The sequence below is a fragment of the Dasypus novemcinctus genome, chromosome 9 (genome assembly GCF_030445035.2).
Source record: "Dasypus novemcinctus isolate mDasNov1 chromosome 9, mDasNov1.1.hap2, whole genome shotgun sequence".
In the NCBI taxonomy this organism is placed as follows: domain Eukaryota; kingdom Metazoa; phylum Chordata; class Mammalia; order Cingulata; family Dasypodidae; genus Dasypus; species Dasypus novemcinctus.
The window spans coordinates 17,175,644-17,247,732 of NC_080681.1; positions in this window are offsets into that span (position 1 = coordinate 17,175,644).

Below are 72,089 nucleotides of genomic sequence, written 5' to 3' on the forward strand. Positions count from 1 at the left end.
TGGTGGTTGCCATGGGTCCTGATAGGAGGAGGAGGGAGGAAAAGAGTAGATGGAACATAGGGCATTTTGGTGGTGGTGGAAGTGTTCTACATTATCTTGCAATGATGGATATAGGCCATATTAAATTTCATTCAAAATTTATTATAGTATATGGTCCAAAATGGGAATCATAATGTAAACCCTTGACCATGGTTAGTAGCTTTGTTTCAATATTTGTATATCAGTTGTAACAATTGTACTATCCACATATAAAATGCTATTAATTAGGGAAAGGGGGAGGATGCTGCATGTAAGGGAATCCCCTATAATCTGTATATGACTTTTCTGTAACTTAAAACTTCTTTGAAGACAAAATGAAAAGAAGTAAGACACTGGGGCAATAAATGGAAGAAAATGTCATTATACATACAAGACAACAGATCTTACAGTTATGAAAGACGTAATACCAAAATTTTTTAAAATTGTTTCATTAATTTTATTATTTCAAATCTTTTTTATTTTTATTTTGAAAATATTTTGTATTTTATTCTTAGGTTTAAAACTATCATTATTCATTTTCTTATTAATTGTATTTGGCTATTTTGTTGGCTTCTTTTTTTAAGGAGTTTTGGATCACAGAAGGGCTACAACTATGACAGGGGAGGGTCATTGTTGCAGGGTGTCAGTGATGAGGGGTACATAGGAGGAGGGTCACCTGGGCATACATATAAGGCATATAAATGTGTTCAGTTGTGCATGGGACATTGTCATAGTGGGTAGAGATTCACACAATTACTGAAAGAATATTGAGTTCCTATCCTGGAGAGCACTGCCACATTCTCTAATAGAACAGCAAGAATCCCCTGAGTATAGAAGCAATGACTAGTGAAGGAGGACAGTCCATTCATGGATCCTTAATATTGATGACTGTACTTATGAACCTTTACTCTTGAAATTGAAACAGGCTAGTATGATAGGGTGCCTAAGAGTTACCTCCTGAGGGCCTCCTTGTTGCTCAAATGTGGCCTTTCTCTAAGCAAACTCAGTATATAAATGCATTACCTTCCCTCCAGCATGGGACATGACTCCCAGGGATGAGCCTCCCTGGCACCAAGGGATTACTACCAAGCACCAACTTGCAGCACAACTGGAAAAAGTTTTTACCAAAAAAGGGGGAAAGATAAAGACAAATGAGCTTACATGGCTAAGAGACTTCAAAATGAGTCGGGATGTCATTCCAGAGGTTACATATATACATGTCTCAGCAGGATCTAATTTTCTGCCAAAGGAAATACTACCTCAAATGGTGGGACTCCTGAGTGTTCTGGAAACATCCACACAATATAGTCAGGGTAGATAGCTCAGGAGTTTGATGCCTTGCCAGGGTCCTACTTTGGAATATATGCTCCCCCATGTGACAGAGTTGGACTCAGTTGTGGTTTCCCTAAAAATGGCTCTTCTGACCCTTCTATTTGAACCTATACTTGGTACTAGGGTTGATATCTGTGTGTCCAAGAGACTAAAATCTTTGGGCTGTCCATGTGCAGCTGGGCCCTGAATCTCAACGGAGTTGCATCACCTGCTCTCTGGTCATTGGACTCACTCAGGAAAACTAACAAGGAGATGATGACCAACAATGACCATCCCAAGGAACTGAGAGTGTCTAACTGTAAGCAGAAGTCCCATCCATCAACCATATGGGATCAAAGCTCCCTCTCAATTAGTGGTGGAATGGGCATCACCATCCCAGTCTTACCACTTCTCTTCAAAATTGTACTGATGATCCCACAGTGTAATAATGAAAGAAAAATAAATACAAGGAATATAAATTGATCAGAAAGAGACGTGTGTGTCTTTATTTACAGATGGCATGTTTATATATGTAGATAATTCTAAAGAAACTACAAAAAGGTACCAGAATTAAACAATGAATTTAGCAAGATCAGCAGTTACAAAAAAAGATAGTATTTATATGTAATATGTAGGGAATTTAAATATGTATAAGTACTATACACTGAAAATGACAGAAAATTGCTGAAATTAAGTACCCAAATAAATGGACAGATATACAATGTTTATATATATATTTTAACAAATCAATTTTATTGATACATATTAATAAAGCATTCAATTATCCAAAGTGTACAATCAATGGTATTTGGTATAATTACATAGTTGTTCATTCATCACTTTAATTATTATTAGTGCATGTTTGTTATTTCAATAATTACAATAAACAAAAACCAGACAAACATCAAAATTCTTCACCTCTCAATCTCTCTACATGTTTATATATTTATGAATTTCATTCTAAATTATACACCAATAAATTTGATTTAAAAAGAAGAAAATATAAGGGTAAGGATTCCTGATCCAATTTTGAGTAGACGGAATTTCCAGAAATCCTCCCCATGTTTGACACTTGTAGGAAGATAGGATTTCAATAGACATATGGGAACAGTGTTACTGATAAAGAGATCATCATGAGTCTGGTACATTTAAGAACAAAGTAGTACTTTAGTAGACTTGGAATATAAATTTGAGGCTGGGATAATAAAAGATGGGACTGGAAAAATCCAGATTATAAAGGGCCTTGTAGCATGACTCTGAGAATTGATGCCTCCTTAAAGTTTCAACTCAGGTACTTCTGTTTGGGGTGTGTCTTCAACTCCGAAGTGCTAAGAGGAACTGGGATGGGGCCCAAGAGAGAGGAAGGTGAATGCCGATTCCTGGCTCTTTAGTGCTTGTCTCATTTGTAGACATATTAGAATGTTTGCTACTACATTAATTTGATTATCTCCCAGTGAGGAAGGATGACGGAAGCCATCTTTAGGAACTGCACCCAGGAATGTGACTTTAGTGGATGAGCTGAAGCAGCCCTAGAACAAAGGAATTTTTAAGATGTTTTTCATTAAACATAGTTTTTTAATGCCTCTTTTTCTAGGTATACATACTCAGAATCTTTAATAAGTCCTCATCTCCATCTTGGACATTTTCCAAATACTCTAAATTACCAATGCCTTCTTAAAATTTCTTTGTCTTTTTCCATTAGTTAATTCAGCATGTATTTAATGCCTAAATTGTGCACTAAATATGGGGCATGCCATATCACTTATGCAAAACAGGTTAGTAAAAGATTTATCCTTAATCTAGAGCTACTGTAGTACTGTAACCTTGCACCAGAAGTAGAACATGTTGTTGTTTTCTACAATTCGAAACAAACTTTGTTCCATGTTCCAAGTCTGGTGATAAAACAGATTTTGAAAGAAGGGAAATATGGACTGCTACTTTCAATAATGGAAACGTAGAAGACTTGACTAAATTGTCAAATGTTAATACCCCTTATCCAAAATATGTACCTAAAAAGATTACTCAAATAGAAAATTAATATATGTTAATACATGATATGCAATTTTTCATGTTTAGTTAGTTACAAAAAAAGACAAAACAGCTTTTAACCACCATGTGAGACAATATAGAAGCACAAATATATATCGTACTATTAAACACCATCACGGGGCTGTCACTCAGATGGAAAAAATTGAACATTACTTTCTTTGTATTATTACTTTTTTTCTGTTATAAAATAAAAGCCGATCTTTTTGATGGAGATTAAGAACATTTTTAAAGTCAAGGAGCCTGGCACTTGATTTTATTTCTCCTACTGAGTTTCATTAGTGCATAAGAGTTCTATTTTTTAACTCACAAATACATTTACTTTTCTTCTAGAAAATAACATTGTGAAAAAGGAAAGATTATTAAACTAAGAATAATGACTGTGAAATTAATGTGTTATTCTAAAAATGTGAGATAGCAGTTAATAACAAGTGGTGTCAAGTATACCTACTACAGATCATTTGATATTTTGTAATATTTTACTCCTTTGAAAAGGATGCTTCCAACAACAATATTCATACTTGAGTCTCTTTCGAAAGACATCCCAATTGATTCAACATGGCTTTTAGTAAAGCTTCTTTCTCAGGGACCATGTTTCCAAGGCTAGCCTGTCCCAATGGAGGGCTCTCTTGGGACCAGAAATGAGGCCATCCACACACAGGGGAGTAAATCAGCCTGTGGTCAGGAAGCACCTAAAGAATAAAAGATCTTTCACCAACTGTGGTCAAGATGAACTCGACCCTGAACCTCAACCAGAAGTTGGAGACCAGCACACCTCCAATAGTTCAAAAAAAGACAGAGTCATCAGTCTCTAGCTAGGCATTGAAGTAACTTTGCTATCGTTTTAGAAAAAATAATCTCCATGGTCATCCCTTAGATTCTATAAACAGTTTAAAATACCAATCCTTAATGTGGCATAAAGCGTTGGTGGTCTCTTCTGGTAGAAATGGATGGCAGTCTGTAACTCTAACTGATTGAGGAGTAAGTAATATAAAGGGCATGCATGAACCCATGAGGAGGACAGACCTAACTTGTAGGAGCCTCTAGACATCAAAGCACCCTCGTATGGCCATCAGGACTCCAGGGATCCTTCAGGCCATGCCACACTTCCGGTCACACTGCAACATTAGATCCTTGCCATTGAGTAATGTGACCAACACTTTTTGAGGCATAAAGCCACAGTGATTTTTGGAGATATCCAAATATCTTTTATGGGCACAAACACCACAGGTCACAGAAGATGTTTAACAAATCATTTGCTTGGGCCACAATGCAAAAGTCTATGATACTGTTGCTGTTATTTTTCGCTAACTAGCTAACTAACTAACTAACTAACTAACTAACTAGCTAAAAAACAAACCGACAGTCATTATAAAGAGAAAAAGTAGCAAAACCTGAATAACAGCAAGAAGCTCTTGGTTTGCTTAAAGCAATATCTTGGCTAGTACCTGTGGTGATGGCAGTGATGGTGAGGAAAGTTTTGACACAGCATCCCAAATTAAAGTGTTTCCCAACCATTTATGGTTCAAAGGTACATGAGTACTGCCCAGCTAATGGTTACTGCTATCAATCTTTCTGTTCTTGCCACCGACAGACTAGAACACTTGTTCAATTTGAATACTAATTAAACATGACATCTGACAGGATGCCTCTGTTTACTACAGGGAGTCCCTAGAGGTTGAGTGAGGCATTGGGGCCACAGGCGTGAGGGGATGTGTACCAGATTGCTCAACGATATGTTTAGAACAGAACTCTGTCCTTGGTGGGCTCCATGGAGGCATTGCTTTGGATTTGGTCATCTATGTCTAACACCTCAGCTTCCAGTGAACTGGGCATGGGGAGTCCTGGGCTTCTCAACAGATTCCAAAATATTTTTCTTCATAATAAGCTTTCTGTCCAGGAAGACATGTCTTTTAATAGTTTAATTCAGGTGCAGTCTAAAGTCTTCCAGAGCCTGGAATGAGGCTTTTTTGCTTGTTCCATGTCATTATTTGCTTGTCCAGTCTCAGAAATAATTTTGGAATTAACTGTTAATTGTATTAGTCTGTACAAAGACCATTCTCCAAAGCTGAGATCCACTGGGAGCTTTCAGAATGTTGCTTTTCAGATAAATTCTGGCTGCATCTGGAGGTGGAGGTGGTTGTTTTCTGACCAGAGTGTCTCTAGTCCTGTTTTCAATTTGTTTCAGTTGTTCCTCCATCACTTTTTTTTCTTCCCTCTGGGAACTTTTTGCAGTTCCCCTGTGTATTCTTTGCCCATTGCTTTTATGTCATAGCTAGATCTTTCCAATAAAGTATTCTTTCTTCCTTGGAGCTAAAAAATCTTCTTCCCTGTTAAAATACGGAAGTTCTCCATGCGTCTTGTGACCAGTTCTGGAGGTTCTCAAGGTAAGGTTGGGGTGGTACCCAGGTTTCCAGGGCCTGAGTATTGTGGCCGTAGCCGCAGTCCTGCATTTGCTCTAAAGAGGTCGTTTCATCTTGTTCTGAACTAAAATTCCTGAGAGTTTTCTTAATGAATATTTAGTCAATTTTCCTTCAGCTCTGTGTTTGGATACTTTATATAAAAGTCTGATTTTAGAAGATTTGAAAATGTTCCTTATTAGATTTTACTTTGATTTCAACCAATATTTTATTCTGTAGAGATAATTTGGGATGATTGATTTTGTAACTCAGTACATGAGCTGCCCATCTCCTTAGCTCTGTCATTCACAGTTCTGATGAGTGTAATTTCATGTATTCTTTTAAGTGATTTTCTTTGTGTGTCATCTATGTAATAAATATTATGATGAGCACAATATGAAAACCCAAAAGATAAAATGCTTCTCTTTGAGTTAGTGACAGACTGATGGAAAAGCAGGTAAGTAACAAAATAATTACAATGCACTGAAACATGATTAATGATGACCATAGTGATACAATGTTGCATTATTTTAGAACTATCCAAATTAGGGAAGATTTCCTTCTCTTGACAAGGCTTCACTGTGATTATTTGTTAAAACAAAACAAAACAAAATTTAAAAAAAATTAATAGTGTTTTAGGACAGTAAAAGAAGGAAGACAAAAGGTTAGTGCATTCATATGTCCTCTCTAAGACTGCTAAGACATCTAAGACATCTAAGACAATGCCAAGTATCATCATTAGATATCAATCATTGACTTTAAGCAGTCTATCAGAGGAGTTTTTGTTTGTTTGTTTGTTTGTTTTTTAAATATATCTTAGAAGTTCCAGATTTCTTGCTGGCAGGGTTTACTTGGAGGTAGAGAGGTGAAATAGAGGTGTTTGTTCACAACCACAGCTCTGTGTGCCTGGCCACATGAATTCTGGATTGGGATGGAGGGAGGAGATGCTCTGATATTATCTCTTCTGGAGTATAAATAATGGGCCGTAATGATAGCTCATCCCAACTTCATAACAGTATCTGAGTGAGCTTTAACCAGGAACTCCTTCTCTATTAAAGAGAAGGACATTTTCTTGACAAAAGGACTTTTCCTTGAAATTTTGCAAACATTATCTGCAGTGTGTATAATTTATCTTATGGACAGACAAAGGTCAGTGTGATTTTCTTAAAAATAACCTACAACAGTAGCACTTTATTAATTTCATTTTTTCTTGAAAGAGGAAAAAATCATTAATTACATAGTAAGTGATAAATCGTTCTCAGATCATTCAAAGGGCATTTTTTACCAAGGGTCTCCCAGATTGGTTGTTTAAAATTCTACAAAAGTGCAGAAAAGATAGTGAAATGTCTCCTAAGTTTTCACCAAGTTTTAAGTTTAAAACAAAATAAATTAGGGAAGTGGATGTGGCTGAACAGATTGGGCTCCCGTCTACCATATGGGAGGCCCTGGGTTCACTTCTCAGGGCCTCCTTGTGAAGGCCTACTGGCTCATGCCCATGGAGAGCTGGCCCAGCTAGATGACACAACAAAGGAAGACAAGCCGACGCAGAAGAATGTTCAGCGAGTAGACATAGAGAGCTGACAGCAAAACAAATGGCAAGGGTGGGGGCGATAAATAAATAAAATAAATCTTTAAAAAAAAAAGGAATTGGCACCAAGAAAATGCATTTTGGTTTGGCATAATTTGCAAACTTGGTAGACAATGCTTCTATGCAATTATGGATCTTTGATTTAAATTAATTTTCCTGGTTGGATATTCAGTGTAGAACAGTGTTCAATGTCTTTGGCCTGAATGGATATTTTTTGTTCTCTCTTGTTTCTTTTACCTCCTGAAAAAATGTGGTAATGACTGTTCAGAGGATTTAGGTGTGAAATCCAACTCAAGTTTTAACCTTCAATGCTCAATGCTCATCCCTTTCATAAAATAGCTCCTTCATGTGAACTCATAGCATTGTGTTTCAATACATTTATGCATATGCTACTTTTTTTTTAAAGATTTATTTATTTCTCTCCTCTTCCCCCCCACCCCGGTTGTCTGTTCTCTGTGTCTATTTGTTGCGTCTTCTTTGTCTGCTTCCATTGTCGTCAATGCGGCTTTCCTTACAGGGCGCACTCCTTGTGCGTGGGGCTCTCCTACGCAGGGGACACCCCTGCGTGGCAGGACACTCCTTGCACGCATCAGCACTGTGCATGGGCCAACTCCACACGGGTCAAAGCGGCCCAGGGTTTGAACCACCGGCCTCCCATGTGGTAAACGGAGGCCCTAACCACTGGGCCAAGTCCGCCGCCTATGCACATGCTATTATATAATGCCTATTACATGACCTATTCTAGGTAGATAACATTGGCTTTTTTGACTTGCATGGTTTTGTTTGTTGGTTGCTGTGTTACTGAAATAAGTAAAGAAATATTTGAATATCTATCATATGTTGAGCTTGGTTCTAAGCTCTGGGTGTACAAAATTGAATAAAACAGATTTGTAGAGAATTCAATGTAATGCAATAAACGGTGGTAGGATGAAATATTGTATATGTTTGATGTTATATGTTTGTTTTGTAAGTTCACAACTATTATGCATTTATTGTTGATGTATGTTTATGTATGAGTGATATATTTCAATAATTTTTTTTAAATGTAAAAAAAAATAAATAAAATAGTTACCTGAGCAATAAGGATAATGGAGTAATCATTTACCTGGGTAGCAAGTTTTGAGTCTCATTTTGGGCATGTTAAATTTCAGTTACCTATTGTTCAATAGATAACTGGATACAGAAGTCCAGAATTTAGAGAAACCATCTAGGCTAGAGAATAATTTTATCATTTATATATGTGAGATTGGATGAGATCACCTATGGAATAAATTTAGTTAGAAAAGAGAAGAAGTATAGAAATCAAGCCCTTGGGCTTTTTAACATTGAGTAGTGGGAAAATGAAGAAAAACCAGATAAGGAGACTGAGAAGGAATGTTCAGAGAGGCAGGAGAAAAGAGGAGAGCTTAATACCCTGGAAGCAAGGTGAAGAAAATGTTTTAATGAGGAGCAACAAATGTTGCAAATAGGTAAAATTATTTGAAATTTACCATGGAATTTAACAACATGGAGGTCTTTGACGACCTTGAAAAGTGGAGTTTTTGTGAGTATTGGGGATGAAAGCCCGAGTGGATTGGGTTCAAGAGAGAATGGGCAGAAAAGAACACAAACTGAACCAGAGAATTAATATAGGAAACTCCTTTTTACTGCACGGGGAAATAGGGAAATAGAACAGTGATTTAAGTTTCTCAAGGATAGAGACAATGTCTTTATATTTTTGGTATCTTCACAGCATTTATTATAATGATATTTTTCATAAAAGAAACCTAAATTCTGAGTGAAATTATTTTCTACTGTAGGGATATCCCCTATCCCTTCCTAGATAAACTAAAAGGATTTTTTTAGAAGGAAAGTTATCATTTTCAATATTGAGAAAGATACAAATACAATGAATTCCAATTCCAGCCTGAAATTGGATAAGTTGACTACTCACAATCAATTCCTCATTGTTAGATTGATCTTTCAAATTGTCAGGTCATTTGCAGTCAAAGGTTGCCTGGTATATATATCTTTTAAACTTATTCAGGGAAATGTTTTATAACTTTTTGAGAAGCAGAAGGGAGAAAACTCTGAACATAAGATGTGGGAAAGTCCATTTCCCTGAATAAGATATAGACAGAACTAATGTTGACTTTTTCTCTCAGCCAAATCATTATCCTTTTTCATTTAAATCCATTAATGCATTTCCATTATCACATTTATTTGAAATGTTGATGAAGAGGGCTCCTCCAGGTAGAAATACCTTCAATTTTTCCATTTCGATTTTCATTTTGAACAGAGATCTGTTTTATGCAATTGCCATATATCATCATAACCCTCAAAGATCATCATTCACAGTGAATGTTTGTCCTTCAGAGATTACTGAAGACACACACAGGAGGTTGGGAATGATTTGGGTCCCACATCTTTAGAAAGCCTAGGGGATCTCTTGAAATAAGACCTCTTATAATTAGTAAAATACCTTTCAGCTGAAGGTGTCAATGTGCCTAAATTTTATTTAGTCTCATTTGATAGAAAAAAAGTCATTTAAATTTTAGCAGAATCGTATCTCAAATGACTAAGCAAATAACATTTTTAATTAGAAAGCTTTGCCTTTGTTTATTTATTAGTTTTATAAAGTTGAAAGAAATTTTATCTTGTTCTTTTTCCTTTGAAAATAACTATTTCCTTCCATTTATTTTTATTTTATTAGTTAGCCGTGGAGTTTAAATACTTGGCACATTTGGGTACATCCGAGTCTCTTTGGTGAATGCAGGGTTTTCTCTTTCCCTATTTCCAAATCAAATATCCAGGATAGAAGCAATACTAGAGTTAAAATCCACCAATCTTCCTTGGTAACTATTTACATTTTCATTTATTAATTAAAAAACCATTAGCAAGCCTCTTCCACGAAAAGCACTAATGACTTAAAAAAAAGCAGTAGTTAACGCTTATTCAGTGCAAGGTTCTTTTCTAAAAGCTCTCTTTCCCTGTTTTCTTTCTTTCTTTTTAATTTAACGCCTGCAAAAACCCTGTTAGGTAGGTACTACCACTGTTTATTTTGTAAAGATGTGAAAACTGAGATTCATGATGGTTAAGAAGCTTGCTAAAGGTCAAGCAGGTACTGTGCCTTGTAACTCGAATTTAGCTCCCTCTCACTCTATAGCCCATGCTCCCAACCATAGATTCTGGAGAGGAAGGTAAATTAGAGTTTTGCTTTTGAGACGATGATGGTTTAGTGAGGAGTAAGGGGCATAGGGCAGCCTGATGTACCCATATAGAGTCAGAAACCCTCTGTTGGTACGGAGAAGTAGCAGAGGAGCATCTTTCTTCATGGGCTGGTGCACAGAAATTGGTTTCTGCACACTGAATACTGCTTTTATGGAACTATGGCTGTGTGTCAGGCATGTGAAATGGTGGCAAATAACCTGTCTGTGAAGAGTTAAAATTAAATTCTCAGTGGTATCTGAGTATTTGAACATTCGTGGAGCTCATTTCCAGGTCTTCTTGGCTTCTGAGAGGCTTCTCCCAACCCACAATGTTTGCTTTGCAAGGATATGTGCTATAGGTACGGTAGATCCAAGAAAACCAGGAAATAAAAGCAGTGATGAAGACATGCAGGGATCAAAATGTTCCTGCCATCTGCATGACTTGATTCAGAAGCCACAGAATCTTATTTATATAGAATCACTGAATGCCAGAGCTGAAATGAACTCTCAGTATCAAGGCCAATTCTTATATTTTACTAGTGAGGAACTAGTTCACGTGCCCCAAACCACCTATCTGGTCAGAGGGGGTATGTTAAGGCCCATCTCCTGACACCTAGTTCAGCCCACTTTGGGCAGCCCTGTGTTTTATATCTGTTGCAGATCCATTCAAGAATCTACAGGCTACTATCATAAAAGAATAAGTGAGGGATATAAGATATTTTCACTAGTCTGATAAAGAATTTGCTAGCAGTTGGGGCAGGGGGAGAAACTGCCTAACTTGTCATAATCTGCCTCTTATACCAATAAAATATTTGGACTAATGTCTTGGATTTAATATGAATACTAGATCATACACAGTCTTGTTATTTGAATTAAGACCGACCAGTCAATGCCCTATATGCTTTTAATTTTAAAACATCCAATTTTGCTTCAAGCTGTTAGGAAAATTAAAATGCATTATTTTTAGGTTTTAGAGCATTTTCAACTAGTTTGCTGTCATGAAATGAATATTGCAATCTATCAGTTTTTTATTCATGATGCTATTTAAATAAATATCAAGTTTTTATATGTGCTTTTCAACATCTCATTATCATACAAAAAAGCCCTTCCAAATTGCCTGAGGTTAGTGCCTTTTCTAGAACCCAGGAGACTGGAAAACATAGCTTGAATGCTAAAAAAGTTAACTTGCCTATATTTGGAAAAAAAAAAAATATATATATATATATATAATTTAAAAAATTAACATCAAGGTCACATCATAGATTTAGCCATTATCAGACTTGAATCACTAAAGATTAAAGTGCATAATGATTAATTCATAGGAATATAATGTGTCTCTGTGTGGTCATCTGCATTTAGCACCTGGCTCAAAAAATTTGACTTTCGAAATGTTGTGGGTCAAAGAGAGTGTTTGGGGTTGCCTGGGTTCAAAAACAGTTTATAAAGAGTGCAAATGAAATGCATAAATTATCCCCTATTTTTAATGCGAAAATAGTCAAAATGGAATAGCTGCATCACTGGAAACCAAGTATAAGCTGCTCTGCTCCTGAGCTGACTCTTTTAAAAGTATCTACTGTTGATGACTAGAGCTTAGTGGGAAGGACAGTTTGATTATGAGTTTAAAGTGTCAGTTCATCTACTTAGTGTTGTAAATGGAGAGAAAATGCCATGCAGCAGCTCTTCTGTGTGCGTAACAAATGGTTAAGTACTTATTCCATCACTTGTCCTAATAACTCTCTGCATTTGGAAATACAAAAAGATCAAAACATTTAACTTGTTAAGTAGCTGAAGCACATGAAAATTGACCAGTCACATTTGACCTCCTTTTACTTGAGTGAGAGCTCTTCCATATACCTCCAGCAGCGCTGAAGTCCTTCCCCTAGGTTTTTGTTTAATCATCTCTAGTCCTGTTGCAAGATCACGATTCCTTATTGTCAATTCAGAAATATAAACGTTTGTTCATCTATCGTTGGTTCTGGCTATAAATGATGTGAGGCAGTGTATATTTTTAGGTATTACGATTTAGTTTGAATATTATTAATTTGCCGCATGGTAGAATTGTTAATGTATTTGATTATAGGAATCTTCTTGGATCCTTATGTGGGTATTGCATAGTATATGTGCCGGGGGGGTCCAGGGACTCCCCAGCCCTGGGTCCCCATCTCTAAGGGAAACTCGGACCACAGTACTCAACCACCTGCATGCCCCAGGACACAAGTCAAAATGTAACAGACCTCACAGGAAAACAATGTACAGATGGTGTTGGAGACTGTCATGTTCTCCAGGCATGGAGAAGTCCTTTCTACAATACCACCACCGGACCCCATTTATGTAACTCCCTTATGAAATGGCTTTGCTCTGAGACCCTATATATTGCCCCTCATTTTCTCGTCTCTTTGCAGAGTGCTGTCTTCATTCTCTGGGCTGCCGACACCAGAGAGAATCTCTCCTGTCCATTAAGTCCCAAAAAATAAAGTTTATGCCCGTCGCGGTGCCCAGTGCGCCCTTGAGTCCTGCTGCTGCCCTGACCCAATTGTTGTAACAATGTGGTAGAGGAACTGTATTATCTTCCAAAAAATATGAAAACTTCCGAATTCTCAAACCCATTTTCCTTTAGGGAATTAGGAACTTCTATCCCCAGTTGTGTAAGGCATACTCTGGGCGCTATGGCTAATGTTTGTGCCTTCCTTTTATGGCGTGGAGCTGCTGCTGGGGGTGGCCTCCCAGCCAGGTGCTACAGTGTCCAGCCCCTCTGAAGTACATGTCATCACTTGCTTAGCGACGAGCCAGCTGTCGCAAATAGAATACGAGCCTAAGTGAGAAGCATCGCTTCTGGGTCAAAACTTTTCTTAAGAAGCAGACAGGGCTGCTTTCTCTTTCACCTGCGAGTGGAGCAGTGTGAGGCCCGAGCAGAAGACAGAACCACAAGGTGGAAGGAACCCGTGTTCCTAAATCATCGCAGGAGGAAAGCTGTTCACTGCACAGGAGCATGCACATTGTGTCATTCAGTGAGTGAGAAATGTCATTGGTGTAAAGCTTCGTTTTTTTTCTATTTTTCTATTTTCATTTTTAAGAGCATTTTCTTTTTTTTTCCCCCAACAAACAATTATCACACAAGAAAAATAGAAGAAGTCAGAGATAAGTATAATTTTACCAGTGAACCAGTCTTTTTTGGCCCTTGGTTTTATCACTAGTTTCTACTTTCTAAAATTCTATTGTATCATGCGCATACTTCTAAATGAGTCATGTGTTTACAAAAGAATAAGCATAAAGTCAAGTATGCAGCTGCATTAAAAGAAAAATCTATTGACTAAAAATGAAAAGCAAAACTTTAGGAACAATTCCATAGGTTTAAAGTTTATTTTTTCTCTTTTATAGATATAAATATAAAAATTTTATTCTATACTATTAAAAAATAATCAATCATGATTTTTTCATGAAAAAGCAACACAAATATCCATTCCTTGGAATTTTTTTGTCCTGAAGTAAAGCATGTCCTTTTGATTGTGGCAGAGTAAAGGGAAGGTTAGAAGAACATGCCCTTCAAAAAATACTCGTAGCAGAGCCTCCACATGCAATGATAACATTTGCTTTCTCTCAATCTTAAATACGTATACTTAAGAAGGGAGATTAAAATAATTATAATTTCCTAAAACATGTTTGTGCTATTTTGTGTTATATATATTTTTATATTTCAGCTTTAATATTTTTTTTTTTTTTAAGATTTATTTATTTATTTAATTTCCCCCCCTCCCCTGGTTGTCTGTTCTTGGTGTCTATTTGCTGCGTCTTGTTTCTGTCTTGTTTCTTTGTCCGCTTCTGTTGTCGTCAGCGGCCCGGGAAGTGTGGGCGGCGCCATTCCTGGGCAGGCTGCACTTTCTTTTCACGCTGGGCGGCTCTCCTCACGGGCGCACTCCTTGCGCGTGGGGCTCCCCCACGCGGGGGACACCCTTGCGTGGCACGGCACTCCTTGCGCGCATCAGCACTGCGCATGGCCAGCTCCACACGGGTCAAGGAGGCCCGGGGTTTGAACCACGGACCTCCCATATGGTAGACGGACGCCCTAACCACTGGGCCAAAGTCCGTTTCCCACAGCTTTAATATTTTTAGGGTTTATTTGTTATACCAACTAAAGTCTTTCTAGTTGATAAGTGTGTAGCATTCGATTGTGCATTGATTTTTAATTATTAAAATATATAATCACTATCTCCAAATATATTATGCACTCTTTGAGGAAAGTTACTGTGATTTATTTCTGTATCTAGTACAGTTGTACCAGCAAAAATGTACAATGAAGAAGCTGCTTTTATATTACTGAAAGAATCTGGATTTTGGAATCTGAAGAATTGTGTCACAATTTCAGAGTCATTTAACAGTTGTGATCTTGGACATTCCAAAAGCTTTCTGAGCCAAAGTCTTCCCACCTATAAAACACAGATAAATATATTTGTGTGTCAGGGTTATTATGAGAATCAAAGTATATGGACATGAAACATCCATGTGATAACATATCAGATTTACAATGTATTTTCATCACTTTATCTCATTTTATTTATATGACAACTTTAGGAAGTCACTGTGGTTAACAGTAATATTTTTGCAAATCAAAGTGAATTGCTACTCATAACAGAATCTCAGAGGTGGAAACTAACTTCAAATTCCATGTTCTTCCTACCACAATAAAACCTTAAGATAACTAGATCCTGAAAGTTTCCTATTTCTCTTCTATTCTTGGGCAAATGTTTTAGAAAGTGCTTCTATGTTCTTGTTTTTTTTAAGGCCAGACATAATACATGGACAGAGTATAAATCTTGAACACATATTTACTTATGGAAGTGTACATAATTTTGCTTGGCTAGCTGAAGAAAAATCTATCAATTATGTTTCTAGTGTATCAGAAAAGATTTGTTGATCTGTTGTCTTGTAAAGATATATGATAATTATAATGTCTTTGGGTAATTTATATGTATCAATTCCTATTTTAAATATTTTCAGTCATTAATTCATTTTATATACACAACAACCTTATGAACTAGCTTATATAATTATCCCCATTTTACAAATGAGAAAACTGAGGCACCGTGCAATGAAATTGCTTTCTTAAGGCAATCAGTGGTAGAATAGTCACTCAAACCTCATCTGCTAGCAGAGCCCACACGTTTTAAAAACTTTTTAAAATTGAAGCTTATCATTGATACATAAACATTTATAAACAGTAAGTGTGTAGTATAAGTTGTGAACTTACAAAACAGCCATTGCAGCATACTGAGCTCCCATATGTTACCCAACCACCAACACTTGCATTGTTGGGAAACAATTTTTACAGACTATGAAGCAACATGGTCAAAACATTACTACTAACTGTAGCCAAGATTTTTTTTTTTAAGATTTATTTATTTATTTCTCTCCCCTTCCCCTCCCCCACCCGGGTTGTCCATTCTCTGTGTCTGTTTGCTGCGTCTTCTTTGTCCGCTCTGTTGCCGTCAGCAGCACGGGAATCTGTGTTTCTTTTTGTTGCATCATCTTGCTGTGTCAGCTCTCCGTGTGTGCGGTGCCATTCCTGGGCAGGCTGAACTTTCTTTCCCACTGGGCAGCTCTCCTTACGGGGCGCACTCCTTGTGCATGGGGCTCCCCTACGCGGGAGACACCCCTGCGTAGCAGGGCACTCCTTGCGCGCATCAGCACTGCGCATGGGCCAGCTCCACACGGGTCAAGGAGGCCCGGGGTTTGAACCGCGGACCTCCCATGTGGTAGACGGACGCCCTAACCACTGGGCCAAGTCTGCCATTTGGTGTATTTTTTCCCCTATCCTGCCCGGCTGATGTTACCCTGTATTAGTATTACATACTTGTTACAGTTCATGAACAAATGTTTTGTTAACCACAGTCCATCTTCTACCGCAGGACTCATTGTGTTGTACAGTCCCATACTTTATAAAATCCATTCAAAGTGTAAACTCAGAGCCTACACTCCTAAACACCATGAAATCATGTCCCTCAACATGACTATATAGCCAACTGACAATAATTTCTTGTTCTATTGAATAAATGAATTGTACATTACAACTTAATACCATGATTGAATGGCTACGGTAGAATTCTTAAAATGCATTTTGGCCAGAAAATTACAATTTAAGTTTACATTTAATGTTCATATTTTTAAAAGCAGTCCCCTGCCTCATTGACTTTTGGAGAAGCATATACAATAGCAAGTCCTAACTAAAGGAGCATATTGAAATGGTGACTGCAGGAGAAATGCAAGCATTGAAAGGCCTATGTTAAGAAGAAAACAGATGCAGAGATACTGAGTGGAGAGTTAGTAAAAGGAAGAAGGTGCTAGAAGGATCAGCGGAAGGAGTATATGACATACGGTCCTAACGAGACTGGAGTGAGCGGCTTCCCTTTCCCCCAGATCCCATTAAACACTGAGACGATAGGCTCTAATGCTCAGCAAGTAGACATGGAAAAGCACTGAGTGCGTTAGCTATCTTGCAACAGAGCTGTCACTTGGCAACTTTAACTTTAGTGTTATTTATTTACTTCTATTGAAGAACTTATGGCTTTGACTATCATCCCATCTCATGTCCAGCTGAATCTGTCCTCACAGTTGGGGGATCCTTACAAAAAACACAAAATTACTAATATTATAATACTAACAAGGTCATGCCCTTGAGACTTTCAGAGTTCTTTTAAATCCAATCACCATGTGATTTTTTTTGCACGTACCTTGCCTATCTTTTAAGAACTGACCTGTGTTTTTGGAGGACTTTTTCTCTTTTTGTGCATTAATATACGAGGTATTGTAGCATATTAAGAAGGCAAATTCTAGAAGCCAGACAGTTATGGATTATAATCTTTGCTCATCTGCTTGCTAGCTTTGTGACCTTGAGCATGTTGCATAACCTCTCTAAATTTTAGTTACATCATTTGTAAGCTGGGGAATAATAAAAATACCTACTTCATAAAGCTGTGGTGATAGTTTAATGGAATAAAGTTTGTAAATCACTCAGTGCAGTGCCTGGCACATAATTAGTGCTCAATAAATATAGGCTCTTATTAAACTGATGGTACATTTAGTGAAGCTGATTTACTTTCTGAAGTGAGCAGTGTCGCTCCTTCTTCCTGGCAGGAGCAAGCTCTTGTGGCGCTGTTAATTTGACCTACATGCAGGGACCAGAGTGGGGATGAAGGGAAGGTGACTAAATAGACCAAGAGCACAGCATTAGACATGAGAGAGGTGGAATCTGGAAGGCTTTCCCTGGCTGACACTGAGGAAATAGCACCAGAAGGAGCAAAATAAAACAAACAAAAAATACCCCACGAAAAACAACCCAACAAACAAATAAACAAAAAAAATTAGTTGAACCAAGAGGAATTATATACAATGACAGATGTGAGTCTGAAGTTAGAAGACAATTTACCCCAAAGAATCAGTCCCAGAAAGGGAAGATCCCAGGTATAAGGTGAAATTTAGAAAGAGGCTTTTCGTTTCCAGAAACAGACCAAAGTCTACGGTGTACCAAAAAAGCAAAGTACATGAAGATCTTTCACTCTGAGCCTTAAATGAACGGAATGGTCTTTCTGAGGAAATAATGTGAGGGGAAAATAATTCTAGGTTTTCCGTTTTCTTCTCTTAATTGCTAAATAATTGAGTCCTCAAAGAAGGGACAATAACCCCCCATTTTCTTAGGAGCCCTGTGGTTGAGGAGACAAGGAATGATTGTTTGTTAAATATGTCTGTCCTTGGCTTAATGTGAGATATTACAATCACTTCAAGCCCACAGGCCTTCTCAATTTTATGAAGGCCATTAATCTTGTCACTTAACCATCTTGGCCTTCGCTTTTTGCTCTCCTCTACCTTGCTTGTCCTTGGTGATCAAAAATAAAGAGAGGCATATTCATTTTCTGAAGGGGGGATGAGTCCCCGTCCTCCACATGAACAACCCGGCTGTGTACATACTTTGTAGGTCAGTTTTCTTGTGAATTCTCATGACTAATTTCTACTAAAGCATTTGGAACTAAGGTAATGTTCCTTCCTTGTACACACGTATTTTTTTTTCTTTTAAAAATTTCAACCTGGTATCTCAGGGTACCCTTGGACTCCAGGGAATCAGAGAGCTCAGAGCAGAGGTATGGGCTGTGGATTAGAATAAAGAACAAGATTGAAGAGTGAAAGTTAGAATTCCGTAAGGGGATATTAAGTAATTGTCCTCACGTTTATACCCCTTAAACCTGAAAGACAAGACAGTTCACAACTTCAGGGAATAATAATTGCTGGTTATAACAGAAACTGTTCTTTAGTCATTCCTTCATTTGTCATTCATTTGTTCATTCAATGAGCAATTACTAAGCTCCTACTATGTGCCTGACTTTAAGGAAGAAACTGTTCTACCTTCCAGCAGTCTTCAGCCTGGCTGCTAAGGCAGACATGGAAGTTACTGCTATGAAAATCTAAAAACAGCTGAGGAAGCCTAGAAAATGAAATAATTCTCTTTGAAAAAATAGATAGTTCAATGTTAAAAGAGAAAAAAAAAGGAAAGTCTCCCCCTAAGAAATGTAATTTTGCTCAAGGACTACAAGAGTTGTGGAACAGGAGAAGGGAAAAAGGTGAAGGGCATTGAAGGGACAGATCCCCTGGTCAGCTGCCCTGCAGTGGCCAGTGAGCTGGCGGCAGACTCAGTGCCAACAGAGGCAAGAAGCAGTTCTTCCTCATGGCGTGACCGCAATGCCTGACTTGCCTGGAGATGGTTCTAGTTTATACCTTTTGCCCCCCTGCAATTGTTATTCCACTCACCTTTCATTCTCCAAAGTGATAACTGGCTACCCACTGATCTTTTGTCCTTTGGAACTAGATCTTCCTCCTGCCTCTTGTTTTCCAGGTCTGACTTTTCTCTCGGTCATCTAAAGAGGAAAGGAGTCCAGGCAGGGAGCCTAACTATGCACCAGAAGGTGAGAACTACTATTAATAGATGACTAAAGAGGAATATTGGGAAGTATAGGTCTGATTTCTGGGAGATGACCTGAACTGAGAAAAGGACTGAAGTCCTGGGCAAAGGAGGGTCGCCCATGGCTGAGCCTGCGTCCAGGAACATTTCCCAATTTGTGTCTTGTGGAATATTTGGATAGCATATTAATAGGTAGCTCACGAAAAATGTAAACATTTATACTTAAGAAAAGCTGCCTTAAGCAAAGATAAATGGGTTTCTTTTTGAAGGACTTCTTATAGCCTTTTAGTCCGCAATTACAGTGTAGTCTCTAGAAAGAACTATACACAATATGCAGTGTTTCCAGACTCTTCTAATCATAGAGCCCTCTGTTCATGGAGCATCTTGCAGGGTAGGCACTCATTCTAGGCCCTGAACTCTATATGATATTGCCTTACAGATGATGGAGTTTTCTTTAATAATTACTTGGCTATCTCTTATTTATATTACTGGAATTTCCAACTTGGCTTTCCACTTAACTGTACATGTCTTTTGTTGTTCCTTTGTTTGTTTTCCCAAATGGCAGTGGATTTGTACAATATATGAATAGGGAATTCACAGCCTCATTGTCACATTCTAGTAAAGGGGCAAAAGCATATAGTGGAAAAGGATACTTACTCTGTAGCCAGAAAGCTTGAGTTCACCACTTGCTGGCTCTGTGACCTTGTGTAAATTATATAACCTCTCTGTGTCTCATTATCTCATTGCAAAATTGAGGAAGGTATAGTGGACTCTACTTCATAGAAATTAAATGTGCTTATACATGTAAAGTGCTTGGGGGAATTTTTGTCAATGCACCATCTGCGTTGGCTCTCAGTACAATGGAGATAACAAAGTCTTTACCTCATGTGGTCATTTTCAAGTTTAACAACATATTGCATGGGATGAAGAATTGCTTGGGCCCTGCCCATCAGGATGCTCAAAGAATTTGAGAGGATTTGATAGATGTCTTCAGAAGTCATTTACCATTTCTGTGCTTACCTTTCTTATCTCTAAAATGAGGGCAGTAAGAGTTCCTCCATCACGGAATATTTCATAATAATTAAATGTGTTATGTGTAAGAGGCAAAACATTGAGTCTAGCACACAGAGCTGATTAAATGTTAGTTATTACTCTTATTCTTATTGCTATCCCAGCCACCCAATTTTCTAGTTAAGGAACTAGAAGCACAGAAAGATGAAGTAAATAATCCCAAATGAAAAGAAAAGATTTTATATCTTCATTGTAAGTTTCCCGTGGGTTTTGACCCACTGATCAATGAAGGGTAACAGGAGACTCCACAGGTAGGGAGTTCAGACACCTGGTTCCTTGTAATCTAACAATCACTGATTAGCCATGGGGCATTGCAAAGTCCTACGTGTCTAGCTTTCCTTTTGTACACTGAAGGCATTGTCGGGTTAACTGCACTGTCTATTTCAGTTTCAAAATTTTATGTTTCAATAAAGGGTATTTCCTTTCACTCCCAATATATAGAAGAAGATTCTGGCCCAAAAAGGATTAGATGATTTACCTTGGAATAAATGACATACCAGGAGCAAAGATGAGGTTTTCAGCCAAAGGCCCTGGGAAGATTGTATATATAGTCAATTTCTTAGTCTACTATCCCCTTTAACAGTTTCTCTGCCCTCATTTTTACATTCTTTGAAGTTTTTCAAGAAACACGCACACACACAAACATAAAAAATTAAGTCTAATGCCCTGTGCCAGTATTTCTAATATATGCGTCTCAGATTTCAATTGGGATTGTAGACCAACATTTTATAACATCCCACTGACCTATGAAATTTGAGTCTGAACATAAAGAAAGTGGATGTGAAGCTCTTGGGAAGATAGAGAGGAAAGACCAAATATATTAATCAATCGTCTTCTCTACTCCAAATCTCTCTCTCACTAAAGAACAAATCCCAGCACTTCTCTAATATTAATGAATTACTTTCAAAATTTACACGGATAAATAAATCACTCAGAGAATCAGGAAATGCTAAAAAAAGAAAGTGACAAACCCAAGCCTTGCAATGGCTTTGATTTATTTTGTCTCTGGGCCTGCGGGACAAACTAGGTAATTTTCCTGTGTGAGGGTAATTATCCCAGTCTGGCCATCTTGGGAAAGGACCCCCTGGAGTTGCTGGCTGACCTTGGCAATTTTATCCTTTAGTTCATGCCAATATGCTGCAGGAGGGAAATCCTATACTGCAAAAAACAAATCTCTTTTTTCTCCCATACTTTCTTGGAGTCACTTCATTTCTTTCATTCTCCATCATTCTCTCGTAGAATAAATAAAAGCTGGTAGTGATAAGTAAAGAACCCAAAAACTAGTACACTCAGTTAACTTAAACTTCAAATTCTAATGCTGTATTTTGGTCATAGCTATGATCTAAGTGTGCCTAGATCTGAGTGACAACAGCTTTCAAACCCTGAAAATGTCACATGTTTGGTGCTTGAGATCTAAGTGGCTAATAAAAAGTCAAATTGGATTAGAGTAAAGCAAATTCTTAATACAGCTGATGTACAATCAAGTGGATCAGTAATAGGAATATTAAATGATCTTCTCAAGAGCTGAAGGGGCATTTTAGAGAAAGCCAAAATGCTTTAGTGGAATTTTGGAATGTTGCTTCTTCCCAACGCAATTTAGTGCTTCCTGTAATTAGTTGGGGATGTGCCAGAGTTTTATTTATTTTTAATTTTTTGAATTCATAATAAACTTTACTTTGGAGAGGTTTAAGATTACACAAAAGTTACATCAAAAGTACTGGAGATTCTCATATGACCCTTTCCATGCATTATAGATTTTTCCCTATTATTAACATCTTACATTAGTGAGGTACATTTATTGCAATTGATTAAACAAATGGAAGCATTGCTACTAATCAAGGCATATAGTTCATGGTTTACAATTTGTGTTGTACAGGTTTATAGGTTTTGACCAAGGTATGTTATTTGTCTGTTATTGCCGTATCATACAGAACAATTTCCATGCCCTAAAAGTGTCGTGTGTTCCACTAATCATCCCCACCCCTCCCCTCTGAACCTCTGGCAACCACTACCTCTACATCATCGTTACAAGTTCTTCTGTCACCACGTGATAATAGCTGCAATAACAATAAATCTATGTTGGTCCATGTTTACCCTCCCCCCTTAGGATTGCTCATTCCTCAATCTTGAGGAATTTGGGCTGGTGCCCACTCTGACTGCTTCTGATTGAGAGGGGTCTTAGACATTATGGGGCAGATGGAATAAACTGTTTTGCTTGCAGTTGTAGATACTCATTTTTGGGGTGGGACTTGCCCATCGTTATCATTTTATTAGTTGTCATGGGTAAGTCTGAAGACCTGGAGAGGAGAAATTGATTGCTACTCTGCTGGCATTCAGGGCTCAACCAGCATATGAACAGATTAAAGAGTTACGTCTCTGAGATAGATATTTAATGGGTTTATTGATATGTATAGGTTCAAATAAAAGAGATAGAATTTTGAGTAGGGAGCTTATAAAAGAGCCTAACTCTGTTATAATGGGGAAATGGATTATCACGTATTCCAAAATAGGACCCTCCAAAGGAGTGCTGGTTTCATGAGACTATGTTTCCAGTTGTCCCTAGAGCCTTCAGATGAACTTTTGTTTGAGGTGTTGTTTACTGTGAAAGTTAGTAAAATATGCCTTTTATGATTTCTTTTAGTAATGTTGCATAGTCTTCTGAGTACCAGATATGCTTAGTTAACTTTATTTCTCGATTTTTTTTTTAGGAGGTATCAGGGATTGAACCTGGGACCTTGTACATGGAAAGCAGGCACTCAACTACTGAGCTACATTCACACCCTGCTATTGCAAATGGAATTTTTTTCTTGATTTCCTCCTCACATTGCTCTTTACTAGTATACAGAAACACTACTGATTTTTCGCGTCTTGATCTTATATCCTGCCATTTTATTGAACTTGGTTATCAGATCTAATATTTTTGTTGTACATTTTTCAGGACTTTCTTCATACAGGATCATATCATCTCCAGATAGTGATATTTTTACTTCTTCCTTTCCAGTTTGGATGACTTTTATTTCTTTTTCTTGCCTAAGTGCTCAAGCAAGAAATTGTAGCACAATGTTGAATAAGTGTGATGACAGTGGGCACACTTGTCTTGTTTCAGATCTTAGAGGAAAACCTTTTGCCTTTCACCATTGTGAAATAGCCGTGGGCTTTCACATATGGCCTTTATCAGGTTGAGGGAGTTTCTTTCTATTCCATGTTTCAAAGTGTTTTTTATCAGGAAAGGAGCCTGGATTTTGTCAAATGCCTTTTCTGCATTAATAGAGATGGTCATGTAATTTTGCTCCCTTCAATCTGTTCATGTGACACATTACATTGATTTTCTTGTGCTGATCTTTGCATGGATATGTTAAAACCCATTTGATCATGTGTATAATTTATGTCATGTGTTGTTGGGTTCAATTTGCAAGTATTTAATTGAGAATTTTTGCATCTAATTTTATTAAAAAGATTGGTCTACAGATTTCTTTTATTGTGTGACTTATGTGGCTTTAGTACTAGGGTGATATTGGCATCATAGTATGAGTTAGGTAATGTTACCTCTTCTTTGAGCAGGATTGGTGTTAGTTCCTTTTGAAATGATGGGTAGAATTCACCTGTGACGCTATCTGATCCTGGTCTTTTCTTGGTTGGGAGGGTTTGCCGCCTAATGCAATCTCATTACTTGTGGTTAGTCTGTTGAGTCCTATTTCTTCTTCCATCAAAGTAGATTGCTTGTGTGTTTCTAGAAATTTGTCTATTTCAACTACGTTATCCAACTTGTTGGCATACAATTTTTCATAGTATCCTCTCATGATACTCTTTATTTTTGTGGGGTCAGTGGGGATGTCCCCTCACTCATTTCTGAATTTATTTCATTTTCTCTCCTTTTTTCTCTGTTAGGGTTTGCCAACTTTATTAATCTTCTCCAAAAAAAAAAAAAAAAATGACAACAACACAGCTTTTGATTTTGTCACTTCTCTCTATTACAATTTTATTCTCAATTTCATTTAATTCTGCTCTAATGTTCGTTATTTCTTTCCTTCTGTTTGCTTTGGGATTGATTTGTTCTTCTAGTTCCTCCAGGTATGCAGTTAGGTCTTGGATTTCAGTTCTTTCTTCTTTTGTAATGTAGGCATTTAGGGCTATAAATTTCCCTCTCAGCACTGCTTTCACTGCATCACGAAGGTTATGATATATTGTGTTTTTATTTTCATTTGTTCCTAGATACTAACTGATTTCTCTTGAAATTTTCTCCTTGACCCACTGATTATTTAAGAGTGTGGTGTTTAACTTCCACATATTTGTGATTATTCTAGCTCTCCATCCCTCTTTGATTTCCTACTTCATTCTTTTCGTGGTCAGAGAAAATCTTTTGTTATAATTTCAGTCTTTCTAATTTCATTGAGACTTGTTATGTAACCTAACTTGTGGTCTATCCTGGAGAATGATCCATGTGCTTTTGAGAAGAATGTATATCCAGCTGTTTGGGAGTACAATGTTCTGTATATGTCCGTTAGCTCTAGTTCCTCTAACATATTATTCAAGATCCCTGTTTCGTCATCGATCCTTTGTTGAGCTATTCTGTCTATTGGTGATAGTGGTATACTGAAGTACCCCACTATGCTTGTAGAACTGTCTATTTTTCCCCTTAGTTTTTCAGTGCATTCACATATATTTTGGAAAGGTGCATACATATTAATGATTGTTCTTTCTTCTTACTAGATTATCCCTTTTATTAGTGTATAGTGTCCTTTCTTGTCTCTTATGATAGCTTTGCATTTAAAATATATTTTGTCTGATATTAGTATAGCTTCCCCTGCACACTTTTGTGTGCATGCTTTTCCATGCTTGCATGGAAAGTTATTTTCCAATCTTTAACTTGCAACCTATTTATGTCCTTGGGTCTAAGCTGAGTCTCTTGTAGACAGCATGTGTCTCATGTTAGGTCAGCTAGGATTTATTCTGCTTGGAGTATGTGCACTTCCTGGATATGTGCACCCACGTCCATCATAGGAGTTAGAAAACTTTCAGCCATTATTTCTTCAAACACTCCCTCTGCCCCATTTCCCTTTTCTTCTCCCTCTGGAACACAAATAATGTATATGTTTGTGTGTATAGGTTTGTCATTCAATTCCCTGAATCCTTGCTCAACGTATTTCTTTTTTTTTTTTTTGTCTATCAGTCTACTCTCTATGCAATGTCGATGTCTTATCTTCAACATTGCAAACACTTTCCTCTGCTTGTTGTCTGATTCTGGTATATTCTTAATTTCTTCCATTTTGCCTTTCATTACCAAGAGATCTGTTGTCTTTTTTTGTATGTCTACAATTTCTTTGTATGTTCACCTAGTGTCTTCTTAAAATCCTTCATCTCTTCCCTCACCTCACTGAGTTGATTTAGGATATTTGTTTGGGCATCCTTGATTAGTTGTTCCAAGTTCTGTATCTCCTCCTGCATTTTAGTTTGTTCATTAGACTGTACCATGACTTCCTGTTTCTTAATATGGTTTATAATTTTTTGCTGATATATAGGTATTTGTTTATCTTGATTTTTTCCCCTCTATTCATTAGTGTCTGTCTCGTGTTTCATGTTTATTTCTGTTTGGGTTTGTGTTAAGGGTCGTCTTTGACACTTTGTTCCACTTATTCTAAATCTTTGTTATTGCCTATGTTGAACTGAAAAAGAACTAACAGTCCAACCACAAAGTAAAAAAAGAGAAAGAAGGAAAAAAGGAAGGCAAGAAAAAGTACAGAAAGAAAAGCAAATAATAAATAATAATAATTATAATAATAAATATAAAAGGAAGGTGAAAAGAAGAAGGACAAAATAAAAGACAAGTAAAATAGAAAGAGAAGAAAATATGAAGAAAATCAGGGAAAGGAGGAAAGAAAAAAAGGATGAGGATAAGAAAAGGGAAGAAAAGAAAGGTGTTTCACTCTGATTTATTGGACTTACCCCACTCAGCTAACATGGAGTTGAAGAATGTCAACCACTTCACCATGGAGCCTAGAGTGCCTACAACTGAAAGCAGGATGATTGCATCCAGTATCCATGTGGAATCTAAGCCCCCTCTTGACATAGATGTGCAATGGACACAACCAATCCAATGTCCACAGAGAAAATGTGGCATTGGTGTGGGAAGAGTGGCCATGGTGGCTGCTGGGTGCGGGGAATGGGAGGAAGAGATGAGATGGGGAGGCGTTTTTGGGAATTGGAGTTGTCCTGGGTGGGGCTTCACGGACAACTACGGGACATTGTAGATCCCCCCAGGGCCCACTGGATGGAATGTGGGAGAGTGTGAGCTATGATGTGGACCATTGACCATGAGGTGCAGCGATGCCCAGAGATGTACTTACCAAATGCAATGGAAGTGTCATGATGATGGGAGAGAGTGTTGCGGTGGGGGGAGTGGGGGGTGGGGGCGGTGGGGTTGAATGGAACTTCATATTTTTTTAACGTAGTATTTTTTTTAAATGAATAAAAAAAAAAGAAAGGTGTTTAAGATTGACTCATTGTCTTATTCCTTAATTTTTATTTTTTTCTACTCATTCTAACTTTATAGCTCTATATTGCATTTACAAAAATAAGACCACTAACATACACACTGCTTATTTAATTGTGAATTTGGACCATTTCTTCCCGAGTACAGTTCAGTGGTTATGCAAATAAGTGCCTGGGTTAAATCCTAATTCTTCCACTTATGAGCTGTGTGACCTCAAACAAGTTACTTTATGTTCCTGTGCCTTAGATTCCTCCTCTGTAATATACAGATCATATAAGTATTTTACTTATAGAATGGTTATGAAAATGCATGTAAAGTCTGAGACATCGGAGGCATATATGTATGTATACATCTACCTTTTTTCCATAATTACTGAGTAATCTTTCATTTTATGGTTATACCTTAGTTATTTAATAATTCAGCTACCGATGATGATTTGTGTCATTTCCTAATGTTTTTTCTTTACAAGGTGTATGTTTTTACACAAAATTCTGGGTACATTGGCGATTCTAACCATTAAGAGCTTTCTCTTCCTTCACATTTTCTTATCCTCTTGTCTTATAATTAATTATTAAGCTTGATTCCTTCCCTTTCTTCCTTCTAACTCCAGTGATACTTTCTATCTACAATTAAAATAGGGAGAGATTTTTCTGACAAGAGCTTAGTTCATGTATTTGCACCTTTGAAAGGTATAATGTCTTATGGCTTTCTCTTTTGTTGTTACCATACATGAATTTATCTATTCATCAGTGAACTCACCACATTCTTTTATTCTGGGCTAAACTGTAAACGTCATAAAGACCAAAAAGCAATGGACATCAACTCAGCAGTTTATTTTTTTCATCAGATAATCTCATTCTTCATTTATCACATTTCCAATGCCTTTTTACATTGGAGGTCACTGTGCCCTTGACTTCTATAATTTCTCTCCTACAATCCTTTATTGACCCTCCATATGGCAACAGAGTGAAAAGAGATAAATGAGATACAGCCCTTGCCCTTAAGAAAGTAAGGTAGAATGGGGGAGACACAAATATAATCCAACATAGTGCCTGGAACAGCGTGAGCCCACATGCACCTATTGAAGGAACAAAAGAAATAAGACAGCAACAGAAGTGTAAGAATCCTTGGGACAAAGGAGTGTAAAAGGGAAAGCAGGAGGACTGAGTGATTATGTAATTGTTCATGGTCTCTGGGTATATTAGGCAAAAGATATTAGGCTGGAAGTATCTGGTAGAAATACTATTTTCTTCTGAAGATGGAAGGTTGAACTTGGCATTCTTTAGAAAAATGATGAGGAGAAAACGAGGATAGTAAAGAACCATCAAATTGAACACCATTTAAAATGCAAACATATGCTAAAAAAAGAAATGTTTACCCAAAGTGTTCATGTTCATGTGCTTTGACATATTACACTCATGTTTAAAATAAAATATGAAAGGATATTTAAAATTTAGCTCTATCTCAAATTATTTTTCAAATAGAGACATCAATGATTTTGTCAATAATAATTGCTTTAACAGTGATTTTTCCACAAGGGATATAAAATGTTACCTCTGGGAAGAATTACCAAGTTAAAACGTAAGTGCAAAAATGGGTGAAAAGAGTCTAGGGTATATCAGGCAATCATGGCTTTGACTCTCTGGCTCTTAGAGAAAGTATATGCCTTTAGGCAAGTTATTTTATGTCTGTAAGCCTATTTTTCTCCATCAGAAAATAGACAATGTAAGGATCAAAACATATAAAGCAAAAGGACTCATCAAAATGCCTGGTACGTGATAACATTGATTTTCACTTCAAAAATATTCATATTTTCCATTATCATAATGTACCAGGTGAATAGTAAGTTCACAATTATTTTTAACTTTTCCAAAAGAAAAACTATAATTTACTTCCAATAAGTGCTCAATGTCCTATTGATTTCTTGACCCCTACCTACCTCCAAGGCCAAAAGAAAATTCCATTTTATATCATTAAAATAAAATAATTATCGTTCTGGATAAAAGCCCTAATGAAATTTTTGTGGATTTTCGAAATTCCCCAGTCCAGGAATAAAGACACCAGAACCTATATCAATTTTGACTGTTATCTTTACCAAATTCTAAGATTTATAATCCAATAAATATAAAGATATCTATTAACCCTAATCATGTATGTTATTTTGGATAAACTATTGGTTGCCTAATCAATCAATATCTATAGTTCCTCTGTCCTTGCTAACAAAACCCTGATTTTATACTCAAATGCTTCCTAGGGGACTCAATTTTTATCAATGATACCTAAATACAGAAATCTATTTGGTAAAAGTAGGGAGTTATCAAGTATACTTCCCTTTACTGATGTAAGAAAGTAAAATGCAATGGGCATGATCCTGTATCTCTTTCCTGCCTTGACTACAGCATCCATTTTGTGACCATGAGGCGGAAATCAGAACGAGAAAGCGTAGGGAATTGCAGGCTCTTCGACCTCCAGCCATTCAGACCCTGAACTAACAGCAGCTACTCACCTCCAGACTTGTTTTATGTAAGAAAAATTAATTCCTACTTACTTAGGCCATAGAAAAGACAGTTTTCTGTAACTTGTACTAAAAGCAATTCTATTAGATACAGTTATCAAGTTTGGGCTTGAATAATTTAATTTATCTATTACACATAATCATTAATTAGTACTTTATTCACTCAGTGGGCATTTATTGAAAGTCAGTTACTTATTTTCTTTCTGTATTTTCTCCAGATAAAGGGAAAGTTCAAGTTATTTAACTTGCTATGTTTACGGACTACAACTCTTCTCTTACTTATACTGTTTGCCCTTCCGATCTCTGCTCAAGCCTTGATTTTTCAGAGAAGTGCCACTCGACTTCTGGCAACCACTCACACTTTCTTCTTCGACATTGGTCACACATGCCTTTTCATGTGGAATTATATGATTTTTCCAAACTAAGTTTTAAACTCTATAGAGCAGAGAATGTCTTTTTTTGGTTTGTTTACTACTGTATGCTCACTTGTAGAATGAATAGGTGAATGATATTAGACATGCCGTGTGTATTTCCTGATTACCTAACGTGAGCCTCGCATGGGCATATAAGAGAAAAATCGAAGCGTTTCACCTTAGTGTCCTTTCTCTCATCTCTTTCTATGTTCTTTTCTGCCATCCACTGTGACATAGCCAAGGTCCATATGCTTCCCCAGACTCTTCCACTCTAAGCTACTCTGGGGCTTAAGTTTATCCACAGTCTTTTTCTCTCAGTGTCTTGTTTGCCAACTGTTTCAGAGAAAGGCATGGCTGCTCTTTTTAAAGTGCTAATTCCTTTGTGTTTTCTCTGGACGGCCTGTATTTGCCAAAAACATTAATATAAATAATGATGGTAATAATCACAATAATAACAGTAGTAGTAATAATAGCAATTATTGTTAACACATATTTAGTTGTTACTAGGGGCCAGGTGTGACTGTTAAGTATTTTAAATCAATATCTCTTTTAATAACCAAAATAATTCTAAAAAGCAGCTTGCTGGTATTAGTCCCAAATCATAGATGAGAAAACTGAGGCAGGAGGCTATTGCCTTAAGCCACACAGTCAGAAATTCCAGAGTTGGTTTAAATCCATGGAGCCATGCTTGTAACTACTTCTCCACTAGTAATTCTCAAAATGAGATCCCCAGAATGGCAGCAGCTGTGTCAGTTGGGAACTTGATAGTATTGCAAATTATTAGACCTCAGCCTAGACGTCCCACTGAATCAGAAATTCTGGGGATGAGACTTAGAAATCTGAATTTTAACAAGCCCTTCACGGTATTGAATTTGTGCCCTAAACTATGAAAACCACTGCATGACACTTTACTGAAGTACAAAGGATGATCAAAGCTAACAAACCATGGTGGAGGTTGACTTAAAGAACTAAATAATTCACCAAACCCCAAGCAAATGAAAGTTGAAATTTCCCTTAGTATGGGTTGTCTGCCTTCCAGCTTTTTTGAGCCACAGGAAATGACTGAATAAATGCTTGCACTGATAATTGTGAGGACAATATCCCTATATGTGTAATGGCCACAGTGGAAGATTCAAGTAAGAGTATGGGGGGATGCCTAAGCTAAGTGATAAAGGCATATTTGAAAATAGAGAGAAATAAAAAAACTATGACCAAATCTTTAAATGGTAGGCTGGCTTTGTCCAATGCCCATTAGAAATCTAGACCTGCTTTTCCTCTTATTGCCTGGATGAAATAAGGAATGTAAAGTAATTTCATTATTGAATTAAACAATGCATAATAAGGTAATTTAGCAGGGCCAAAAATATATAATGCGTTCATTAGTTCAATGTACATGGTTTTGAATTGTTTGTTTCTATTATTTGTACCATGCCTCCCCACTTCTTTCAGCTTAAATAATCAACTCTTGGATATATGTCTGTGTGCAGGCAGGACTAATTGGTACAATTTATGCACACACACACACACAATGGCTTTAGTTGGTTAATGTCTGATGGAAGCAGAAAAAATGAGCAAATTCATTAAATAGGTTTTAGAATAGCATCCATACCCCAGACAATTTTTTTTCCAGCAAGGAATTCAATCTTCATTACAGAATTTAGTTAATAAAGATGTGGTTTGATTTCACAGATGAACTAGCTTCATGCTGAGGAGTCCAGTTTAGCAAGGATGTTTTACATAAACTATTAGCTGCCAAAAACAGAAGTCTTGGGTTAAGTGATGCTCTGATAATATAAGGTAAGCTAGAAGCATAATTACAAAAATAAATTGACCCATTCCCTTTTCCTCCCTCTGTGAAAATGTCAATTGCCTTTCTTTCTTTGTTTCTTCCTGTTTTTAATGTTTTGACTGATTCCAGAAAGGACATGAAGTTACTTATAGACTAAATATTCAATCCTAAGAAAAATTACTTATGAAAAACAGGAGAAAGGAAAGTGAAGGTTGGTTAAAAAAATAACTTTATACTTGTACTAAGTAAACATAAATATTAGAGTGAAATTCAAATTCAGGAAACAGGTGTGAATCTAGGATCAATGTAAGATACCACACTCTACATGGAAGAGTAGAAATATGTCTTAGCTCTGTTCTGTCCAATCCTGCAGGCCAGAATGGTGTGAGGTGATAGTGGGAACAGAAACTTTAACATCTGCATTTTCTCCTTTTAGTAAGACACAACCAGGAAACTTTTCTTCCCAATTGGGTTAATTGGTAAACTGAAAAGTACATCTGCTTACATATCACAATGAGAGGGTATTTGAAACTATAATTAACAACCAGTTTATTTTTCTGATTGCCACCATTGCATTTTATTTGCCAGGCCATTCCTTGTTAAATCTGTAAAAGCTTCTGTTAAGAATGTGTTAATATTTAGGCTAATGCAAAATCTTGTCAACTGGTGCCTCTTGCACATGTTAATCTTTCTTTTTCTATATGAAATCATCAAATTTATTTGAACATTAATCACCCTAAATAGGATCCTGGGGAAAACAATCACAGAGTAGAGGATACTAGAACAACAATTAATATGCAGTATTAAATCTATCAGAAGTGTGTGGGGAAAAAAAAAAACACTCAATCATTCCCCTGGTTTTAATTTGCTAAGAGAAACAGCCTTCACACCTGAGTCACAGTCACAGCTTGCTTTTCTCTCAATTAAACTCATGCTTGTCTAAAGCAATGAGGGCTTAGAGGACAAGATCAGGGCACATGCTAATGAAATTCCCTGCCGAAAAAGGGCATTAAAGAGAAAGTTTTGCAAAGGAGGAATCACGTAATCTGTATTTAAAATTCCTTACTAAGCAAGCATTTAAGACTTCATAGTACATCTGATGGACCACACAAAACTAGCCGTAAAAATCAGGGACTATTTCAGGTTGCAGTCTGAGTCCACACCATAGTGATTATTGTGAAATATATATTTTTAATTAAAATGTGAAAAATCTATAAGGTTTTAGGTTTTCTGTAATGTACCTTTGTCTACAAATTCTCAGCTTAATGTTGTACAATGTTATTTTAAAGGACAATCCAAATATTAATCTGTGCTATTATACACAATCCCATAAACCCAAAACATTTATGACTAATTTATCAATAGAGCCAGTTAGCAAAAAAAACAAAAACAAAAACAAAAACAAAACTACTTTTACTGATGTTTGGTAATAATCCTCAAAATTGAATCCATTGTTCTCTGTACTAACTTCTGATACTCAATGAAAACTCATATAGAAATAAAATGCTTAATTCCTGAAAAAAAAAATTAAAATAATGTACTATTGGTATTCTTTTATTTTAAGCATCATTGCTTTGTGTGAAATAGTTATTACTGTTAATGGCACAAATTTCTGGTGGGTAAAAACATTGCTCATATATCAAGTGTTGGATTAAGTGCTAGGGGTACAAAGATAATATAATAAACAGTCTCTGCTTTTAAGGTGCTTGTGGTCTAGTGGAGGAGATACATGGGTAAACCCAGTATGGCAAGTGCTAAAGCAGAGCATGCAGAGGATGCCGCAGGAACACAAAGAGTAAAAGCTAAAGAAGCAACTCGTCCAACACTTCCTGGGGAAGTATGGAAGGATATAGATGTTAAGTCTTAAAGGAAGAGGGAGGAGGCAAGAGAAGGCCAAAAGAAATAAGAGATCAGATAGGGTAGAGAGAAGCTTTCCTGCAATGTGGTTGTGAAAGGCAGACATTGTGAATCATTATGGTGTGTTTTGAGAACTCCTGATAACGTGTCATGGGGTGTGAATTGTATGTGTATGTGTGCTGAGTGCATTTGGATGGGTGGGGCGAGATAGGTACATATAAGGTTGGAGGGCCAGAGTAGGCAGCTGGATGATAAGAAATCCCTGTAGGCTAGGTTAAAGAACTTGGATTTATTCTGGGGAAGACAGCAAGCCACTGGAAATGTTTAAGCAGAGGAAGAATGTGATCGTATTTGCATTTTAGCACCTTGAGGGTAAGTGGATGAAAGAGACAGGTGAATTTGAGGATCCTTTCAACAATACTTTTGCTATAGTGAATGCATTGCTTTCCAATGGGGAAAACTTGTGAATGATAAAATTAAAAATCTTTTCACTTTACTGAGGTTCTCAGAGTAAATAAGGAAATTTAAAACCATGATTTTTTTTTAAGGGGAGAAAACATTCAGTCAACAAATTAACATGTTATTAATTCTTTGTCCCTTATGCTATGCCATCTATTGATTTTGTAATTAAGCCTTAGGTAGTCTGATATCCCCACTAGAAATTAGATAAAGAAAATGATGGTAGGGACTATGTCTGTCATTCTCAATAGTATCCTCAGCAGTAAGCAAAGCAGCTGCTACTTAGAGAACCATAATCAATATTTCTGGAGTTGACTGGAACCGACTAGAAGTTTCAGTCTCCAAATTTTCGTTGAAAGGTATTATTAGGTCACCTTCAAGAAAAACAATGGAATCTTATTGAATTTTTATCCTACATAGTTATCATACAGTTTTTACTGAGAATGGTTGGGAGGCTCTCTGTCCAGCTATCTTTAAAAGTAGAATTCTAGCAGCAAACTTGAATAGGTAAGACTCACTCACTTTGTTGAAAGTGGGACCCATTGATCTCTCCAGTTCACTTTCAGGTTCTTCAAAGAGTAAACTCTTCACAGTCTTCATGCTGGGAGACAAAAGTGTCACTGATTTATGTGCTAAGCTGTGTTCCATCAGGCAGTAGGATATTTTAGGGCAGCAAGCCAGGAATGAGGGAGCAGAAAAAAAACAAAAAACAAAAAAAAAAAAAACCCAAAAATTAGGAGCAGAGAAGAAATATGCTGATTATGGTAAGAGCTCAGTTGTTGGTGGTCAAACAACTAGGGCATATTGCCTTAGAAATCAAAATTGGACAAGTAGTCATTGTTATAGCTCTCTGCCTACAAACTCACTCTCAAGATGAGGATTTTACTAACAAGCCGTAATTTTTTCATAATTGTGTTTGGTTAAGTCTTCTTAAACCTCTATCTACCACCATCAAATATGTTTGAGATGAGTCTTCTCCAACAAGCTTCTCTCATTTCTGATCAAGAGACTATAGAGTATGATTTAGAAACATCTGCAGTGTGCCAAGAACTGTCCCCATTCAGAAAGAGAGGCTGCATCCCAGATGAAGGGAAAGCACAGCAGGTTCACAGAATCACAAGTTGAAACATCAGGAACAGAGGTTTTAAGCTTTTATCTTCTGCCCTCTCTTCTCAGTATCTCACCATCATTTAGTTCTCTTTTCTGGGTTATTGGTTTTCAATCAATTCATTTCTGACCATTTTGCTTTTTACTATGTAACCCCCACAGTATCACTGATTAAAATATTTTTGAGATGATCTAATCTCTTTTTATCTGTTGCTAATACCTTATAACTAAGACAGAAGCTATCCCCTTCTGCCTTGTATTTCTTTTCTTTTTTTAATTAAAAGATCATTTTATTGATAGATATTAATAAAGCACAAACCCATCCAAAGTATACAATCAATGGTATTTAGTGTAATAACTTCATTGTTTTTGTTTTTGTTTTTGGCTTATACAACAAGAATTTATTGACTCACAGTTTTAGAGTCTAGAAGCCCAAAATCAAGATGTTGGCAAGCCCATGCTTTCTCTCTCGCTCTAATTTTTTTTTTTTTTTCCAATCATTGTGGCACATTCATTGCATTTGGTGAATACATTTTGGAGCACTGCTACACCGCATGGATTATAGTTTACAATGTAATTTACGCTCTCCCCCAGTCCATTCGGTGGGTTATGGCAGAATATATAATGTTCTGCATCCATGTATTTCTGTAATAGTCTTCGAAAGTGAACTCCTACCTTTCCCCTGAAAGAATGGCAGCTATCCCCAAACAAAGCTGACCATGTTTCTGCTACAGCACTAATTAGCCCTGTCTCACCAATTGTTACTTTTGAATTCTTTTTCAATCCTTTGATTACAACAAAAAGAACCAATGTATTTGATGTTTGCATGATTTTTATGCTTCCGTGACCCTTGATACTCTCTCTTTTTAAAACATGGGTGAGCAGATCTCAGGGTAAAACCTTCACAGGTAAAAATATCTATCCAGAATTCAGGAACATTATTTTGTTATTATCGCGTCTACTTTTCTAATTATTTTAGGAACTGCCCAAAGTAGAATTGCCTCCCATCCATCTCAGCACTCCTTTAATTCTTTTAATTTTAAGGAGGTTGACAGAAGAGGTATAGAGTAGTCAAAGATTTTTGTTTGTTTTTCACCTCACTCCCTACTATTTTTCCCCTCTAAGACAATGGCAAACCACATGGCTAACTACTCGCACTGTTTAAGCCCTCTGGGCAGAGGTATGATGACTTTCCTCCTTAGCAGGGTCCCTGAAGCGGGGAAGAGGTGGGGTCTTAGCTCTCAGCCCAGTTAAATGGCCAGGATTAAGGAACTGTAGCAAAGGGGCCTTTATTTATTTTCTGATCTGAAAAGCTTCTCATGGGATTTTTTTCCCCCCAAAGATTACATTTTCTCTTTTTTTGGTTGCATTGCATCATTTGTCTTTTGGGAAAGGAGACATAAATTTTGACAAAACCTGCTTAATAGTCACAGTTTGTTAATTCCATTTTTTCCCTACCAGAAAGAAAACGGTGTCTGTTTGCATGATGTGTCAGTAGTCTTCAGGCCCATTTGACTCAGGGTTCACATTCATACCTTCATTTTTTGTTGTTGTTCTCATTCTTTCTATTTTTTTGAATGACCACACACTTTCCATTTTTAACAAGGATGCAAATTTTCCTTGTGAAAAAAGGATTAATTTAAAATCATAGACATATTTAAAGAAAAAATAGTAAGTAAATAATACTGTGCAGGGTACCTGGACTGAAAAAAATATTCCAGAAAGTACCTGAAAAATTTGAAGTTTAGAAAACTGATTTAGGGGGAAAAGTATGACTTTTGCCGCCTAGCATCCTTGGCTTTGCATCTCAGCCCCACAAGACCATCAAATCTGTTAATAATTTACAGTCTCTTTTCCAGCTATTAGTTCCTCTTGCATTTTTTTTCCCTTCTCCTGGTTCTCACAAATAAAGTACACATCTGGATGCAACTTATTTTCCAATTCTTATCTCCTACCAAAGAACCCAGTTGAATTAGAGTAGAATTTCTGCTGTTTTTGCTGTATCCTGCATCTCTCCACCTCTAAGCTTTTTTTATGCTCCCACTGGCATTTGCTGAGTGCACTGGATTGTCCATTGTCAACTCAGCATCGCTAAGGTCACCTTCTTTGTGATGCAGAGGTAAAGCCAGGAAATACTTTTCCCGGAATTCCTTTCTCTGTGTGAATGCAGGTTGGCATTTCCCAAGGACATTTCAAAGGAGGAAGATAAGGCAAAGTAATTATTGCCCAGACTCAGTGGCAGCCAGACCTGTGAGTAGATGGATGATTCATAATACTTTCCCGGCATTCTGGTGAGAACTTCCCTTCAACCCCATCTAAAGTTGGCGGCTTCCTTGACCTTTGACTCCAGCTTTCCATTGGCTGTGTAAGCTTGCAATTCCTATTCATACCTAAGGTACATAAAGTCACTTTTTTTTTTTTAATTGACTTTGTAATAATATTACATTAAAAATATATATGTGAGGTCCCATTCAACCCCACCCCCCCACCCCCCCTCTCCCCCCCCCCCAACAACACGTTCCCATCATCATGACACATCCATTGGATTTGGTAAGTACATCTTTGGGCACCTCTGCACCTCATAGACAATGGTTCACATCATGGCCCTGTTTTCTTAACCGACACCTGATCCAACAGCTGCACTTCTCATATACACATTCAAGTCCTAGCTTAAATCCCACTTTTCAGAAAAACTTTTCTTCCCCTTCTCTCTGAATTAGAGATTTATTTTCTTGACCACTAGCTTTTCTTTATTTCCCTGTCTTCCTTCTTTCCTTTCTTTCTTCCAGTGGAAATGTAGGAGTGGAGGCAAGAGATAAGGTTTCAGAGGTCAACGGGGTAAGTTCGTAATCTGAACTATAAAGCTTATTTTGATGGTGAGGGGAATGGAAAATTATGGATTTTTATACAGTGAATGGGCAGAATCAGAATTATGTTCAGAAACATGTCTAGCTTTCATACAGTGAACAGATCATGAAAGAGGCATTTTGTCGGGAGATCTGTTACAAGACAAAAGAGATGCGGCTGGTCTGCTTTTTGAAATAGCAGTGAAGATGTAGAAAGCTGAATTGGTGTAAAAGACACTTAGCACATAGCATCAACAGAACTTGGTGACAAATGAGGGGAGTAAGAGGGTAAAGGCAAGAAAAGAATCAAGGACGGCCCCAGCAAGTTTCTGAATTGAACGCCTTGATAGATGGCAGCATCGTTCATTGAGAATAGGCATTGCAGGAACACAAAGTTTAGGAGGGGAATAGGGTTCAGTGCCGAGCATTGTGCTAAGCACAATAACGTCCCTTTACACAAGGATGTCCACACTCTAATCCCCAAAAGAGACTTTGCAAATGTGATTAAGTGAAGGGCATAGAGATAGGGAAACTATCCACCTTTTACTCAGCTGGTCTTAATGTATTCACAATGGTTCTTTTACGTCAGAGTCTGAGAAGGAGATGCAAATATTAGAACAGAGGTCAAAGCGATGCAAGAAAAAGCTGCAAGCTGGGAAAGGCAAGGAACTGGATTCTTCCTTAGAGCCTCCAGAAGGAATGGGGCCCTGATGACACCTTGGTTTTAGGAATTTTGATCTCAGGAAGTGTAAAATAGTTAGTTTGTTTTGTTTTAAGTTGTGAAGTTTGTGATTTGCTGCAGTGGATACAGGAACACAGTAGAGACTTGAGCTTTAAGGTGCATGTTTCTAGCAGGCAACTGGACCTACGGATCTGATGCTCACAAGAGTGAGCCAGGTAGTGCAGAATGGGTCATCACCAGCCTTGAGGTAGCCCTTGAAGCAATGAAGTTGGAAGAAAGCACGTAGATGGGCAAGTAGAATGGAAAGAACAGAGTTCCCCAAACAGAACCCAATTGGGGTTTCCCAATCTTTAGGAATGGATGCCAACAAAGAAATGGACAAGTAGTCATCAGAATAGAAAGGCTGAAAAGAGAGTGAGGGGTCAGGGAAAACCAAGGGAAGAAGATTTTTCAACTATAGGAAAGGACTGACATTGCTAAGAAAAAGTAAATAAAACAAGGTTAAGTAAAGTAGGTATTGAAAGGTGCTAATTGGATGGGTGAAGTTGAAAACAGAAAGAGGTTGAAACCTGAGCCTTTGGAAGGGAATAAGGCTTGTACTGAGAGGTGATGGAGAGTGGGGGCCTTTCTCTGCATTGGGTGCTGATGAGGGTCCAACAGCAGAATGGGCTACAGAACAGTGCCTTGGAAATAGAAGAGTCATCAGTAGCTCTGTTCTAAGTTTTTGTTACTTATTGTGAAGGTTATTGAGAGTGTAAAGTTGGCATGTGATTTATGGAAGATTCTAATTTATCTATGCAAAGAAAAACGTGTTAATTTATAAGGAAGGAAAGTTGGCAAAAAAGATGAGAATAAAAGTCTCAAAACAATAGAACAGTTTACATTTCTTAATTGGAGTCTGGATGGGTTTAACATCCTGTAAAGAATCCTTCATGCACACACACACACACACACACACAAATACCCAGAATTATTCCAATCATAAAAAAAAAGACTTAAATATGAGTATAAATCTGTGTGAACTGGTAAATGATGAAAGTTTCTACTTCTGTACTAATGATAGAGGCAAGATAATGTTTTAAAATAATTTGAATATTTAGTTTATTCAATTCCTCATCAATACACATGAGTTGCCTACCATGTGCCAAGAACTATGCCAATAATGAGGAGTAAAATATAAGTAAATAGAGGATATGAGGGCCACGGTATTTTGTATTTAGCTCACCCTGCGGCCATGATTGCCCATGTGAGAACATCCTCACCACATCCTTATTTTGGTAATACAAATTTTTTTTTTAATTAATTAATTATTTATTTATTTTTAATTACATTATGAAAAATATGAGGTCCCATTCAACCCCACCGCCCCCGCCCCCCACTCCCCCCACAGCAACACTCTCTCCCATCATCATGACACATCCATTGCACCTGGTAAGTTCATCTCTGAGCATCACTGCACCCCATAGTCAATGGTCCACATCATAGCCCAGACTCTCTCACGTTCCATCCAGTGGGCCCTGGGGGGATCTATAATGTCCCCTAATTGTCCATGAAGCACTATCCAGGAAAACTCCATGTCCCGAAAACGCCTCCACATCTCATCTCTTCCTCCCGTTCCCCACACCCAGCAGCCACCATGGCTACCGTTCCCACACCCATTCCACATTTTCTCTGTGGACATTGGATTGGTTGTGTCCATTGCACATCTATGTCAAGTGAGGGCTTAGATTCCATATGGGTACTGGATGCACTCCTCCCGCTTCCAGTTGTAGACACTCTAGGCTCCATGTTGTGGTGGTTGACCTTCTTCAACTCCATGTTAGCTGAGTGGAGTAAGTCCAATAAATCAAAGTGTAGGAGCTGAAGTCTGTTGAGGCTCTGGGCCTGGGTGTCATATTATCAGTCCAGAGATTCGAATCCCCTACATATATCTTAAACCCAGCACTGACTACAATTCCAATAAAGTAGCATGCAAGTCTTGTGAAAAGAGATCCCCTCTGAGTTCAATTCCATCACGCAGAAACACCAGCTCCAAAGAAGGGCTATCTGTCATAGCAGTGAACCCCTTCTGCCATGACCATAGAACCCGTGGGTCTCTTTATCCTTCAAAAGAACCAATACCTGGGGTTGTATCTACCTTATCTGTCTCTTAGACTCTGTTCAGTTGTACATAGGGGTATTCCTTCTGACAACCTCCAGACTCTTTTTTAGAGACTCACAGCCTTATAATCTCATTTCTCCTTTCCATTTCCCCCTTACATTAGGTCAAACAGCTTCCCGAAGTCATGTCATTATATGTAGACAGGTATATTCTGCTGTTCTGCATTGAATCTTTAATTCAAGGTCATTTTGTAGTTGCTTCTTCAGCTGGTATGTGGTAGTGATCCCTCGGTGCCAGGGAGGCTCATCCCCGGGTGTCATGTCCCACGCTGGGGGGAATGCATCGCATCTACACGCTGAGTTTGGCTGTGAGAGTGGCCAGATTTGAGTAACATGCAGGCTGTCAGGAGGAAACCCCAAGGCACAATGCTACTCTAGGCCTTGTTCTTATTGCAGGTGTATAGGCTCAAAAGTGTAACCATTAGTATCACGAGCCCACTGTTGGGCCCTCCTTCCTTCCTGGTTCTTGCCGTTGCACCTGGAGGATTGCCGCTGCTCTCCCAGGGCCCACAACAGTGACCCCCCGGCCAGGAGCCCAGTACCCCCCCCAGCTGTTGTTTTTGTTTCCACTATGAGTATATATAGACATTACCATATACCCTGGGCATATGCCCTGTATAACTCCCTGTCAACCATATATATCCTGTCAATAACATCCCATATCAGTATTCCTCCGCTGCCATTGTTGAACCACTCTGTGATCCAAAACTTCCCGTAAAGTGAATCCCAACATAATGTCAGCTTCAGAAGAGTCTTAGATCACCAAAATTCATATATACAATATACAGTATTTCCCCAGATCCACCATAAAACCTTTTCCCTTGCACAGCAATAATCTTTTAACTTATTGATATCATATTTCCTGAAACTGATGTACAGATTCCAACACTATAGTTTTCAAACAAGGTGACATTTGTGCTTACTATGTGGTCCATATTTTAGGCTATACAGTTTTCTAAATTTTTTAGTTATCCTATGTTTTGTCTTATGGTTTTCATTATTAGTCTGTCGTCCCCTATATGTTTTTGGTGTAATATTAGCTGTTTTATATTCATCCTCGTGTACTCTCACATAACTCCTCTTTTTCCCCCTTATTTACCTTTGTTCCATCCATTCCACATCCATTTTCCCCTCCCCTTAGGGCCCACAACGCCTGCCAATCTAATACCCTGGGAGCCGTCCTTTCTCATGAGAGATACAGTTCTCTCTATTCAACGGCATTAGTCTTCCCCAGGATATGGGTCCACCCCACCCAATGGTAGAACCCACCTTGGCAAAATGAGCCTTCAGCTATTCCCTCCGGGGTCCGTCACGCATCAGACCATACCCCCTGAGCGTCCTAACCAGGTAACCCTCCTACTTATACTTTGATACGTTTTACTCAACATTTAGTTCTCAACGAACTTCTGACACTCTCCCATATTCGTATGTTGCCCCTCCCTCCCACCTATTTCTTGGACAATATTACCCCTCTTCCCATCCCCAGCCCCCCTCAAACCCAGAAAACCCCACCTGAAGGTAACCCCTTGCCCCCATTTTGTCCCTTCTTTGTGCTCATATTTACCGCCAGCTCATCACAGATTCCACCCCTGCAGACATTAACTCACATCCTTCCTCCACCCCCCGATTTCCTGTAAGCCACTTTTCCAGACTCTAGCTCTCTGAGGCAGTTAACTTATTTCATATCATTGAGGTCATATAGTATTTGTCCTTCAATGCCTGAGTTGCTTCACTCAACATAAGATTCTCAAGGTTCATCCATGTTATCACGTGCGATTGTAGTGTATTGGTTCTTACAGCTGAGTAGTATTCCATTGTGTGTATATACCACATTTTATTGATCAACTCATCTGTTGATGGACATTTGGATTGATTCCAACTTTTGGCAATAGTGAACAATGCTGCTATGAACATTGGTGTACATATATCGGTTTGTGTCCTTGTTTTCAGATCTGATGGGTATATACCCAGCAGTGGTATTGCTGGGTCATATGGCAAATCTATGGATAATTTTTTGAGAAACCGCCAAACTGTCCTCCAGAATGGTTGGATCCTTCTGCATTCCCACCAGCAATGGATGAGTGTTCCCCTTTCTTCACATCCTCTCCAGCATTTGTATTCTACTGTTTTTTTCATGGCTGCCAATCTTATGGGAGTAAGATGGTATCTCACTGTAGTTTTGATTTGCATTTCCCTGATTGCTAGAGATTTGGAGCATTTTTTCATGTGCTTTCTAGCCATTTGTATTTCTTCTTTGGAGAAGTGTCTGTTTAAGTCTTTTTCCCATTTTTTAAATGGGTTGTTTATCTTTTTGTTTTCAAGATATATGAGTTCTTTATATATGCAAGTTATAAGTCTCTTATCAGATATATGGTTGCCAAATATTTTCTCCCATTGTGTGGGTTCCCTTTTTACTTTCTTGACAAACTCCTTTGAGGTGCAGAAGGCTTTAATTTTGAGGTAGTCCCATTTATCTATTTGTTCTTTTGCTGCTCGTGCTTTTGGTGTGATATTCATGAAGCCATTTCCTATTACAAGGTCCTGTAGATGTTTCCCTACACTGCTTTCTAAGGTCTTTATGGTCTTGGCTCTTATATTTAGGTCTTTGATCCATCTTGAGTTGATCTTTGTATAAGGTGTGTGATGGTAATCCTCTTTCATTCTTCTACATATGGCTATCCAGTTCTCCAGGCACCATTTGTTGAATAGGCCATTCTCTCCCAGTTGAGAGGGTTTGGTGGCTTTATCGAATATTATATGGCTATATACATGAGGTTCTATATCTGAACTTTCAATTCGATTCCATTGGTCTGTGTGTCTCTCCTTATGCCAGTACCATGCTGTTTTCACTACTGTAGCTTTGTAGTATGTTTTGAAGTCAGGAAGTGTGATTCCTCCTATTTCGTTTTTCTTTTTCAATATGTCTTTGGCTATTCGGGGCCTCTTTCTATTCCAAATAAATTTCATAGTTAGTTTTTCTAGTTCCTTAAAGAAGGCTGTGTTGATTTTTATTGGGATTGCATTGAATGTGTAGATCAGTTTTGGTAGGATAGACATCTTAATAATATTCAGTCTTCCTATCCATGAACAGGGAATATTCTTCCATTTATTTAGGTCTTCTTTGATTTCCTTGAACAATCTTGTATAGTTCTCGATGTATAAGTTTTTTACCTCTTTAGTTAAATTTATTCCTAAGTATTTGATTTCTTTATTTACTATTGTGAATGGTATTTGTTTCTTGATTTCCTCCTGATCTTGCTCATTATTGGTGTATAGAAATGCTACTGATTTTTGCGCATTGATCTTATAACCTGCGACTTTACTAAACTCATTTATGAGTTCTAGGAGCTTTGTTGTAGATCTTTCAGGGTTTTCTATATATAGGATCATGTCATCTGCAAATAATGAAATTTTGACTTCTTCCCTTCCAATTTGAATGCCTTTTATATCTGGTTCTTGTCTCAGTGCTCGAGCAAGTACTTCCAAGACAATGTTAAATAGGAGCGGAGACAATGGGCATCCTTGTCTTGTTCCTGAGTTTAGAGGGAAGGATTTCAGGATTTCGCCATTATAAAAAATGTTGGCTTTCGGTTTTTCATATATACTCTTTATCATGTTCAAAAAGTTTCCTTGTATTCCGATCTTTTGGAGTGTTTTTATCAGGAAGGGGTGCTGTATTTTGTCAAATGCCTTTTCTGCATCTATAGATATAATCATGTGGTTTTTTTCTCTCAATCTGTTTATATGGTGTATTACATTGATTGATTTTCTTATGTTGAACCATCCTTGCATACCTGGAATAAATCCCACTTGGTCATGGTGTATAATTTGTTTAATGTGTTGTTGAATACGATTAGCAAGTATTTTGTTAAGTATTTTTGCGTCTAGGTTCATTAGAGAAATTGGTCTGTAATTTTCCTTTCTTGTGGTGTCTTTGTTTGGCTTTGGTACTAGGGTAATGTTGGCATCATAGAAGGAATTAGGCAGTGTTCCTTCTGTTTCGATTTTTTGGAATAGTTTCAACAGGATTGGTGTTAGTTCTTTCCGGAATGTTTTGTAGAATTCACCTGTGAAGCGATCTGGCCCTGGGCTCTTCTTAGTTGGGAGATTTTTAATGACTGATTCTATCTCTTTGCTTGTGATTGGTTTGTTAAGATCATCAATTTCTTCTTTCGTCAGTATGGGCTGCTTATGTGTTTCTAGGAATTTGTCCATTTCCTCTAAATTGTCATTTTTGTTGGAATATAGTTTTTCAAAGTATTCTCTTATGATAGTCTTTATTTCTGTGGGGTCAGTGGTGATATCACCTTTCTCATTTCTTATTTTGTGTATTTGCATCTTTTCTCTTTTTTTCTTTGTTAGTCTCGCTAAAGGTTTGTCAATTTTGTTGATCTTCTCAAAAAACCAGCTCTTGGTCTTGTTTATTTTTTCAAGTGCTTTCTTATTTTCTATTTCATTTAGTTCTGCTCTTATCTTTGTTATTTCCTTCCTTCTTCTTCCTGTTGGGTAACTTTGTTGTTGTTTTTCTAATTCCGTCAAAAGTGCAGTTAGTTCTCCAATTTTTGCTCTTTCTTCTTTTTTGATATATGAATTTATGGCTATACATTTCCCTCTCAGTACCGCTTTTGCTGCATCCCATAAATTTTGGTATGTTGTGTTATCATTATCATTTGTTTCAAGGTAGTCATTGATTTCTTTTGAGATTTCCTCTTTGACCCACTGTTTTTCTAAGAGTGTGCTGTTTAATTTCCAAATTGTCGTGTGGAGTCTGGGTCTCTATCCCTTGCAAATTTCCAGCTTCACTCCACTGTGGTCAGAGATACTGTTTTGTATGATTTCGATCTTTCTGAATTCATTAAGCCTTTCTTTGTGGCCTAGCATATGGTCAATCTTGGAGAATGTTCCATGTGCGCTTGAGAAAAATGTATATCCTGCTGTGTTTGGGTGTAATGACCTATATATGTCTATTAGATCCAGCTCTTCTAATATACTGTTCAAATGTTTTGTTTCTTTAGTGATTCTCTTTTGAGATGTTCTGTCCAGAGTTGATAGTGGTGTATTAAAATCCCCCACTATAATTGTAGATGCATCTATTCTTTCACTTAGTTTTTCCAGCGTTTGCCTCACATATTTAGAGGCGCCCTTGTTAGGAGCATAAATATTTATGATTGTTCGATCTTCTTGACAGATTGTCCCTTTCACTAAAATATAGTATCCTTCTTTGTCTCTCACAATTGTTTCGCATTTAAAGTCTATTTTGTCTGATATTAATATAGCTACTCCTGCCTTTTTTTGGTTGTTGTTTGCTTGTATGATTGTTTTCCAGCCATTCACTTTCAACCTCCATGAGTCTCTGGGTCTAAGATGTGTCTCTTGTAGACAGCATATAGATGGGTCGTATTTCCTTATCCAGTGTCCCAGTCTGAATCTTTTGATAGGTGAGTTTAGTCCGTTGACATTCAGTGTTATTACGTTTAGAGAGTTATTTATGGTAGCCATATTTTGGTTGGATTTGTGTTTGTTATATTTTGTTTGTATTATTTTATTTTCCCCTTCTATTTTTGTCTTTCTTGTTGCTTTTACACTCTCCTCCATCTCTGACTGTCCTGTTTTTTCCTTTCTTCCTGCAGAACTCCCTTAAGAATTTCTTGAAGTGGAGGTTTCTTGTTGATATACTCTTTCAGTTTCTGTTTATCTGTGAATATTTTGAACTCTCCATCATTTTTGAATGCTAGTTTAGCTGGATAGAGTATTCTTGGTTGGAAATTTTTTTCCTTTAGTACCTTGACTATATCATACCACTGCCTTCTTGCCTCCATCGTTTCAGATGAGAAATCAGCACTTAATCTTATGGAGTTTCCCTTGTATGTGATGGTTTTCTTTTCTCTTGCTGCTTTTAGGATTTTTTCTTTGTCTTGAGCATTGGATAATTTGACAAGTATATGTCTTGGGGTGGGCCTGTTGGGGTTTATGACCAGTGGAGTGCGCTGTGCTTCTTGGATATGTACATCTGTCTCTTTCAGTAGATTTGGGAAGTTTTCATTCATTATTTCCTGCAACACTCCTTCTGACCCCTTTCCCTTCTCTTCTCCTTCTGGAATGCCTATAATACGTATGTTTGAGCGTTTTGCGTTATCATTCAGGTCCCTAAGTCCTATCTGGATTTTTTCTACCTTTTTATTGACCACTTCTACTATCTGTTTGATTTCCAATGCACTGTCTTCCACATCACTAATTCTCTGCTCTGCCTCTTCTAGTCTGCTGATATTTGCTGCAAGTGTATTTTTGATTTCTTGAATTGTGGTGTTCATTTCCATCATATCTGTTATTTTTTTGCGCATGTCTGCAATTTCCCCTCCAAGTGTTGTCTTCATGCTCTTAACCTCTTTCATTACTTCATCAAATTTGTCAGTGATAAATGATCTGAGATCTTTCATTGCTTGTGCGAAGTCCTCCCCCCCTTCCTGATTGGATTCAGCCATGTTTTCCTGATTACTGGTTTGGTTTGTAGATTTTTGTTGCTGTCTTGTCAACATTTTTTCTTGACGGGTTTACAGTTCCTTAGCTTCTTTGTCTAGTCTTGGAGATTAATTAGCTGTTGTTTTTGCGTAAGTGTTATATCTTCTCTTTGTCACTTTGTTCTTCTTATTCCAATTTCTTATTGCTAGTTAAGCTCACTTTAAAGGAAAGTATTAGTGCTGGGGAAAGTGCTTACAATTGTGTAAGGGAGGAAAAAGTGTGAAGTAGTACTGGTGATATATGTTAACAAAGCAACAATATGAGTTCTGGGAGGATGGAGGTTAGATCATGTAAATTGTGTAGAGTTATAGTAGTAGGAAAGTACCTATAATGAGGTAGACGACTGAATATGGGAGGAATGTGGTACGTACTAAGAGGCTATTGTTTCCGTGAGAGAGGGAAAGAGAAAAGAAAGGTAATAGTTTCAGGGATGAATACCAGATGGAAAACTAAACAAAGGTATTAGAAATTAAGAGTTAGACACTTTGCAGATCAAAGAAAGGGAGATGGAATATAGGAGAGATAGTAGATGGTGGAGGATATCAAGTTGTAGGGGAAAGGGGATAGTGTAGATAGGCTAAATCTATTCACAGAAAAATGAGGCAGTGGAGGGTGAGGAAACCCAGCAAATGTGAGGTATTTCCTGTAGGACCTATTGTATTGTTAAGATAAAATAGTATAAGAAGAATATTGGGGACAGGAAAGAGAGGATTAAAAAAAACAACAACAACAAAAATAAAATAAAATAAAAAATAAAAAAAAACAAAAAAAAACAAAAAAAAAACAAAAAACAAAGAACAGAAACTCCGCCGCCAGGCTCGGCTGGGCCCGGCTGGGCTCCGGTCCCCTGCCCTCCGCGGCTCGGCTGGGCTTGGCTAGGCTCGGCTGGGCTCGGCTGAGCTCGGCTTTCCCGCCCGCCGCCCGCCGCGGCGCAGCGTGGCTCGGCTCTCCCGCCCGGCGTGGCGCGGCTGGGCTCGGCCGAGCTCGTCTGGGCTCGGCTCCCTCGCCCGCCGCGGCTCGGCTGGGCTCAGCTGGGCCCGGCTGGGCTCGGCTTCCCTGCCCGCCACCCTCCGCGGCGCAGCGCGACTCGGCTCTTCCGCTCACCGCCCTCCGTGGCGCGGCTGGGCTCTACTGAGCTCGGCTGGGCTCGGCCCCCTCGCCCTCCGCGGCTCAGCTGGGCTCGGCCCGGCTCGGCTTCCCCACCCGCCGCCCGCCGCGGCGCGGCTAGGCTCGGCTGGGCTCGGCTCCCTTGCCCGCCGCAGCACAGCTCGGCTCGGCTCTCCCACCCGCCGCCCACGGCCCGCAGCAGCTCGGCTGGGCTCGGCTCCCTTGCCCGCCGCCCGCCGCGGCACAGCGCGGCTCGGCTCTCCCGCCCGCCGCCCACCGCGGCCCAGCTAGGCTGGGCTCAACTCCCTTGCCCGCCGCCCGCCGCGGCGCAGCGCGGCTCGGCTCTCCCGCCCGCCGCCCACCGCGGCGTGGCTCGGATCCCCCGCCTGCTGCCCACCGTGGCCCAGCTAGGCTACCCTGGCCGCCGCCCGCTGGGGCTCGGCGCGGTGCTAGCTGCCTCGGCTCTGCCTACCCAAGGAGGGAATCCTCCACATGTAGCTGGGATCTCCGTGTATATTTCAAGGATGGATCCTCTCTGTTACCTTCCCTCCAAATCGATGTCTAAACACCTTGGGACCAGGAAAAATCCCGAAACAGCCCGGTCCCAAGGAGTCTCCGACGCCTCCCAGCCGATTCCCTCCAGGAGCTAGTAACCGGGAAGTTCACTCAGCCACCATCTTGCCTCCTCTCTCCTCGGTAATACAAATTTTAAGAATTGGTTTAAATGATGGAATGTTTTATTTATTGAATCATAAATTAAAAGAAATTGTGCTACAAGAACAGAAAGACTCACGCACATGCATCCACAAAAAATAGCTTAGATTTCCTGAAAGCAAAGGACTGAAATACAGGCAATTTTACCTATGCACAGCACACTGAGAGATCACATGTCTTTCTCTCTGTCTGTCTGTCTGTCTATCTATCTATCTATCTATCTATCTATCTATCTATCTATCTATCTATATTTAATACATATGAGGCCATGTATGAACTATTTGGTGTAAATTAGTATGATTAATGATGTTTTCATAAAAGTAAGTTTTAAAAAATATTTTATTTGGTCAATCCACTTATATAAGTATTATGTAAACCAAAGAGCAATCTGTGAATTATACTGTTTGGCCTCAGAGATTAAATTGATTTGTTCTTTAATTCCAGTGAAGTGCACACAGGGGAACTGGTCTGGAAGTCTGTAAGGATGTGAATGATAACGAAAGGGTCTTGGTAGTTCATGCTGGAAGGCAGTGAACAAGGTTAAAGGGAAGAGTCAGACGCTCTCTAGCATAATAAAATAAAATAAAATAATAAAATAAAATAAAATAAAAAATTGAAAGCTTATTATTTTTTCCTATTAAAGTAAGAAGGGAGAGGGGCTTGAGCCTGAATACTCCCTGGATTAATTATAAATTGAATACTGATAATCAAAGGGAATTTAAAGTGTCATCTAGATGACCAACAAAAAAATTTATGAGAAAATTTAATTGAACAAATTAAGCTAAGTTTAGAAATTGAATCAAAGCTCATGAATTGAGTGGAAAAAACACAACAAAAGTGAATTAACTTAACATGAGAAATAGATTTATGTATAGGTATATGTATATGTATATACATTGTATATCTAGGCAGGCACATTTCTATCAAAGTTGATAATTCTTTTAATTTTAGGTAATATTGCACATATAATAGAGCCCTTATGGCTAATGTTGTTTAATCAATATATTTACAATATAATTTTACACATCCTCTCCCCAAAACTTAATAAATGAATAAATGAAACTGGTAATAGGGGCAATCTAGGTGTTTTATCTAGCAAATGGCACAAATCAGAAATTTATTTTGTCAATTTTTGTAGCAGGCTTTTGCTGACAATTTTTCCTAGACTTAAAGGTTTGTGAGAACAAAAGTTCTCTTCTGCATTAGCTTCCCTTTCCTACCAGTCACAGGAAGGAGAAATGAGCAAGAGGAAGCTTGTTAGGTGTGCAATCCTTACAATCAAAAGTGTCTGTGAAAATGATGACTAAAAATAACCTCTTATCCTTGGAAAATAATGACTGCATTACCTAACTTGGCTCCGGGTTGGACGGAAGCCTTCTGAAAATGGCTGTTCTCTAGAACTGCTCAGCTCTTATTGAGGAGATAGGTGAAGAGATAAGGAGCCTTTAGCCCAGTTGAACATGAGTTCTGTATTTTAAAATGAGGACATGTTTGTTGTTTCTATTTAAAATAAGGAGCACTCAAAAACCAGAAATCCTCTGGAAAAATGCTTAGAAATTAACAGCAATATACACATTCCTGATGAATACTGTGCTGCCATTTGAGCTGGCCTGTCTTGACCTCCATTAGCAAAAGTCACCCAATGATACACAGAGGCTTTGGAATTCATTTTTTCATACCGATCCTGCTTATTGTTTTGAAGCTATATTAATTGTTATAAAATTCTGTGTTCTGGGAGACATAAATACTATTATAAATGCATGAAACCTATTTTAGCAAGTTAAAAAATGGATTATTTAATGGTATATATATATATTTAAGAATGCTATTTACCTTTATGTTACCTTTCAACCTTACAGTGTGTAATAGTTTTTTCCTAATTATTTGAATGCAAGAGTAGGTTAATTGTAATTCTTCTTTTATAAGTTTTTCACACTAAATTCACCACATTATTTCCATTTAAATAATTTTTCATCTATCCGAGCTTAAAAATTTGAACATTTTATGTCTAAGAAATGATTACCCTGCTAACAATTTAGAATGGTCTTTCTCAGCTTTCCTAAATGAATTTAGGAAAAAGGGGAGCCATAGTGTCAAATAAGTACTAAGAGATATTTCAATTTGAAGTGAAATTTCTTATGGAAATGTCTTAAAAAGGAAATAACGTTTAGTGATAGATTCTCATATAAGTCAGCCTTTGTAGTAAAAGTTCTTCTATGCATTCTGTATTGGCATTTCTTTTTCTTGTCCTATAACACTCATTAAAGATTCATTCAAATAAATTAATATTCCCTACTCTCTATTCCTGTATATTCATTTAGGAATAGAACATTCATTTGTCAGTGCTTGAATTAACTCTTAGGAATCTATTGCTGAATACCAGAAAGCATAAGTTGTGCTTACCCAACACAAATTGAAAAGTAAAAGTCATTTGTGGATTTCTTTCTATATTTTTCTGACAATATTTGTGGCACTCTATGTATTGTGGATATGCTGAAGACTGCAAATTTATTAAATAAATTGGAGTGGAGATAAAAAGGCAACAAGTGGTAGTCATTTTTTATTATGACATATGAACTATTATGAGATCAATGGGATTTTGGAAAGAGTAATAATATAATGAATGTTTCCTTTGAGCATTTAAGTGAACAGAATTAGTTAAGAATTTTTGAAAGAAATATAAGGGGGTGTAAGTCAGGATGGTTTCTTTGATCTGATTTAGAACAAAAGTATGGTAATATCCTGCCTTAGTTTTGAAAGCAGCAATATTAACTATATGCTGGATAAAAATATTTCATGATTTTCCCACAGACAGACTTCAGCAGGACACTTTGAAAACCAAACTCAAAACTGGGTGGTCAAGCTTTAACGGCATCATTGCTAAGTGATAAAAGTTCTTTCGTAGATGCCAAATGTGTCTAGTTTTAACCACTTACCAAGCGACCTTCTGTAGAATAATTCAAAATAAATCAGATCAAACAGAGAAAAGAATTCATAGATTAGTCTTTTTACTTGTCAATTGAAATATTTGGATTGGTTTAATTAATCTCAGTTACTTTTGATAGAAGGCTAGGGAGATCTAGAGGAAGTTGCCTGGCACATTATAAATTCTCTGTCTTTCTTGTAGTGCCAGCACTATCTCATTTTGAATTCTCCATGTCCCCTTCTCTCTGGCAGTGGCAGCTGTCATGGCTGCTGTTGTTATTTTTTTCCCCCTTACTGCAAAGGTAGGCAGCAGTGGCTGTTCCTTCTAAAGCCAAGTAAGGGATCAGTTTGCAGAGGCACTCTAATGACTGAGAAAGTGTCCCTTGCCCCTTTGTCACTAAGTGCCTTTCCTTCAGGAAGTGATCAAATTCTTTTTGCTTAAGAAGCAGAGGCTCGAGATTGTTCTTTGACCTGACAGCTGGGAGGTTATCAGAGGGTTCGCCCTTATGCACACCTCAGCAGAGTCCCAGAGACAGATAAAGTAGATATGACCTCAGGTATTGGTCCTTCTGAGGGCTACAGTGACCCACAGGTTCTATGGTCATGGCAGATGGAGTTCAGTGCCATATCAGTTGGCCCTACTTTGGAGTTTGTGTTTCTGTGTGATGGAGCTGGACTCAGATGTGATCTTTGTCCATAAGCCTCTCCTATTATTTTTACTAGATCTGTAGTTGGCACTGGGGTTTAGTGTATATCCAGGGGACCTGAATCTCTGGACTGACCATGTGATAACCAGACCCTGAGCCTCAACAAACTTGCAACTCCTACACTCTGGCTTATTGGACTTACCCCACTCAGCTAACATGGAGGTGAAGAAGGTCAACCACCACACCAGGGAGCCAAGAGTGCCTACAACGAAAGCAGGAGAATTGCATCCAGATTCCATTTGGACTCTCAGCCCCCTCTTGATATAGATGTGGCATGGACACAACCATTCCAGGGTCCAGAGGATGGAGGAATAGAGTATGGATTACAGTGGACTTACTCATATTCTATTCATGAACTATTGTGACTAGTAATTGAAGAAAATGTGGCATTGGCGTGGAGAAAGTGGGCATGGTGGCTGCTGGGGGTAGGGAGTGGGAGGAAGAGATGTGATGTGGGGGCATTTTCGGGGGTTGGATTTGTCCTGGGTGGTGCTGCAGGGACAGTTACCTGACATTGTATGTCTTCCTATAGCCCACTGGGTGGACAGTGGGAGAGTGTGGGCTATGGTGTGGACCATTGACCATGAGATGCAGCGGTGCTCAGAGATGTATTCACCAAGTGCAATGGATGTCTCATGATGATGGAGGAGGCTGTTGTTATGGGGGGAGGAATGGGGTGAGGGGGGTGGGGGAGTATATGGGGACCTCATATTTTTTTAATGTAACATTAAAAAAATAAAGAAAAAATTTCAAAAAAAAATAAAGAAAAATAATTTCAATAAAAATCAGCTATTCTTTCATATAAGGAAGTTTTCATACTTCTCACATCTTTAGTCTATTGATTTCCAGTGCCAGATTTTTCTCTTATTGAAGGACCCTCCCTATCAATTTCCAGCTGCCAATGAAATTTACAACATGTCTCATCCTTTCTATCACTCAGTCCCAATCAATTAAATACATCATGCAAAAACACCAGAACTGGGAAATATACATATAAAAATAATATGAAGCAAAGATTCTTTTCCTTACCTGTCTTCAGGTTTAATTCAAATGAGCTAGATTAAAATGACTACTTCTGAGACATATCTTTTCAAAAATAATCTCTGCAACTGGATGAATAAAAATCACTTTTGGTAAAGCTGCACTTCAGTATTTATTTTGTCAAACTGTATGGTTCAAACTATGGTAATTCTTCCATGAAATAAATTCCATCATTATTTCAAAACATTTTGAATCAGCACTCATTGGGCTTATATACATAATTCCTTATAACATATAACCTTTTGAAAGTAGGTCTTTCATATACTCATTTTAAAGCTGAGTGAAGCAAACCTCATAAGGGTCAGTTCACTTGCTCAGAAAGTCATACAACCTGTGAGGAGCAGAGCTGGATTTTACACCCAGAACTTCTGTCTAAGCAGAGTATTTTTCTACAATATTCCAGCTTTGTCCTGGTTTTAGGATCAAATTTCATGTGAGTTTTTTCAATGATTATAATGAAAAATAAGTAGTAAGAATGGGTTATATTTGTTCCTAGGCTTAAAATAGACTTATATATTTTTGCCAACAATGTACAAAATGAGATCCATCAAGTTTAAGATTTCTACTTCAATAATTTAGAAAAATAGAAAGGTAAGCAAGATAGTGAAGCCTCTGTTATCTATGCCATGTAAACAAAATATTTATAGGGTTGTTTAATTGGTAGAACAGAAGACAAAAAAGGAAGTAAAGATATTTCTAAGTGTACCTCCATATTTTCCCTCACCAGTAAGGTATAAGATTATGTACCTTTGTAATACAAACACTACAAAGTCAAGTTTTCTAGATTTATTTTAAATGATTCAACAACATGCACAGAGAACCAAATCAGTCATTCTCTTTAGTCTGTAGCCTGCCACATCAATGGTGCATACATAGCCCTTCTACTGCTTGATTTTCTTCCCACTCATCAAACATGGTTCCTTTCTTGTCACTTTCCATTGGCTCTCTGTATAATGGGCTTGAAATATATCCTTTTGTGCCCTTCTACATGTATTCTTCCTTTACAGATTGTATATGTATATAAATTCATTAGTAATATATGATAACTTTGCTATAATTCATTTTATTTTATTAAAAATCCAAAACTGTAATCTTAAGATACTCAACTTGTATAAATTTCTAGTTACTGCTGTAGAGTATTCTATGTATTTATGTATGTAGAGTATCTCTGTGAGAAAGTTCTCTGGTGCATAATCTTGGAAGTGGGATTTATTAGTTATAGTACAAAGTATAATTTCATTAGGCCTAGTTGGATTTATTTCCAGAATGGTTATAACAGAATATTTCCACCAGCAGTGTATGAGGTTTTCTATCTGCCCATATCCTAACATTTGATATTATCTAGAATTCTATTTATTCTTTTGCCAAGTTTACCAAGTACAAACTTTTATCTCACATTTATTTTAATTTGTCTTTCTTGGTTAACCATTGTTTTTGGCCTATTCATGACCTTTGTCCTTGTTTGTATTGGCTTGTGATATATTTCTTGCTGCTTTTCTGGGGTCCAACTTAGGTTAAAAATATTAATTTGTTTTTAGTTATAGATCATGCAATGACCGTCTCCCAGTATATCACCCATTTGTTTACATTGTCTACCGTGTCTTGCATTAAATGCGAAGTCTTAGTTTGATGAATTCAAATATATTTTGTAGTTGTTGTTTTACTGCTGCTGGTATTTTGTGGACTTTATTATTTTTTAGGATTTTTTTCAACATCTTTTACTACCAGAAGTTTTCAGGCATAAATTATTTCTTCTCTTACCTTTATATATATTTTTACACCTAAATATTTAATCCATCTGTAGTTGATTTCTGTAAAGATCCTAATTGTGCTTTTCTCCATAAAATGCCAATTTTCTCAATGTGAGCTAAGCAACTCTCAAATTTCAATTTCTCACTATCATTCTTGCAGAATTTTCTTGTTTTATTCTGAAGCTATATTATTAGGTTCATGTATGTGTGTAAGTGCTATATATATTATGGTTTTGACCATTTAAAAATTTTCCCTGTACCCTAAATTCTTATCCTGTGTGTGTGCATGTATACCTGTATATGTGTGTGTATATATATATACACACACAAAGACAACAATAATTTCTGTTTATTTTTCAATATTAAAATGGTTACCTAATCTTTTATTTAGGTCATAACTGTGTGGTATATATTTTCCTATAATGTCAATCTTCTACACCATTTTATTTTTAATCCCTCACATAAATAATGTATAGTAGAATATTAGTTTTATTATTCACTGTGATACTTTACAACTCCTAATTGGTGAGTTTGGCTGACAAATTTATTTTAATCATTGCTGTATTCAGCTCTCTTGCCTTATACCATTTTTTTCTCCTTTCCTGTAGACTTTCTACTTGTATCCTTAAAGTTATTCTGCTGTTATGAATGTTACTCATTTTAGTTTTATTCTTAGATAAAATGTCTCTTACATGTGAGTTTCTTTTTTTCTTTTCAATATCTTAAGTCTGACAATGCTTACATCTGTGTCTCAAACAAGATTTATACCATACCCTCATTTCCTTCTCATTTTCTCCAGCTTCCCCACATTCCACTACCATCTCATTTTACTATCATCTATAATTTTTTTTTTTTTAATTTTTTAATTTTTTATTGACTTTGTAATAATATTACATTAAAAATATATATGTGAGGTCCCATTCAACCCCACCCCCCCACCCCCCCTCTCCCCCCCCCCCAACAACACTCGTTCCCATCATCATGACACATCCATTGGATTTGGTAAGTACATCTTTGGGCACCTCTGCACCTCATATACATTGGTTCACATCATGGCCCATACTCTCCTCTATTCCATCATGTAGGCCCTGTGAGGATTTACAATGTCCGGTGATTACCTCTGAAGCACCATCCAGGGCAGCTCCATGTCCCGAAGACGCCTCCACCTCTCATCTCTTCCTGCCTTTCCCCATACCCTTTGTCCATTATGTCCACTTTTCCCAATCCAATGCCACCTCTTCTATGTGGACACTGGATTGGTTGTGTCCATTGCACCTTTATGTCAAGAGGAGGCTCAGATTCCACCTGGATGCTGGATGCAATCCTCCCATTTTCAGTTGTAATCACTCTAGGCTCCATGGTGTGGTGGTTGTCCTTCTTCACCTCCATCTTAGCTGAGTGTGGTAAGTCCAATAAATCAGATTGTAGGTGCTGGAGTCTGTTGAGGCTCAGGATCTGGCTATCACATTGTCAGTCCAGAGATTCAAATCCCCTAAATATATCTTAAACCCCAACATTAACTGCACCTCCAGCACATTAGCATGAAAGTCTTATGAAGGGAGATCCCATCTGAGTCCAGATTCATCACACATAAACACCATTTCCAAAGAGGGGCCATCTGCCCTGGTAGTTAACCCCATCGGCCATGACCATAACTCCCATGGGTCTCTTTAGCCCTCAAAGGAACCAATATCTGGGGGTTGTATCTGCTTTATCTGTCTCTCTGACTCTTCTCAGTTGTGCATGAGGGCAAACCTTCTGTCAGCCTCCAGACTCTTTTTTAGAAACTCGTAGCCATATAAACTCATTTCTCCTTTCCATTTCCCCCTTACTTTAGGTCAAACAGCATTTTAAAGTCATGGTATTTTATGTAAACATGGATATTCTGCTGATCCGCATCATCTATAATTTTAGTTCTCTATTGTTTGGATTAACTTCAGTGGTGTTGTTTTGATTTATTTTTAAAAATAACCATATATTTTACTAAATTTTTCATGCACTGTTATTAAGCCCCTGGATTTGATTCTGTTTTTCCAGGAATATTTTGAAAGAAAATTTCAGAGTGAAAAACCAGTTTAAGTTTTGTATTGTTAGTTCTTACTGTATATTGATAAATTTAATTGATAATTTAGTTAGTATAAAATTTAGCATTTAAAGTTTCTTTTCTTTAACTTCTTAAAAATATCACTCCATTGTCACTTAGATGCCTAGTCTTTTTCTTGAGATATTTTTGCCAAGAAAATTGGCCTTTCTTTTTAGCAAGGTACTCTTTCTGAAAAAAATTGTTTTTCAGTCATCAATGATCTTAAATTTAAAAAATATATGTATTATGTCTAGCTCCATCTAGTACAGATTGTTGAATTGTCTATATAGTACAGTTGCTAACTTTCTCTAATATTTAGGTACTTTACCCCTGTAGGAATATTAGTTACTTTGGGAATTTCTAATTAGATTGAAAAGCCAAGACTCAAGTCCTAGCTTGCACTTCCCCTGGTGAATTTTGGGTGTTGGGTTTGGAGGGTGGTGCACCATAAGGCAGAGAGCTATTGCTCCCACTTATATCTTCAATGCCCTCTATCTCAGGGGTTATATTTTTTCCAAAATTATCTCCTAAGGGTATAATTACTTAGCCCTCATTTGTGGAAGGGTGGAGAGTGGTGAAAGGAATGGTCAGGGGCTTGCTACTTTGCCTTTGCTACTTTGCTATTTTTGCCTCTCCATTCTAGCTATTCTTGTTATGTCATGTCTATGGTAGCATATGGACAACATAATTTTCTTGACTCCTCCTGATGCTGTGAATGGAAGAAGAGAAAACAATGCTTTATCAATGACAGTATGTAGTGGAGCAAAATAAGACAACCAAAATTCCACCCCAGAAATCCATTTTTCTTCTGTGGAAACAGAACTTCTCCAAGAAATTTCAGCAGAACTTCATCTTACACAAACAGACTCAGACCCAAATACCTTTTCTTTCTAAATATTTTCACGTTTTCTTTTTTCAGTTTCATCAATCTCTATTGTTCTCTTCTGTAGCCTCTTTAAAGCTGGGCCAAGTTGAGGGGAAGCAAGAACTTGTGTAAGATCATTATTTTGCCAGGGGCCAATATCGTGTTATCTCAAACTGGCAAACTATTATACGTTGGGGAAATCTTCTGGGAGTCAACTGTGTCTTAGAGACTTTATAATGCTGATTGTTTCATGAATTTCTTATCTTCCAACTTACATCTAATTTGCCTAAGCAAATTAAGTGTATGATTTATGCACCAGTTAAATTAACAAGTGATTATTTGTCTTGCAAAATAATTTGCCATAAAATTCCACTAGATAGCAAACTGCCATACTGCATTTAATGACTCCACAAGGTCAGCTGTAGACTATGAGGCTCTCTAGGCTTTGCCACTCTTCACAAGGTGAGCTATAGACTATCAGGCGAATTACTCTGTTTCTCTCCCTGGGGCTCCAGCTTCAGCATCAAACTCCATCAAAACTCCAACATTTAAAACCCTTGCATCAAAAACTCTCAACTCTGGGAAGCAGATTTGGCTCAATGGCTAGAGCATCCGCCTACCACATGGGAGCTCCAGGGTTCAAACCCCGGGCCTCCTTGACCCATGTGGAGCTGGCCCGTGCGCAGTGCTGATGTGTGCAAGGAGTGCTGTGCCACACAGGGGTGTTCCCCCCATAGGGGAGCCCCACATGCAAGGAGTACACCCTGTAAGGATAGCCGCCCAGCGCGAAAGAAAGTGCAGCCTGCCCAGGAGTGGTGCCGCACACGCAGAGAGCTGATGTAGCAAGATGACGCAACAAAAAAGAGACACAGATTCCTGGTGCCACTGACAAGAATATAAGCAGACACAGAAGAACACACAGTGAATGGACACAGAGAGCAGACAAATGGGGGGGGGGGAGGGGAAGGGGAGAGAAATAAAAAATTAAAAAAATGGAAAAATAAAAATAAATAACTATTAAATGTGATATGAATCATAAATTTCAGCTTATACCTAATTTTCAGAAGACAGCTACTAGAGTGCACTGAGAAACCTATCAGACAACTAACTCTTAGTAAGTCACCAACTGAATGGATGATTATTCTTTTATTCCTTCTTTGTTTCTTAATTTTTTCATCCAGCCTATCATTGGTAAATGTGAGCCAGTTATGAAGCTATTGTGTCAGCTCCAAAACCTATCTTTTCATACTCTGCTTTGTGATGCTGGCTCTGGTACTCTGCAAGTTGTATTTCTCCTCTGCCATAGGATAAGTCGTTAGGGGTTGCTAGACAGATACCAGAAGCCTGGAATGAAAAAAAAAGAAGGGATTTGTTGGGCCTCCTCAGAAGTGAGAACACCCTCCCTCCCCTTCACTAAGGTTGGGAGACTCCAGCATTGGCCAAGCAAATCCTCATCTGCTGGGTTGTGTGTGTCAACTGAGTTGTGCCCCTTAGTCTTTCTATGTTTAAATAATTCCAAACTCTTCCCTTTGGATGATGGCTATTTTTGTAGTTGCTACCTTCGTGATAATTTAGTGTCCTCTTACATTTTCAGGACGTCAGTACAACACTGATAAAATAACTGGTGTCATTTCTTTCTCCTGATTGGACCTAATACATAAAATATTCAACATAGCTCCCTTCTTCCCTTCCCTTTTCATCCCTTCCCTTCCCTCTTCTCCTCTTCCCCTCCCCCCCCCCCACCCCTTTCTTTCTTTAAACTATCTGTCGCTGTATATCAGAACTTGTGCTGGGCACTATTAATAATGATTAAGTCACTCATGCTCTTTGCGATTAAGGTTTTTAGGAAAAATTAATTATGCATTCAAAAACTATTTTACAGCTTTGTATTTTTGCGTATATGAAGGATGTTTACATGATGCACTGAATATGATCATATTATGGAAATAAGGATGTTTGATATGCTTATATGATTCTACAGATTAAGTATCTGCATGTACTGTAAATAGCTGTAAACGTGCAGGGCAGTTATTATCCACATTTATATGCGAATTTCTCTGAGATTTAGAGACTTTTTTCAAATTTTCTTTTCAACTTCAAGTCTCTGGTCATTGCTAAAATATTAATTTTAAAATGACTACACTTTTTAAAATGCAAAAACAATATCAGACTAAAATAAAACATTCTCAAACTCTAGAATTTTTTTTTACAACCTGGGAAAATAGAAATAATATATTTAAGGGAAAGTATATATGAACATGTTTGTGATAGGAAGTTGAGATAATTTTGGTGAACCAGTAAGTGTGTGCATAATAAAAAAGGCATCTCAGAGAAAAAAGAATTACAAATTCTGATATTGATACACCAGCCTTGAAGACTATGACAATAATATAATCTACTTCATTTTCCATTGAGAACCCATTTCCTTTAACTCAAATGCATGCTAAAACCATGGTTTTCTCATAACACAAAGGTAAAAAAAATGATAATCATTTGATAAAAATTCTACTTTCTAGGCTCACACTCTAAAACTTATTTTGATTGTATATGTGACAAACCACTTTGGGAACACAAAATTCAAAACTTTTTCTAAAAATCATTTGGTGAAATTGATTCTCCACAGTGATGCAACATATTTGTACCTCTTACTGTCTTTTATTCCCCTGATATAATGCTGCACATGTGTTGCTGGATTCCCTAAAAAAAAATTCCTGTCTTAAAGTGTTTTCCAATATCAAAGCTCAGAAATATTGCAAGGAGCCATATTGCTTGTTTAATATCAAAGGTGAATTTCCAAGAAATAAATCCTTTATCATCTTAGTAGGGATAAATGCAATGAGAGCAAAGCTTTGGTATTTTAATACATTTTTTTGTTGTTGTTGCATATGGACTTAGTTTAAGAACTGAATTTCTCTAAATATGCATTAATTATTTTCTTTGTGTGTTCCCGACCTAGTGGTTTAGATTATCGGTGCAAGATGGACATCAGAGTGCTGAGAGGACATTGGATGCACTTTACCTCACCTGCTGTTATGAAGGTAGCTCTTCAAATGATATTCACTGAATATGGAAGACTAAGAGGAGGAGAGGTAATGAGCCATCATTAACCTTCATTTTTCTCAGATTACATTTCTTGAGTGATCTTCCTTCCAAATTGGCTAAAAATTTTTAATATTCTTCCTGCAACTGGCTTTTTACTTCACCCTCTCCCCTTGCTGTTTTGACTATTTTTTTCCTAACTCCTTGTTTAAGCCAGAGTCTGATTTCAAAGTAGGTTATTACTTTGACATAAATTATAGCTGCTGGAGTGCTTAATCTTCTTGGTCTGATTTTATTGCTGTCCTGTATAAATAACACATAATAATTCTGTTTTATTAATATAGTGATCCAACTTTATTGCCCTGTGCTTGTTAATGAAGATTGAAAATGAAGGTCCTCAACTATAAATTAGAAGTGTTTAAGCAAGTGACAAAAAGGATTCACATTTTCAAGTATTAGATTAAGTTTTCTTTTACTTGATGTATAGACGCATAAAATTCTGAATCCTCTTTAAAATTTTTTTTGTTTGTGGAGGCTTATATGTTGAGCCATATGCCTGAATATACTTAGAAACAAAGCATTCATTTGTTAGGCTAATTAATCAACCAGCACATTTTAATTTCAAGGAAAGGGTCTAAATTCTACTCTACTGAGCCATTAAGACTGGATTAATGTTATTTCATGGACAAATGAAAGGTAAAACTAACTACCGAGCACAGAATGCGACCAGGAATTTGGGTGGATCTCTGCAGGTCAGCATCTGAAAGAGAAAATTTACGAAAAGTCCCTGTTAACTTTTCATCCTTCATTCGTCTATGACCATTTACCTTCTTTTACTCTACTTCACAGTAAAAATGAATTATGTAAAGTTCCATGAATGTCCCAAACTTCCTTCCCTCTCATGGCCTTGGTATATGCTCTTGCCTTTGATGAATATTCTCTCCTCAGGCACCTCTGGTGCCATGAGCCCATCACTTCAACTTGCTCCCAGGAACTTTTTCAGATCTCAGTTTAGAAGACTATTTTTTCTGGGAAGTTTAGCCAGGTTCCTAAGATTGGGATAGCTTCCCTAACTACGATCCCGTTCTTATCCCTATGGTAATGCTTCCTATATACAATACCCTATGTTTGTTTGCTTGGATTCTCCTTTACAGTTCAGGCTTCTTGAGGCAGTAATGGAGCCTTAGTCGGGTTATATCCCCAGCACCCAGCATGGTGTCTGAAACAGGGCGGAGATGGAATATTTATTCTTTGATTTCATTGACATCAGAAGTTAGAAAAAACAGGGAGTAAATCCAAAGAGCAGAATCTCTGAGGCAATGCACTGTGGCGATTTTGCTAAGAACACAGACCCTGGAGCCAGAATACCGGGGTTTGATTCTTAGCTCTGTTCCATGCAAATTACTTAATCCCTCTGTACCTTAAAGCCTTCACCTGTATAATAGAGAGAGTAACGGTATTCTACCGCATACATTTTTTGAGGATTAAATAGTTAATATGTGTATTTAAGATTACTAGTGGATAGCAAATGCTGTGTGAATGCTTGGTAAAAAGGTCACTCTAGAGCACAGGAAGTTTATATGGGGGTTTCCAGGTATTTAGAAAAAGTTGGTGACGCTGAGAGTCTTAGGTTCTAAATCATAACTTATAGGGGTTACGAGTGACACACTATGATCTGTATTTCTCTTCTTCCAGCTCAGGACATCTAGTTTCTTTACTTATCATTAAGGCAATACTCAAAAGATTGTCCTTTAATTTCTCAAAAGAGAATCCCCTTACCAACTTGTTCAAAGCATAGATGTCCAGGCCCCGCTCCAGAATCCTTGTAGGAGGGCCCTGGGTATATGCATCTAAACAGGCACAACATGTCATCATGATACAAGAAGTCTGAGGATAACACTTAGAATTTCACTTCTCTCAGTATATTTCCAGAAGCAGGGATGGATGGGTGAGATTTGAAAAAGACACCCTGCTGATGCCAGAATGTCTTTCATTCCCATACCTCTTTCAATCATTCTATTTATAGCTATTATTACATTGCTTACTTTGCTCCCAGTGTTTTGAAGATTGCACAAAAAAGAACACATACTCTGTGTCCTCAAATAGCTTATGGTATAGTTTGTTGAGAGATTTAAAAATTGCATAACAATTACAAGCTTAGGTTTTCATACTGACTTTAAGGACAGTGGACAAGAAGGAGGGATAGGAAGACTAGAGTAATCCAGAATGACTTTGGAAGGGGAACTGATTAGATATCATTTACAGAGAGGTAAGAACGTCAGTAAAGGAACAGAGATGTCCTTGGGAATGTGACAGAAGGAAAAAATAAGGAGAAGAGGAGCCAGGACTCCAATCTTTCTTGAGGAATTGAAAGTAATGGGTGTCAAGACACACAACAGCAGCATCTCCATAATCTTGTCCAACACAGGGAAAGTCAGAATTTGTTTAATTAGATTATAGAGAATCAATAAAGTCTTTCTTTAGGAACAAAGAAAATGAATATGGAGTTGAGATAGATCAGTGTCGTTAAACCCCCATGTTTTAGTTCCCTAGGATGTTCAAGCCAATTCCATGAAATGGATCAGATTAAACAATGGGAATTTATTTGTCTTAGTTTGAAGCTGGGAAGAAAAGGCCAAATCAAGGAGTCACAGGAATGGGTTAGAATTAAGATCATATTGTTCTGGGGTACATGCAGCTTCAAACCACCACACCAGCACTCCCCTTAACATAAATATTATGTGGTTTCCTGGAGTATGTCCAAACTAATTGGAACAAGAGTAGTTGCATAAAAACAATCGAAATGAGGGGAAATTCAAGAAAGGCTCCATTGCTGGTAGAGGGTGGGTATGATAATCCCTGAAGATCAGGATGTGAGTTGCTATTTCTGAGGGATGTGTGCATTTGTGCATTTGTGCTTGTGCAGGAGGAATGGGAGCTGAGCTGAGATGCAATTTGTGAGTGCCCTTATGTATTCTAAATGGAGGAGCTAGAGGGGAGGAGCAGGTGGAGAAAATAATCCAGTTGGGAGATAGTTAGGATAGTCAGGCTACTAGAAAGGTATCCAAAATAATGAAAGGGGAAAGAAGAAGAGAAAAAGGATTAAGAAATACATTCTTTCACCCTTCAATTTGCATTACCTGCAAGCTTTTTGCATAAAAATACAACATTTCTAATCTGATCCACAACCATAACATTTATTTTTTTATTACAAATAAGAAAATAAGGATCATAAAGAGATCAAGCAATTTATCCAATCAAGGTAGCTAGGACAGCATACAATCTGAGGTGTAGCTCATAGGAAGATCACAGTTTCCAGTCATCAACCAGCTTTAAATGACCTGAAAAACCTTTGACTTCAATTATTTATGTGTTTTCCTAGTCTAAGAGCCCCCTGTCTCATCTTGTGTTTGCTTAGTTTATTCCTCCAATATCTACTCTTCCCCTGTTTCCTGATTTTTGTTTGGATTTTGGAATTTCTGCTTTGCTCTAACAGTCTTTATCTCTTTCCCTCTACCCACTATAATCCATTCCTCTGACAGCAACCAGAGAGATCCTTTAAAATGACAAATTTATCATGTCATTTTTCTGCAGAATTGCCCTTCAGTGCCCTGTAGTGCCTGGGAGATGTCAGGTTCTGCTTAGCTCTTTGCCCTCTTGTGCAGTCACTGTCCCCTTTTTTTGCTGTGATCCAGTCACACCAGCCTTTTTTCAGTTCCTGAAAATGCAGTTGAATATGTTTTTGCAGTTGCCTGAGTCTACTCTTTCCCAGCAAACCTATATTCACACTTGAGGTTGCAGCTTAAACATCTTGTCACTTTTGCAAGATAGTTCACCTTGAGTCCCCAGGTTAAGTTCACTTCCTGTTAAGCATCCCTTCAGCACCTGGGAATTTTGTATATCACAGTCCTTATTATTTAGTCAATATCTGAGCTATCCGCTGGATTTCAGATTCCATGGGTTGCATTGGTCGGTTTTATTCCCCACATAGTTGCCACTCAATGAAGTCCTTTGAATAGGTGAATGAAGGGATCACAAGTTAGGCTGATCCAGATAGCAACTTATCTCTGTCTATCTCTCAAGAATTCAAAGTCAGCTCTTGTTATTGTAAAACATGGGAGCCAAAAGAATTAAGAAAATTATTTTTTGCTTCATCATACCTTGCCTCTAAGAATGTTGTCTGTGAGCTTAAAAAATAAAACCACAAAACAACATTGAATTTAACAGTTAAAGCTGTGCAATGGGTTTCTTTCCTACTTGTCATCTGCCCTTCCGTAGGAGTATATAAAACCACTGGTTCAGTGGTTGGTGAAGAATTTAGACATGGATTCATGTCCTAATCCAAACACTTACTGCTGTATGATCTTGACCGAATTACTTAACCTCTTAAGCTTTAATATCTTTACAAGCTTAGTCAAGGAAATTGGGTAGATTCAGTGTGTTGAAACTAAATTAGAAATTCATGTGTTCAAGAAGATACCTGTTTCAACTTGAAGTAAAGGAGGCAAATCTGGGTGCCTTAAGGAAAAGGACCCTGTTTCTTCCAGGATCTAGTCTGTTCAAAAAAATGAGGTTGTTCAATATACATCTGTAGATATAAGGATAATAATCTATCAGAAAAGCCAAGATTCTGCTGTTTCTAATTAAAAATAGCAGAGTCATATTGAATATCATTTACTGAACACTTTATTTGGGCCAGGCAAAATTTGTACATTACTACTTGATGTACAAAAAAATTACAGTTTCTTCATTTCTACTTGGAGAAAATAAAATTAATTAATTGTGGTATTTATGCTGATACTTTGTAAATCCCACTTAAAATCCTCATTTGGAAAGCAAATGTAATACTTGCTCTTCTGATAGTACAGAAATTGTTGGATAAAATAGAGTAAAAATAAAACCATGTTTGAAATTGATCTGTACCTTGTGAAGAAAAGAAAAGGCATGCTTATTAAAAAGCTTATCTCTACATGATTCAACAACTGAACCAATTTTTACTTATAAAAAACAAATCAATCAAACAGGTTGTTATTTGGCATCATGTAGACAAAACAATAGTTGATTTGACAGTCATTCACATTTCAACTGGTTGTCATGGCATCGTTTGGTCTGACAAAGAAAAGTAATTCTCTTTCTTCCACAATTTCCAGATTTCATTAAACATTAACTGAAGAAATCTGAAAATAGAGAACAATTTTAAAGCCTCTAGTCAAAGTTTAGTCATAGAATAAACTTTAGAACATGCCTTTGGTGTGTCCAGAATAAGCTGATATTGAACATACCCCATGCTGTTTGTTTTTGAGAGATGCCCTAATTTAGACTACTCTTTTGACCTTCTGGACAGATGCAGAATAGAAATAGCCACAGGACTGACCAAAAGTTGAACAACGGTGTTTCTCTTGTGTGACCAAGAATATAAATCAAGGGTGATACAATGTTATAATTGAAAATGCCTTTAAAACATAATTTATGCCAGCCTTTCCCAAAATCTTATTTCAAGTTAATGGAAGAGTTATAACTATAATCCATGTTTCCTAATACTTAGTTAAGTAATCTCCACCTCACCCCTCACCCTAAACTGTGTTGCATTCTAAAAAATAAATGAATATCATATTGGCTTATAGCTACATTTACTTTGATTTGAATCTGATGTGAAAACGGCAAGCAAGGTCTCCATAATTCTCAATAAGCTGGCATGCAATGTCTAGATGAACCTGCCTAAGACAGCACTTACCGTTACTACTTCTTATCATACTGGACAACTTGTGATTCAATTTTGTCCCCTGACAAGTTCCTAAAACTCTTTATTACATTAAACAAAATGACTGAAGGTAAGAACTCCTATAGGCCAACCTAATTGTAAAAGCCTGTTCATTCCCCATTTGAAAGCCCATTTGTCCCCATTTCAAAGCCCATTTATCTAGGACAGTTATTCTGAGTGGAAGGATCACTTGGCTGCCAAAAAATTGCTATTTTCCTTTTATCCAACTTTTCCCAAGACAACTGGGGCATGAGTCATTCTTTATCTTTAACAGAAGGGAGTAAAAGCCTAAGTTAAACACTGCAGTAGAAGCCAATAGACCAACATAGCTAAAAATAAAATAAAATAAAATGTAAAAACAAAAAAATCTTCGTGTAGCATTATGGCTTTCCAAATGCTTTCATGTGGAGAAGACATTAAATACCACATTAAATTACAGAAGTTTTAACTAAGATCAGAGACATAATTTAATTACTGACCATGTTATTAGAACTAAGAAGTGATAGTACATTGAAATGCAGAGTTGAAGTTGAAAAGTATCCAATGTTATCCATTATTTAGAAAAGTAACCATTTCTTTTCTTATCACCAAATTTATTTCCGTAAAAATGTAATTTGCACAGCATTTTACAGTATACCCCCCCACTCAATATATGTATGTATTTTAAAAGGGGCTTATGTATGTTATATCAAGTCTTTTTATAACACTAATGGAGGCACTCTCAAAGATTTGAGTTGATTGTCTAAAGCTAAACAGCTAGTGTAAAGGAAAATGAGACCTTCTGGCTCAAGAGCACTTTTCAATAAATTACACTGCCTTCTGTCAGAGATAATTCTGAACAACTAAAAGTTTTGTTTTCACCAGATATTCCATCAGTCTAGCTTTACTTATTTTTCCATTGCGTCTCATCCTTCATGTAGGGTTATGATGCCCACGTGTCTACATAGCCTCCCATTTCACATCAGGTAAATTGTTTGCCACTTTTTAAAGCATTCTTTCCAGGGTGTTTAAAGTAAGAGTAATACATTTATGCCATCTAATGTCAGATATTCCATGTCTGGTTTTGAAAACATGTTTCAGAGAATCCATATTTAAAAGATAAAAGCTTTTGTCAGTGTCTTGTATAACATGAAATAGAGGCTTCTGGTGCAGGCCTGGGCAACTAGAAACTCTAGAGCTGATGAGTCAGAATCTAGAATGAAAAGAAAAAAATTACCTCATTTCCTTTCTTGGTGTCTGTGCTTAGAAGAATTAATATAGTTTCACCTGTGTGAAACTGTGGATTATAGTCTTACAGGGAAGACAAATATTGAATATGTGACAAAAAGTGTGAGTTTCACATAAGGGCTTCATAAAGTTTGGTGGGAGCATTATACATTGTGGTTGACCCACATATCCTGAAAGCACTGGTATTTCTCTAAGTGCAACAAAAGACATATTTCATACAGATACTCACAACTTGTTTTATCATGTTGGAATAGATCAAAGCTACTATGTGTTTTGCCAATTCTCATTCTATTCTCAATGCTATTCTATACCTTATTGTTTTTTAAAACATAATTTCTCTGTCCCTGGATAATATCTTTTCCCTGTGGATTCACTAGATCTGGTTAAATTGCCAACTTTGCTATTTACTAGTTGTGGGATCTTGGACAAGGTACTTAACCTGTCAGACTCAGTGTCTTCATATATAAATCTATGTTATAACCATTTCATTTCATTTTGCCTTGAAGATTATGTAAAATTCTGTATGTGAAAATGAGTGTTAACTTGTTTTATATCCACTTTCAGAATGTTTCAAGAAAGGTGGCGATGGTAGCTTGTGTACACTTTCCAATGTTTCCTCTGACCTCTCCCTGATATTTTTTCATAGCCAACTTATATTCTATGCTAGTCATAGCAGAAAGAAGTTAGGAAACTTTATTTAAATTACAACTACAGAGCAGAAATAATGTCTTTGGAGGGAAAGAGGCTAGAAACCTTGAGAATTCTGATATTTAACGTTAAACCGAATCAGGAAAATTCATACTGCCTATAGATTATTAGTAGTGGAGAAAAAGAGAGAGAGAATATTCTGAATTATTACTTTGAAGGCATAGCTAGATTGCGGGAAAGAGAATAGGCAAGGCAGGATTGTAAGACACTGCAAGTAGCTTTGGGCCAACTTTGAAAGAGGGTGCAGATCCTGAGCTGGACACTTTTCCCTAAGCATTTCCTGTTTTGAGTGATGTTTGACTAAATGAGTTGACAAATCAAATGCATTGCATATATCACCATAATTCCATACGTCACCTTTAAAGATTTAGTCTCTCAGAAACTAAAGGAATGAATGGCTCGTGAATTACCCCAGTGAGTCATCACAGGTATCTAGTTGTACACTCTGGCCTCTGAAGTTATGGGAGACAAGTTTAGTCATCTTAGAGTATTTATGCATTGTACTAGTTTCCTTTTAACTCATTCATTGGAAGTTTTCCATGAAAGAAAAGCACACAGACAGCATTAAACTAGAATCATGTTTCTTCTTAGACTAAAAAATGGGAAAAATGTCCATTCTCACATTATAAAAATCAATTCTCATCCAATTATCTTCTCCAGTTCAGTTCCCATATTGGATAATGAGAGTTATACCTTTTCTCTTTTGGTTCTGCCTGTCAAAGGGGAGCCCTCTGGAAGAAGAAAGTGTAATGCTTTATGTTTGTATGTCCAAATTTGTATCTCTTCCTGATGAAACTGCTGTGTTTGAATTTGCTTTGCAATTTAGAACATAGTTTCTTATTAAATAGTTTCTATTTTTTTAATCAACAAGTCAGCAGGTCATAATAGCCAAATTTATGGAAGAGGTATGTATTCTTTTGATTCACATTTATTTGAACTTCACAATTCAAAGAGAAAAACACATCCAAATTTTCTCAGGTTGGCGATTGAATGGGATATGAGATGTTGCATAGTCATGAGACAGTTGGTCTGCATAATAAGCAAAAACCATAAATCCTAAAAAATTTTGGCTTGAGTAATAGTTCATTGGGCACATATAAAGGAAAAAGGTATTGTACAAAGACTCTTGATGATGGAGTTGGGCAAGACTCCTAAAAATATGTTTATGATATATAAGTCTGCTGGTAGTGAGAAATCAGTTTCCTTTCTTCATACTTGCAATCTTAAAACCATAGCTTTCTTTAATTTATATGTAAAATTATATAACTAAGCCATGCCTGATGTTGGAAGAGGCAAATATTTCCATAATGTAGAAAACCCATCTTCACTGGACAGTTTTGCAAAAAATACATTTGGGAGCAGAGGTTATTAGCTTTTACTCTTGGTACCAGAATGACAGCATAAATCCTCAGACCAATGTACACTACACAACACTCATAAATAAATCTCACAGCTTCTGGGTTGTCTAATATTGGGTGACAATGCTATGATTTTCAGTGTCAAGGGGCAGTGGTGGCTGTCAGGAAGAACAGCAAGTGACCATGCAGTTGCTGTAGCTCCACTTCTTTACCTTTTCCGTATGGTTGAGTTAGTGGTTTCTCTGCAGCACAAAAGAAACACCCACCCTACTCTCTGTTATTGAACAGATTTGAAAGGCATATTGAAATGAATTACTATCCCTTGTCAAATGGCCTAATGGTCTCTGGAGTTGCTTTTCAGTGGGTAGGAGGTCAGTGGCCTGTGGGATTGAGTGGAAACCACATTGGTTTTAGTGGTAAGAGATATTTGCCAAGAAAGACAGGGAAGTGTAGAAGGATTCATGTGTATCCCTCATCTACGCCTTCAAGAACCATAAAACATTCTTATTACTCAGCTGGCAGTTGTAGTGAGGACGAAACAGAACAATTTGATTTTCCATCATGGATAGCCTAAGGTAAATGGTACTTTAATAAGGATCTTTTGGGATTGGATGAGATTATATAAACCACAAGAGAAGTTCTAATTGTTTGTTCTACTTTACTTGTGGACAGCTATCCAGTATTTACTCTAATTACTTGAGAACTTTGTCCTGTGACCCAGGATAGCATGGCTTTAATTAATAGCTCAACACACACTATAAATAAGCTCTATTCTTCTTGCCTTTTAATTTTTGACTTTTTATTGAGAAATAGGGATGGCATATTGTCTTTATTTATGTATTTAGGTCGGTTTTAATGTATTAGGAAGTGAATTAATATCTGAAACCTGATTATCTGTGGAACAAAATGTTCTGAGTTCCACAACAGGCACTCAAATAGATTTTTTGTTGTTGTTCATTTCACTTGATATTCAATAAAATAGCAGGTAATTTCCCTAAATTTTAATCTCTTTTAAACTTTCTTGATTTTTTTTGTGTTTTCTGAGGAATGGGACACTGGTTTTTCCTAATTCAGAAACAGACTTTTTTTCAATGTGAACTCGAATGCTATGTCTCTTCCTTCAATTTCTCAGGAGGTTGAATATACTGATTTTTTTCCTCTTGCAAAGTACTTACAGTTATAAAAGTCTCTTTTAACCATGTGCCAAAATGAATGGCATCCCATAGGTAGTAGAAAATAAATTTTTCAGTATTTTAGTTTGTTCCTTTTTTCTGCCAAGAACAGTTTCTTTGAACTTCTTCATTTTCTTGTGAAATGGGCTAAATCCTGCTCCTGCTGTAATATTCTAAACATATGAGTAGTGATTATGACGGGGGGGGATTAAGAGATTGAATCAATCCA